We start from the raw sequence: 51,875 nt of genomic DNA on the forward strand, positions 1-51,875 counted from the left end.
ACTGGGACAATTCCCTTTAGCAATAAACAGTGAACAACAATGTAAAACATTATGGCATGACAGCCATCACCTGAATGAAGAACACACACCTGACTCATCCTTTTTGCTGTCTGTCAACAGCAATTCATTTGGATGTGGTAGTGCCTCTGTAAGCCACACAACAGGTTGCCTTCTCATCTCTTTTGGACTTTTGTACTAAAAATCTGTTTTCTCCACATTCCAGAGATTTTCATCTGTTTTCATAAAATCCCTGTTCTTCATGAAGGCCAAGAAGGATTTGTAATATCTATTAAACTGGCAATTGTTGCTGATTATTTTTATCACATTTTGTAACTTTAAAGCTCTCTCTAGTTGCTTGAATTTTGGGGTCAGTACACCATCCTCTTTCCATTCAAGACAGGAGTTCCCTATTTCAGGAGGCAAAGCCATGCACTATTTTAACAGACTCCTGAAGAGATGAAAAAGTTATCAATGGATCCTGTGGTCTAGATGAATATCTATTCTGCTGATGTGACTGTATGAAACACAAAAAGAGGATAAAAAGGAAGGTTCACTTTTGGCATTTAGATTCTCTTTCTTTGCTACACTTTCCCTGAAGCATATCCCTGCCTTTGTTTATCTCCATCTCCTGCTTTCTCTTCTCTTCTAACTCCTGCCCATTCAGAGTATTAAAATCCCCTTTGTCCTTTGGGTCACATTACTGCTCTCGTCAAATCCTTGTTGCCTGCAGCATAATTTTTAAAGGTCTTATCCTCCCATCTTCATGGGGTTACCCGTGCTTCATGCTTTTTCCAAGCATAAAATATAATCAGGGTAAGAAAGATGCCAGAGGCTTGCAGGGTTTGAAACCATTGTGTTTAAGTCTGGCAGTAGGTCAAGGCTGTGATGCAGCTGCAGAGCTGCATTTTGGTGGTTTTTTTAATGTCTCATCTGTAGTAGAGGTGAGCTGTGTAAACTACCTGTTGAAACCTTTGTGTGATGGAAAATCAGAGTGCTAGTAAATATACCATCAAAAAGAGAACAGGGAAGGAGAGGGAAAAAGATAAAAGCTGCTCAGTGAACTCATTACCTCACTATGGGATGAAAGGTGACCAGGAAAACCTAGTCATGGGTACTTGGCAGTCCTTTCCTGCCTCACCTCCTCAAGAGCAAGTAACACCCAACCACTGCAGGGACAGCAGTCACAGCCTTTCATGATGGATACAAAATGTGGTGTCAATTTATCTTTTTTTTTTTTTTCCTCCCCGAAATGACACATTTATGGTGTTTATCCCTGAGGAACTTTCAAGGATACGTACCAATTAATATGCATATTTGAAATTTTACGTTGTATGAAACGAAGAATACAGCCCAAGAAAAACTATCAAATATAAGGTTAAGAATTGAAATCTATATTGTTAACTCAAGGCTACCACACAGTGAAGAGCAAAGCCTTTTAAAGAATACCATACAATACATTACAGATCTAAGCTTTTCAAAGCAGGATATGCAGGATTAGGGCTACATTTAAATCCAAACACGATAAAAGGGAAAAACCAAATAGGCAAAACAGGACTACTTTACAGTGTTACATAAGAACTCATATAGGCAAGTAATTCAACCCCTGATTCTGTTTTGTAATGGTACCAGGAGGAAAAACAATATTTAACAGCATGTTTTTTTTTTTAATTTGTCCTTATCTGATCTGATACCATAAATATCAAAACACTTTAATCCAAACTGTATGGCTATTGCCATCACAGTGCAGAGCTCATTTTGTTTGTGAGACTCAGGCCTGTATTTTCTGTTTCAGCACATATCAGTGTCTGTTCAGCACCAGCTCAGCTCTGACATTTTGGGAGTTTGTGGCCGCTGAAATACTCAGCTTCGTGACACTTTTCAAATAACCACAGCATTATCTACACTGGGTTCTATTTTCAAGCTTGTGACAGATATTCTCAGCACTGACTCAGTCTTGAAGTCCCTCGCATTTTCAGGAAAAAATGCTAAGATTACACTATCCTTTGGGACTATGTACACTGCCTACATAATATACATCTATTTTTTAAGCAGCTTAGGATAGGAACCATGTATTATATAAAGTTGAGTGTATAGCCAATGCCCTTATTTAGTAATAACCCATGCTTCCACTCCTTCTGACTGCAGTGCCTGGTGGCAGACTGGGATTTGTTTGTGAGGAGATGAGTGGTAGCACAATAACATCTACTAAAATGCACTTGTTATTCCTGCCTTTCTCATTCAAAGATGAAGACGGCTGCGAGCAGCCAGCGGCAAAACCTCCTCAGTAATTGATATGCGTAAGAGGCTCCTAGATCCCACCCATGCCATTCCGACTTCTACCTCCCCAGGAAAAAATGCTGTGATGGAGACAGCAGCATTATCCTCAGGAGGGTACCACTGCTCCCTTGCTTCCCTGTCTCCCTCGCACTCTCCCCTGGGCTCTCAAAGAAATATCTTGCTTTTGAAACTCATGTGCCAGGATATTATTCAAAGATTTATGGTTCCTGATTCTTGCTACAGTCCGCTTTTGCGGCTTTGTTTACTTGGCAGGGTGAGGGAGGGAGGAGGGAACTGGATTAGCCTCAAAACCCCACAATAAAAGGCAGAAAAGTGCTGCTTTAGGCATTTAATAATCTGCATTTCTAGAGAATTACTGAATATGCCGGAATTATCTCTTGAAAATCTAGTGTATTTTAAAAGAGTTATTCATAGCACTTAAGAAACACTTGACATCAAAAATCAAATCAATCCTGTAGATTTGAAATCAACAGGAGTTTTGTTCTGATCTGGTAACCACTGTCACATACCATAAGAAAAGAGCAAAACAAAATGTTCTGGTTTTACCTACTTTACCTTTAGAATCATAAACATTACACTGATAATAATCAGAACCACTGGGATCCGAGCACAGGGAAAAAGAAAGGAAAACCAGTTTTAGGTCAAGTAAAAAATTTTCTTCCAATTTGTAAAGACCTTTACAGCTGAGAGGGGACTACAGTATTTCCCTGAAAATGCTGTGGGGAGAGGACTGGAGTATTGGTTTTGTTGACCTTTTTTTTTTTTTTTAGGACTGGAAAAAAGCTACCTAGCCTTTGCTCATGGTATTGGACAGATATCATGCAGTGGCTCAAAACGCTAATTTGCTTAATTGCATTAGTCCACTCCCCTCCTGTTATGGGAATTCAAGCTTCAATGGCAAATTCAACCTCCTAATGAGATTATGGCGCCATTCCCAATATGAGGCTGTGGGGTGGCAAAGGAGCCACGTGTTTCCGTGGTGACTGGCTGAGTGGTTAACCCTGGTAAGACGGGGTGGAGGGGAGAATCAGCCTGAGTGACAGTACTTCATCCTTTAAACTTCAGTTCATGGCTGAGCAAAGCAGAAATAGTGCCAAGCGATGACCATGGGGAAATTACCCTTGTTTTAGTCTTTGTCTCCTCCAGCTGATGTCAGTAGAAGGGGACAAGACAAAGGACCTCAAGCTGTGGTAAAGATCATTAAAAAGAAGACTATAAAGCCATGGACATGCCTGTGCCATCTATTAAATATTAATATCAGGTGAATGCAGATATTTTTCTTTGTTATGCTGTTTGATACTATGATTATTATTACACCTTTAATCCATTTCATGTAGTTTCACTCCTTTTTTAAGCCCCTTTGTAATGAAGGTGCCTTTTAGTCAGCTCCACCAGCTAATCAAATTGCTTTCCCTTCATTACTCACATTGAGCTTTTAAAGCCTGAAGCCTAAGCTAACTGGAATATATGGTCACGATTTAAGTAATGTGGAAGAGCTGAAGCTGTGCCAGAAACACAGCACATGGCTACATTTTTATTGCCTTCATATTAAGAGCAGGTGAGATGCTTTTGAATCAGGGACTGTTCAATCAAAAACATGCCCAATTACTGTACAGGAGTATAACAGTGTGAGAAATGGATTTGTAAAGAATTCTCATATCTGTAAAGAATTTTCACATCTGTTCACATAACAGATGTGTTTATCACTCACATATTTCAGTGGAAACAACTAATAGCCTTTTTTGCCATTTATCCAATAAATTTTGAGAAGACAAATGCAGGGCAATATTAAAGAGATCAAGTCTGTGAATGGAGAACAACAATAATTTTTTGGAAAAAAAATAATTTTTTTCCCAAGGCAAAGATATTTCTGAGTCAGAGGACAATGCTGCCCACATGCAATTAAGGAGTCTATAACCCACACACATGGTTCCCCTGAGCCCAGTTTAGTTCACAGCAGTGCAAACCTAGAGAATTTCCATAGTGGTCAGTAAAGTTAAGCTGTTGTCAAAAACACCCATAAAGGCAAAATTGTTAACTCTTTTTCCAAGCCTGCATATGTGAGAAAAGATTGGAGGAGCATGCCTGTGGGCAAGGCTGAATGAAGGGATTCAAGGGCTAGATAAATTCAAAGGTGATAAAAAACTTACACTGACCATCAAGACCACTGGCATGTGATTTGCCTCTCTGGTATGTGGCTTCTGCCCAGGAGCGTGGTGGTGGGGAACAGCAACCTGGTGCAAGGGCAAGAAGAGGAGATACCATTACTACATGACACCACCAGCAGCAACTCCTAGTTCCTCTACGCTCTAATTTAGTGCAACTGAGAGTGTCATCAATTGCTGAAATCTTTTCACTATTTTTAAACCTCAGGGACCAAATGGAAATCACATTTTAAAGATGGAAACTTAATTAGGGTTTTTGAGTAGTCATTTACCAAAGGAGAAGAGACAAGGGCAGCTCTACATTCCTTACCTCTCCTCAGGGAAAGTTTCTGATGTCTGCTGCCGATCCACGCGGTGTTTCCTTTATTGTGGATTTGTCTGTGATGGCTCCCGGCAGATCAGTTTGATGTAGCTGGTCACCAGGGTTAAAATGGAAGAATCAATAAGTTTCTCAGTTTGCATTTTTGTTTTCCTCAGCACTTTTAGGAAAGCCTCTAATTCTCATAATCACGTCCTGACCTTGATTCCCAAGATCATCTATTTTTGAAGATACCTCCACTGTAATCAAAGCCGCCATTACGGCATTGCTAGTTACACGTGTAACTGCTTTCATCTAGCTAGGCTCAGATTAAAGGTCCCTGCCACATTTAGGCTGCTGAAGCCAATGGCAGGAAGGCTGCTGCAGCAGTGGAGCCCTTACAGCCCCACAGGGGATGGTGGGCATCCACTTGTGAGGACCAAGAGCTTGGTGACCCTTCCCATGACAGCTCCTGCTTCTATGGCTCTGCTGGAGTGACACTTTTGCCTCCTGGAAAAACCTTGTTAGCCCCATCACAATCAATTGTCTGCAGTTAGGTCTAAAATATGACCTTCTTCAGCCCTTCAACCCAAGTATTTATTAAGTGTGTGGACAATTTTACTCATTAAGTTCTCACAGCCCATGTGGGGTGAGAGCAGCAGCTACTGTTGTGGTTGTGACACACATTTGCAGCTCCTCCCCTTCATCTCTGGAATTTTTTTCTGAACATTTTTTTGTCTTGGCTTTCTTCAAGTTTCTTTGTTTCCTGTTGCTCTAGAGCTCAGGAGAAGTGCTTCTGGTGTATTTCTGAAAGTTCAGCAGGATCAATAAGTTAGCAGTTTAAGAGGCTGAGAGGCTGGGAAGAAGGCAAGATAATCAGAGCACCTTTATAAGATATTTAACACATAATAAAGTACAATCAAATATTTTGATAAATAAATTAGGGGCCTAATCTCTCTTGGCTTTCCTAACAGTGACAGAGATGACTTGTTCTGATTCCACTTGGTGGAGGAGCCTAATTTAAGCATCCAGATTTAGATGAGTTAGTATAAGATGTGATGATTCCTTCCCACTCCTGTTCATTTTTCCACTGCTCACATGGGTAGGAAATTCTGATGTTACTTTTTTTTTTTTTTTTTCCAGCCATGTGATGTGACCCCTTATTGTTAATGAGAAGAGATAAACCTTTTGAAATGTGAGGATGAAATTACATTCTTTTTCAGGACTAGAGCCACAAGCTAATATAATAATGTAGAGCCTAGGAAAGAGCTACAGAGACACCCAAATCTCAGATCTGAAATTTGTTCCTATAATGAGAAAAACAGAACACTTATTAAATGGTTATTTACAGAGGCTCAGGATCACAATCCCAACCAATTCTGCTTTGGCCAGGAATAAAGAATAGTTAAGAGAGTAAGGATGCAAACCCAGACCTCCACCCACAGTTTCAGTGGGAAAAAAAATCGTCTTTCAGATGGGTTTTGCCATTGACTAATCCTGCAACAGTAAGAATTTTTATTAGCATTAAGAGGCCTTGGAACTAAAATGATCTCTTAAAATGCAGCCCCAACACTGTCTGGAACTGAATTTTGGGTGTGCAACATGCACTCAGAACAGACTTTGGCTGCACTATGTTTTGAACACAGCTGTGAGCACTCATGTAGCTATTCCCTTAGAAACATCCATCTTGGTTATGGAAATATTAGGAAATATGGTTCTGGAAATCCCTAAAAAATAACTACTAGTCCTTATGAGAGATCCTTCTCAACTGACCAGAAGAACTGTGGAATATAGGCAATTTTATGTAGAAATTAGCAAAAAAGGGGTATGGAGGCAAAGAAATACCAGTTTCTCAGTTTGCATTTTTGTTGCAACCTTTGTTAGGTTGCATTACCATAAAATATAAACAAATGGGAGAAAATGCTTTCATTATTCCAATTCAGAATTTGAGGGATTTCTAAGTTACAGCTCTGCCACAGGCAAGGGGTCAAGGACACTTGTCCCTTCTCAAAGCCAGCAACATTTCCAGACTACCTGACATAGGCTTAGGTGCTTGTGTATCCACAGGGGAGGAAGAAAAGGGTATAATGCAATGGGAATTAAATAGGTTCATCCAATTGTTGTGGTCTACCCCCAGCTGGCAACTAAGCACCACACAGCCCCTCAGCCACTGCCCCTGCTACCAGTGGCGTGGGAGAGAGTAAGAATACTCAGACTCATGGGTTGTGATAAAGACAGTTTAACGGGGCAGAAAATGAAGAAAATAATAATAACGATAAAATAATTTGAATATACAAATCAAATGTTGCACAGTGTGATAGCTCACCACCAACTGGTACCAGTCAGTTCCTGAGCAGTGGCCCCCAGCCAGCTCCCCCCCGGAGCATGATGCCATATGGTATGGGATATCCCTTGGGTCAGCTGGGGTCAGCTGTCCAAGCCTTGTCCCCTCCCAGCTTGTGCCTCTCCTGCCTTCTCACTGTCAGGGCACAAGAAGCTAAAAAGTGCTGTAAATTGCTCAGCAACAATGGGAAACAGAAGTGTGTTTTAAATGTTACTGTCACACTAAATCCAAAACAGAGCACCATACCAGTTACTAGGAAAAAAAATAACTTTGTCCCAGCTGAAACCAGGGCAGAAAATGCAGAAAATACTTACCTACTTTAATGCCTTTCCCCTTTGGTTCTACAGTCTTGCACATCACTTGGAATGTCATATTAAGTGTTGCAATGCTAGAAAAAGAGGTTTTGCTGCTGAAGTTGACATAGTTTCAACAAAAGCTGAGGGCTGAAGTTTTCTGTCTACCACAAATCTAGCCTGCCACATTGTGTATTTCAGAAACAAAGTACATACAGACCATTTCTAGTTGAAAGATGCTTCCACTAATGATTTTTTTGGCAAGATCTAGACTATGCTTTTAATATTATCAACATTTGCTTTGGTTTCTTTCTTCCATTTTAGCCTGTTTGCTTCTTTCTTCCTTCCTTCTGTCCATTCCTTCTAATTTTTCTGCTCCCCCTGCAGTAGTGCTCTTCAGGCACCTGGCAGTCCTGTCCCGTGGGTCCATGCATGCATGGGATGGGACTTTCATGTGACAGCTCCTTGGATCCTGATCCAAGGGTCTGAGCCCTGCTTGCTGGGGCTGCCAGAGGGGTGCTGGTGTGCCACTTGCACAGTGCTCAGCCAGCTCCCTTCTGAGTGGCAAGAGGCTGCTTTGGTGGCTCATCTGGGCACACCAGGAGCTCCGCTCGGCTCAGCTAGCGCTGACAAGGCAGGCACTTCCCCCACTAAATCTGACAGCCTGACAACACAGGTTTAATACTAAGGAGGACAATTTCCTTGCCAATATTTGCTTGACTAGTCTCATGTCTCCCTCCTTTTCCACTTTCACTCTCCCATGTAAATCCAATCTACTTGTGACATACTCCCATCCATTTTCCATTTTCATTTTATCCACAAACACTCCTGTAATTCTCTTCCCTAAAGAAGCAGTGGCCAGGCACACAGAGTGGTTGAAGCCCTAAGTGGTTACTGAGCTCCTGAGCCCTTACCAACACAGCTTTGTATGGAGTAAAATGACTCAGAAGGGGACAGACACAATGGATGTTCCTCTCTCACTGAGGAGAGAGATCAAGGTGCTAGCCATGGCTGAGATACTTTCTAATGAGGAGCTTTTAAGGGAGATCAAAGATGAGGCTGTCCAGATGTGCTATTGCAGTGTGCCAGAGGAGGAAGGACACTGGCCCATCCTTGCTGAAGCTCCTTACAGGAGAGTGAGGGGATTTAAGGAAAGAAGGAAAGCATAAGGCACTGAGTGGCCCAAGCAAGGCAGGACAGATCTGACTCCCACCTGAGTTACCACCTGGTGTGCAGCACTTGAGACATGAGGTCTGGCTGTCCCACAGACCTACCCACGTTTGCATTTACCTCTTATTCATCTTAATTACTCTTCTATTTTGCTACAGGAGGGAGATGTGGACCTTTAAAGGCACTATCTTTGAGATAGCCATCACTGCAGCCTAACCTCCTCCTCTTCTCATGGAAGAGATCTGACAAGTTAGACTTTTCTCTGAAACCACTGACTTGCTAAAGTTTTTAAAAAACTGAAGCATACAAAAGAGCTCCATATTAATTCAATAGGAATTCAGTTTCTAGATGGCAGCTGATTAGAACTGGATGACTGATTCAATCAAAGGACCCTGATGCCTGTTGATCAAACTGACAACTGATGTACTGTAGGGATTGCTTTTTGACTTATCCAGAGATGGGCAGGTACCTGGAAGAAAATGTCTAATTTTAATTTAGACCCCTTCATCAGACAAACCCCTCTTTTTGTTGTTTTTGTCTCTCAAACATTGATATTTACTTATGATGCCTACTTAGAGCTGTGCAGTGCATAGCAAAAGTTGGTCTTATTGCAGAAAAACTGAAGTTCACTTTTTACCACTGGCCAAATTGCATGCGGTATTCCTTAAGAGGAAAAAGAGAAGTTCAGAATAGCTCTCTTCCATCCTCCTTTGAGTTTCATTATCAATGACATTTTCTATTTCAGCAGACACCTAAACTTTCCTTATGAGCTTCCAGCACAGCCTAGCACAACCACCACTATTTAAATCTCTCCTATACAAATACATTTTATCCATAATTTTTATCTTATGACCCAGGAAGACATAAAATTCAATTTACTCATTAACCTTAGCTTTCTGAAACTGCAATTACTGCCCTGTGCACAGTCAGTAATTGAATTGAAAAAAGGTAGCATGCAAATGCCAGCCAGTGCTAGCTACTGCTAAATAGATAATCCTGCATGCTCACTAAAATTGCATGTGGCACAGGGACAGCAGGTAGAAAAGCAGAGCATTAGAAAGGAAAATGCACGAAGTTGCATATGAAGGGATTAAGAAGATGCAAAAGCCCAGACTCACAGTGAAATCACTCAGTGGGAATAAAAACAACACTATATTAGCTTAGGTTTATGATTACAGCTAATAGCACGCAGTTATTACTTTTGCATTGAAAAGCATTTTCTGAGTGGATGGTTTCACCACAGAATCAGATCTTTTTTCCCTGCCTTTTGTAATTCAAGATGCTGGCTAGCATTTTATATAGCCTAGTGTCTCCTGCCCCAGCTGTCATGAAAGAGATCAAGATATTACAAGTAAGGACTGGCCTAACAGAATGAGATTCAACTTGAAGTGTGCTTGTCTTTCAACATTGTTACTTTCCATTTTTTTCCTCCCACTGAAGCATGAGTGTATCCAGGCTTGCAGACAGTGCTTTTCCATTTTTTCAGCTTGATCTGTGTGTAGATGATCCTGGTCTCTTGCAGCTACATTTCATGTCTCATCACGGCCCTTGCAGAAGTATCTCACTGCCTGAGTGTATTTATCATGAGACCTCACATCCCTCTCACAGTCCTAATTCCTTAATTTCTTCCTTCACTGCTGGGAAATGCTCCAGTAAGTAAAAAATGCCACTTAAAAGCTTGACTCACCATGGTTCTGAACCCATACAAGGCATACCTACAGGACTATTTTCATTCAGTTCAGGACCATTCCCTCTAGCTGTACTTTGGTTCATGCCACAAAACTGTACTGGAGAACACAAGAGGATATCTACCCAAGGAGTCTAAAGCAGAAGCTGTTCTTCAGGAGCACAGGCAGCAAATTCTGACTGCTATTGGCAGCCTCTGCCCAAGGCCAGACTACAGCAAGCCCTGAGCAATCCCTTCCCTAGCAAGAACTCAGAATTTCAGCAGAACTGCTCATTTTGGATCACATCACTCATTAAGATTGACATAGAACCCATAACATAAGCATACACAACTTTCTCCTGTTTCAGTTTGGATCTACAGCTATGTATAGAAAACAGCAAGTCATTTTGCTAATCTTTTTGTTGTAAATGATGCCTCTTTAATCTGATGTTTATTAGAGTAGTTTTATGGTTCTCTTTGGCTGAACTTGTCTCAGCCTGACTGGTAACCTTGGTTTTGCTTGCTTAGCTGTAACAATATTTTTTTTTCCTAGTGATCTGACAGCTACTCCCCATTCTATGTACTTTTGCTTATTTTAATCACATGATGTAATAATCTTTGTAGAGACAACGGTGGCAGCTGGTTATTCTACACAGAAAGATGCATTTGGACTCACACATACAGCAGCCAGCGCAATTATACAGGAATAACAGTAAGGCCTTCAAAGGGGGAATACTGGATGTGGTCTAGACAAATACAGGCATGGGTTGATAAGAGGAGGCTTGGAATCACACTAAGGATGCAAATACTCATCAATGGTAAATTAAAGAAAGATATTCACTACTTGGAGCTGGGCAAAACTAGTGTTAGGGGCACAAGAGAGCAGACAGCATTATTGAACACAAATAAAATGCACTGTATATTGTAAATGCAGACGAGATGCACTTGCAGACCAGTGAAAAAAATCAAGGTCCATTGAAGTATCAGCAAACATGAAAATAGTCCCAAGTGGAACCCAGAGAGAGGAAGAAGTTGGCAACACCACATTCCTCTTGGCAAGGAAGAGGAGGAAACCCAGTCATAAACACCACACCCCACTCAGAGTGTGTGCATGTGCTTGTGTGCATCTCTGTGCAACAGTTTAAACTCATTATTTTCCATACAGTGAGAAGTATTAATTTAGTTGGATAATAGGGACTGTGAAACTTAGTAACTGGAGTAAAATCTTAGTAACCATTTATTGAATTTTATTTAAGTCTACTGAAATTTCAGTTGCGTGAACATTAAATTCTTGACTTCTCAAATAAGGCTTGTCCCCATTTTTGCTTATAACAACACTTCGAGAATAATAAACTGATTTGAATTAAGATGTGTTTTGACGCCAGTTTAATCCTTGTCTGGATGCAGAGTTCACAAAAACCTGCAAAAGGGAGTTATTTTGATACAGATTTGTATCTAGCACCAGTGGAACTGGATGTTAAACGTAACCAAGCTTAAACTTTTAATGTGTCAATGTGGAGATTTTCAAAGCTTTTGAACTGCTTTTAATCTCCACACAAGGTGACAAAAATAGTGTAACTTGCCTGTGATTTCTTTGGAGTGGTGACTATACACGTCTTGTACAAAAACCAGCCATTTTTTCTTCCCCCTCTCACACACATTCCACTGAGGAGAATTCTCTAAGGGACATTGGAGAGACATTGATTTGGGATAATTGTTAGATACTATAATCAAAGAACATAAGTCATGTAGAAAAATAATATTGGGGTTCTAAGAATATCTGTTCTATCCAGCCAACATAGACTGATTAAATCAGCTGGACTTTATTTACATGGATTTATAAAAGCCATTCTACACATCTCTTGCTGAAGGCTCCTAGAGATACTAAGATGCCATGGAACAAAAGTCCTCTTCTGGATAAATTGTTGATTAAATGATAAGAAGGTATTGTGTAAACTGATGCTGAAACCACATTTTTTAATGTGGTTCTAGCCCTCTTGAAAAGGGATGATAAAAAAAAAAAAAAAAGATGTACAAAGGAGGGCTGTAAGGATGTTTAAAGGTATGAAATGCCTTCAATAACAGGAACAACTGAAGATAATAGAACATGCCAAGACTGCAAAGGATATGACTGATGGAAACACTTGATACAAAATCTTAAAATTATGGGAAGTTATTTTACCACAGAAATGGTAGAAAGGAAACAATTGTTCAACTGTTTCTTCCTGTAAGAGAATGCTGGGGGAATGAAACAAATTAGTGGATGATAAATTCAAAATCTAAAAAAACCCACTTTTTCCCATAGTCTATTTTTATGATGTAGCACTTACCACCACAGTATATTGAAGATATCAATAATCCACATGGGTCTAAAAAAATGCAAGCAATTGGACCAATTCCTGAGAAAAAAAATTTGCTATTATGATTCATCAGCTTAGGGACAGCAGAAGTTTACCATCAAGACTTCCTGCCCAGCAGGGGAACAACTTTATTTTCTGTAAATCCTTGTCTATTTTAGGATTGCAGTGGGGAAAAAGCCTCCATTTTATGTCTGTTGATAACACAGAGGTTAGAGCAGCCCCTTCCATTTCTCTGTTCTTAAAAATCAAAACTGCACTGGAGCAAAAAAAGCAATGCCCTTATCCAGAGGTCATCTCTAGCTGCAGATGCATGTTCTGGTCTCCTCTTCCTGCCAGTGGTTGTTGGAGCTCTTTGGATGTTGTCCTTTTCCCCTGACATGCCACTAAAACCCTAACTGGGGGCAGCTGCAGTATCCTGCAAGAAGGACTACAGCCAGAAGCCTGGAGCATAAAGTAATTTTATAATTTGGCAGTTAAAACATTTTGGCTTCCTTCCCTCTACTGCCTTCCACTTCTGCCTTGCCTCTTTCCAGGCAAGCTTGGACAATTCCATAAAGCCTGTGTTTACATGGCTACTGTGAATCTGCATCACCATCCCTGAGGAAAAACCCTGACTTCTTTGTTCAGTGCTGGCCAGCTTTTAGGGACCCAAACTCTTACGCCAGCTAGGGAAGGTGTCTGTGGGATTGTGTGTATTAACATACTGAGACACACATGGTAGATTTTATAATCCTTAAACACAACATCAGGCAGCTTTAGAGAACGTGATAAGGAACTTTGGGTTAGAAGACAGCATAACAACTTTAATCTAAACAAGCAACTTAATTCCCTCATCACAACTAAAATCATAGCCAACACCAATCAGGATTCTTCTTTTCTAAGAGCCAAAATCATCTTCAGGAAAGGAAATAAAAATTAAAACTTGTAAAAAAAAAAAAAAAAACTTGTTTCCAGAACTATCTGTTAGGATCTACAGGGAGCTAGATTCTTTGGCAAGGGCTGGTAAACAGCCAGACTGACATAAAATTTTGTTTTAATAATATCAGCCCTGTAATCCTCTGTGACATAACAGTATCCTTAACTCTTTAGTACCTAGCATTGAAATAAAAAGTTTACCTCTACAATTTTAAGGAAAACACCCTTGACAAAGCACAGTTTACCTATATTTTGGCCAGAGTTGGAAGGAAAAATAGTTTCACTCCAGGCCATCTAATCAAGTACAGAAAACAGATTCCACAGGAAATTCTAAGAATAAAAAAAATGTTATGAGTCTTGAGCAAAAGCAAGGTAATAAATCAGACTGAGGGTGGGGTTTTGGCTTTTGTGGTGGTTTTTTAAAATTTTTGTTTGTTTGTTTGTTTTGGTTTTTTGTTTTGTTTTGCTTTTTGTTTGTTTGTTTGGGTGCTTGGGTTTTTTTCCCCCATTTTGATTCATTTATTAGGAAATTGAGAAGGCCCATCTGGATACTTACTGATTTTTGAATAGGTCACTAAGGGTATCATCAAGAAGTACAACTAAACAGATTGCATCTATCATGCAGTTAGGTAACTGGATGTTAGTTAAGAATAGCTTTTCTCTCAGAAAACATACTTAAGAAAACAAAATCAAGTACCTTTCTAATACTTTAGAACTTCCTTCCTTGTACCAAAACAACACACTCGTGCATTTCTTTGGCTATATTTTCAGTGCCCACAGCTAAGCACCACTTTAGTTGCTGCTTTGGAAAAAGCAGGAGCTGTGACGGAAGAGGCGTTTGCTCAGGAGGAAGCGGTGAGAAGGAATTGCTCATCCAGCAGGGCAGGGAACAGACTCCTCCAGTGGCAGAGCTCCACTGACCCCTAATGGACAATCCCCAACAGTGCCTGTCCTGGCAGGATTTTCCAGCCTTGCCAGAAAACCTCACATTGATCAGCATTGATCCTCCTTTCAGCCTAATACGAATTCTGACACCTCAACTTTTCACTATTTAGTGTCAACTTCTTTATTCCACCTTTGTATCTGACCGTCTGAAGTCTTCTAAGAAGCTAGAAGGAAGGTGAACAGTGTTTAATGCAGCCATTCTGACACCTAGCTAGGACAGAGCAAATTCAACTTCAATTCAACAGCAAATTCAATTTCAAATTGCTTTAAAAACTAAAGCAAACCGGTTTTACATCTTTCAACAATAAAAAACATTAAGGACTAACATCTCTAACTGACCCGTTTAAACTACTTTTAAAAGGAAGATGTGCAATCAGCACAATCAAGAACCTCTATAAACGATGGTAGTAATTTGAAAGGCACAGTCCAACTATTTGTGCCTTTTCTCCCCAAGGATCGACTATAGCTGCCATCAGGAGAGCAATGAGACGTTTCCATTCCAGGAAAAATCTCCCTGCTTCAGCAAAACTGCTACCATTTCCACTGAGTGAGAAACTGCCAGCACCAGAAGGGAGAATGAATCCATGCTGGCTGGTGCAGTTTCTTTTTGTCTTTCACAGACTGCAGAGATGAACTCATGGCAATGAACTCCCAATAGAGAAAAATGATCAAGCTAGAAACAGGCTGCATTTCCTATTCCCTGTCTAGAAAAGGGTTTTGTTCACGTTCTTTTTTTTACTAGTTTGGTTGCTCTGTTGCCCTTTTCCTATGCTCCTTGGTTTCCTTCCTACCCCAGAAATGTACCTGCTATAAATCTTCCAAACTAGAGAGATTTTTATGCGCAGAAGGGATGGCATGGAACAAAAAGGATCCCAGAGCCAATGCCCACACTGATAGCCAGCAGAACAGCCCTGTTTAGTCAAATAGCACTAGTTTGTAAGAAAAATGCTGGCTTCCAAGGCTAACTGGATGAACTAAAAATCCCTGCCTAAGTCAAAAAGACACACCAAATTTCAAATCCTGATTAAATCTAGCACTTGAAGTAATGATCACTTTATGGTATCACTTTCACAAACAAAAATGATAAAAGGCAAACCAATTCAGGCAAACCCTTTGCTGCCAGAAATTCCTGCCCCTTCAGTGTGGTGACATAAATAACAGATTAAATTAAATTTCATTAATCTCTGGTTAACAGAGCCTCTTGGGGGACAGTCTTAAAGGGTAAAGGAGTCCAAGAAGGCTGGACATGTTTCCAGAAGGAAATCTTGAAGCTGAAGTTGCAGGCCATCCCCATGTGCTGAAAGATGAGCTGTCAGGGAAGAAGACCCGTCTGGCTGACCAGAGCTTTGGCTGAAACTCAGGAAAAAAAAGTTTGTGACCTTTGGAAGAATGGGCAGGCAACTAAGGAGGACTACATGGACGTGTTGAGGTTATATAGAAAGAAAATTAGAAACAACAGGGCCCACCTAGAACTTAATCTGGCTATTGCCATAGAAGACAATAAAAAACATTTCCATAAATACATGAGCAACAAAAAGAGGGCTAAGGAGAATTACCACCCTTTATAAGATCCAGGGATAAACATAGTGACAAAGGATGAGGAAAAAGACTATGGTGTTTAAGACTATGGTGTTTGCCTTAGTGTTTAATAGTAAAGCCAGTTGTTCCCTGGGTACCCAGCCCCCTAAGCTGGAAGACAGGGATGGGGAACAGAATGTTCACAATTCACAATCCAAAGAGAAATAGCCAGTGACCTGCTACATCAGTTAAGACACACACAGGTCTAATGGGGCTGGATGGGATCCAAGGGTCCTAAGGCAGCTGCTGGTAGTGTTCAATGGGCCACTTTCTGTCATTTCGAATCCTGTGCTCAGCTTCACAACAAAACAGACATTGAGGCACTGGAGTGGCCCGGAAAGGGCAATGTAGCTGGGGAAGGGTCTGGAGCACAAGGCTTATGGGCTGATGGTTCTTTAGCATAAAGAAAAGGAGCCTCAGGGGGATCTTACTGTTCTCTAAAACGACCTGAAAGGAGGCTATAGCCAGGTGGGATCAGTCACTTCTCCCAAGTAACAAGTGACAGAAAAGGAGGAAATGGCCTCAAGTTGTGCTTAGGAGGTTTAATTTGGGTATTTTAACTTCCAGTCCTTTCCCCCCCACCTTCTTCTCATCCTTCTTCAAACAGAAGTACCAAATCTTGACTTTAGTTGTGTATCTCTGCTCTGAAGGAGCAGAGAAATCTAGTGAAAGGTAGATTTGACTGTCACTATTTCTCTAGCACAGATAGGACAACAGAGCATAATTCAAGACGTCCTGGTAAGACAGTGATTTCAGTTTTTTCTGTGTTGTGACTATTAGACATGAAATAAATTTCTGCTGTTCCTTTTTTCTGCTCACTTGTGAAAAAATTACCAGTTAACCCACTGGCTGAATGTCCATTACAGTCAGGTTAAAAAGTTTAGGGACACAGTCAAATATTGTTTGAGTCTCCCAACAGATACGAATTTTAGTTTTGGTAAAAGACACAGTGCTAACTGGACGTAATACAGTATCAGGAATTTACTGTATTAAATCCTTCTCAGTGGCAAGCTACCCTTCAGTGACCACAATTTATCTAATAATTTCAATATTTCATTATTTCTCTGATTCAAGAAAGTCAAGAACCCTCCACTATTTCAGAGTAGCTGACACTCCTGTGACTTATGTTTGCCACGCTCACACATTTATTTTGACCATCATGAAGAACCTGCCAGGGACTAAACGACCTCACAGCACCTCATGAGTTTAGTGTAACAAGCTTTTTGGGCTCAATGTTAGAAGGAAACTATCCCCACACACTCCCTGAAGAGTGGGAACAGCCCCCCTCTAACCAGGGCTTCTAAAGAACAGTGATGTGCAAACACGGTTGTGTCAGTGCTCATCTTCCCTTTTTTCCATCCTGTGATCCTTCATGGTTGTGGAGACCATTCAAACAGTCCATCAGATGCTAACATAGGTTGGGCTGACTGCTGAACTTCCATGAGACAAGGAAGCAGCAAGAATAACTTTTTTTCCCTCCTCCCCTCTTCCCATATCCCACCACTAATGCCTGCTGAGTGGAGCAAGTGCATAAATAAACTGGTTTTGATTAATATAAAAGCTGTAGAGATAAAATCAGGAGACAAAACCCTCTTCATAGTATTCATAGTATAATGGATGGAAAGCAAACAGGTTTCCTGAAAATGTTATGATTTCCAATGAAAAATAAAACACATTCAAGCAGTCAAATAAATATGTCCTTCTTAAATGCAATAGTTTTTAATTTTTGGTACAAGAGACTGAGATCCCAATCTGCCTATATACAAACAGCACAGAATTACAAAAAGAAAGTTTATCTAAGTCAAATTTCTTAATTTTTATTAAATTCAAAAACTGCAGGAAAAAAAATCACAAGTTTCTAAGTACAAATAAAAACAAATCAGCTAAAATAAAACTGTTGTCAAGTTAAAACCCACTTTTCATAATTATCCCTTCCTTGCTATTGCCCACAGTATCATCTGAACTCCTAGAAATGCTTTAGAAATTCATTTTATCTTACCAATAGGATAGTAAACTGTAAGTTTACTATTTAAAAAAAGCTAACTGTTTAGGCACAAGGTGGCAGAAGACATAAGCACAAATATCAACCATGCTTTCCTTAATTTTTCAGTAGAAATCCAGGTGTGCTACAGGCCTGCACGGCATTGAATTCAGAATGTCAGAGCTTATTCAGTGAAATAAGGGCTTTTTTTTGTGTGTGTGTGCGTGTGTTAACAGTTTGTTGTGTCTTTTCTTCTCCCACAAAACAGAGAGAATCTGTTTACATCAGTGGTATACTTTAGTGTTCAGTGCCAGTTCTGGCTAGAAGAGTGGCAAAGGTGACGAAATGGGTTCCAGCACCAGAGAATGCGAAGTAGAGAAGCTGTAGTGTGACAAAGACTGGTTCATACTTGTGTTGTCAGTGTAACTAATAGTCTGGCGACCACCTGCTAAGACAGCATGACAAGCAGTCACATGCTATTTGAAGATATCAGCTGGGCCAGGTCATCAGCTGCTCTCCCAACAGAGCAGCGACCAAGGTGAACAACTAATGTCTGCTGCTCTTCCCACTACACCTAAAGAACTGTCAAACAGAAAACTAAATCATAACAAAATTAACACAAGTGTTGTTCCATATTCCAGATATTACCTTTTACCCATCACTTGACACTTGCCATTCTAATAACAGGTGCAGTTCCACTGTCATTCATAAATACAAAATTTTATTTGCACTTCATTAGTTTAGAAAGACCACAACGTTTTTCAATACCACAACATTCAGGACACACCAAGTTATTCAAATATGTATCTACTGATTTACCACAGCTAAACTAAACAGTGCATTTAATAAAAGATATACCAAAGATATAATTCACAAGTTCATTTTCAGACAAAATCCTAACACAGTATTTGCTTGATGGGAATAATTTCCACCATTAGGAAAGAAAATAATTTTACCTTAGGTTCCCTTCCCCCATCCCTACAGATGTCCAGACAAAAATACACATAAATATTCCTTAACACAGGAAAATGTATCATCTAAATTTTTTTTTTTCTCAAGAATTTGTCTAGGACAGCAGCATTGCTTTTTTATACCTTCTTTTAGAGCTTGATATATCTCCATTCTTTTATTGAAACTTAATGATTCTTGTAACCAAATTTATGTTTATGCAGAAAATTATGTATGCTTTTTCAAAGTGCAATCTTAGATCTGCACCAGGTGTCATGTCTTGGTACACAAAGAAAGGGTGCAGCATTAAACAAAATAAATAAAAGACTGCCAGAAATTAAACTTAGCTTTTCAATAAATCCAGTCAGCAGAGGATGCTACAGCCAAAAATGTTGTCACTACATTAAAAGGAAACATAATGCTGATTATGGAAGCTTTGTACATAAAGTCCTCTGTTTTTAAAAAATTTGTCTTTAAAATAGTTAGCAAAGCACCATATACTTATCTTCATACCAGAAGAGCTTCTGCCTGCCTGTTTATAATAACAAAGAACTATTACAACATTTATGTCAAGAATAGGTATAGATTTAATTTCTCCTCCTCCTCAAATGGATGTGTGGCAAACCCCCACCGACTGTACAGTATTTATAACACTGGGGCAATGAATGAAACATCATTGTGAGGGAGAGGGGTAATAATTAAATGTTATAGTTGAATCCTACATAGGATTGCATATTTGCATATTTACAAGTTAGTGTGTAGCTCTGACTCGAATAACAAAGTGCAACGAGAAACTGCCAAATGATTGTAGTGCAGAGTAGTACAGATACTTTCTTTACCCTCCTGCTCATATTTTTCACTCTGGAGAAAGTAAAAAGTCAACAGCAACGGACATGTGGCCTTGGAGGAGGCAGTTCTGGTGGGATTTCTGGCTCTGGTTGCAGGGACAGGATACTGTTGGACAACTCATTTCTTATAACATCCAGTGGCATCTTAAAGAAAAGAAAAATCACCTGTAAACAGTCATCTGCATAGAAAGAACTCATTCCAAGGGTTCACTGACAGCCAAAGCCTCAATTTAAGGGTCTTTTGGGTCTTATTAGTGAAATGCAGTGGTCAGCAGTCTGTGAACTGCATCATGCCCACTATGTATTGTCCAAAATTTTCACCTGACAATTTGCACTTGCTCTCTGCATATGCAGTCATTATCTAAACATTGACCATTTGTGTGACCAGAGGAGTATCACCACCTGAGTATTTTACCTTTTTCAGAATGTCATCAACAAGTTTTAGAAATATTTCATCCACATTAAAATTATCCTTGGCACTTGCTTCACAGAACCGCATCCCAGTTATTTGCTGTGCAAACTGATGGGAGAGAAAATAAAATAACTCCATGAAGATATGTGCAAACAGCGACACATAGCAAATATATCCTCCTCATAAAACCTTTAAAAAAATCCCAAACATGCAACTTTCCCCAAATCTGAGATGGAATTCAATTAATAATCCCGAATCTGCATGGTAGAGAAAATATTGCAACATATAGTTAATTTTTGCTTAAAATAGGTTTATTGGAAAAGTACTCTGCATTTTTCTGGACTTAATTCATGTATTCAGTTGACACGTAGTGCTGCAGACTGCCAAAAAGGAAGAACTCAGAACAGCTAATCTCAACTTTATTATTCAAAATGTAGAAAAGGGAAGTACAGATGCAAGACCTGCAGAAGTTTGGAATAAGCCTTCACTTCCAAATGTTTGTGTACACCCATACTGACACAATTCTGGTCAAGACAGTGCTGAGTATATCACACTACAGCAAACATACTCTCTTGCCAGCTTCCTTAGCACTTTTGGGGTTGCCAAAGAACAAAAGTTACATGAAAACAAAGGTGAGCCAATAATCAAAGCAGGGCTGTTGCCTGCCAAAAATAGTACAGAGAAGCAAACATCTGAAAGAAGGCCCACTAAGGTTTCCTGACTAGAGGTCTCCATTTGTGCTTCAAGTCCTCACTATGTCCCCTTTCAGAGGCCAAAAAGGAGTATCCCCTACACTACTGGTCCAGTGTAAGCTGACTTGTAGCTTACACTTTCTTTAGACCTAAGACACACTACTCCAGCAGGAACACTTAAAACTGCACATTACATACAAATAAACACCACATGGATTTTGAGAGACCACCACCAGTGGTCTCAATATGCTCCCTGCATCCAACAGTCTGAACAAGAGTAGCCACAGACCATCAGCAGCAATGCCACAACAGCTTTGCCTCTAGACCTGTCCTTACCTTCTCTCCCTGCTGCCGAGAAATCTCTCGATCAACTTCACAGTCCAGTTTATTTCCAACTAGTAGAAGCTCTGCATCTTCTGAAGCATACTGCAATTAAAACATTTCTAATCAACCAAACCTAGAAACATAAGATTTTGTAATGCAAACACAATACAAAAAAAAGGGCAATTCCACTACCACACTGACATAGTTTATAGGTAAATGTTCTTCCCTAACATTATTTCTAATATTTTCATTTTTAAATTCCATTTTAAAAACATGATTTGAAGCTAGCTGCTCTATTTTATCTAAGAATGAACACAATGGCCTTATTTCACAGACAGGAAACAAACCTCCCTCCCCCCACTGCAAAGGTAAATGAGCAATGTTACAGATTTTCACTGACACTTCTAACTGGGACAATTCTAGTTCAAGAAAGCAGGAATGGACAACCATTTTGCAAGTAAAACACATCAATGTTAAATCCTGGCTAAAAGTAATCAGTGCAAAGTATCTGACAGTAGTTTATTAATCCTAAACACATGCTGTAAAGTTGAGAGGAAAAAAACCCTTGTTAAAAAAAAACATGTAAAAAGAAAATACTTAAGGCATACCTTATCAATCATTTTCATCCATTTTGGTAAATCGTCAAATGTTTCCTTCTTGGTGATATCATACACCAAAATAATTCCCTTGGCACTTCTGTAATAAGCTGAGGTAATGCTGTTGAATCTCTCCTGACCTGCTGTGTCCCTAAGAAGCAGCAGCAAACAGTGGCACAAATATTTCACCAATTTGCAAAGTACAGAATAACTTTGTTTACATTTTAATAATAACACTCCCACATTCATTAGAGACACTACATTTCCTTCCATATGTGTGAATTTCAGAAAAAAAAATGGAGCAGTACTTTCAATCGTAAAACATTTTCATATTAAAACTATTTATCCCATACTAACTTCACCAAGAAAGGCCACCAAACATTTCTACATGTGTCTGAGAGTGAAGCTATCCAATGAAAATGTACCAGGAGATAAAGCTGGTTTTGTGTTATTGGGGTTTGTTGTGTGTTTTGTGGACTTTTGGTTGGGTTTTTTTTAACAGCCCTGAAAAAAATGAAAAGATAAAGAAAAAAATGGCTACATGCTTATTAAACACATCCACACACCCAATTACAAAATGAACAATGCACTGCTCAGTATCATTTGAGTTTTCAGACTCTTTTTGGATCAACCACAGCAATTCAGCCACGGTTCTAAAACTACTGCAAAACCTACTGGCACACAAGTGAATGACAAGAGTGAGCAATCACTAAGCAGTACAACTTTTGCACTAGAGACCTGGCTTTCACACTTACATCTACTTATCTGAGGTGTGCAAGTAACATTTCCATGCTCACTGTCAGCACTGTAGGTATTTCAGACAGGGTGCATTCACACTGGAGAATATTTTCCAGCAACTACACTAAGTCACCCATACTAGCTATGGCTTCTGTTCCAAAGTAGATGAGACAGAAGAGCTGCTTTTTACTGAACCATGAAAACTTTTGAACTGCTTTTAATCACATCACCAAGCCTGCCTAGGGAGGATTTTTGGCAGTTATACTAAAAAAATAGCTGGTGCATATCCTAAGTCTTAAAATGTGACTGGCATCTCAATTGGAAAGTAGGTTATATGGTGCTCCGAAGTGATCAAGCATTTGCTGCTTGAGTGCAGCCCCCAAAGTCAATGGATAACTTTGAAATTGCACGGTTAGAACAAGTCCAAAGATGGATCAAAATTAAGAGTAGAGGGAGGAAGATTGTGTGCATGCATGTCGGGACTCAAAACTGCAAAATGAATCCTCTTTAACAGTCACATTTTAGACAAAAGGAGGAGGAGAATGAATTTGGGAATGAGATTAACAATGGAGACCTGAAACACTTGTTGCAAAAAAAAAAAAAAAAAAAAAAAAAAAGTCATGTTCACAAAATGCCACATTGATTGTCCTGAAGATTTATCCCCTTTAAGGTTCTATGCACAAGCAGTAGAATAGACTACCACAAACCTATCTTACTCTGCATAAAATCTTTAGGAATTTCAAGCAATTTTCAAAGCAAAGTATTTAACTTGCCCCTGAAATTGCCACAAGTGTACTTGATAGCAACAATACTTGCTAGTGATTTTACAAACTAAAGCAGAGTCTATAGAAAAAGATTTGCAACCTCTGCTTCATAGCCTGTGGGAAAATAATGACTTATACTTCACTGCAAGCCAATGACACTGTAACACAGGGCAGAGAAGAACAAATTCCTATTGCGTCCATTTTTGTTTTATTTTTATTCAAATCCCACTCTCAGAACTTCAGAATTATATTCATATAAACCTCTGGGACCCTACAGAAAATGAAAACAGGTAGTCTGTTTCAATAAGGTCAAGCACCAGTAGTACTGCAGACCAGTTTTAGATGGTTAATTGGTCGTTTTCTTTTCACTAATGAGGCATTTTTTTGTAAAGCAATACAAGTTCTGGCAGCTGAAATTATATATATATAATATTACTCAGAGCAAGTAACTCCACATTCTTTTCCATTACTTCTTTGTTATGGTCAGATTCATTTTTTGCAAGGTCCTTTGGATGTTCAGTCTGTTAAAAAACTAGTAATTTTAGTATGAACCGTTGATTTTCCACATATGGATAACATTGCTCTAGTGCTTAAGAACAGAACTCTCAGAATTACGACCTCACAGAGCAGCCCGTGTCTTCTGTTGCTAATCCAGCCTACTGATGAAGTGTATTAGGGGTGTGGGACCTTAAATTCCATCATTCTGAGCACAAATGGCAGGTGGAAGGGCAAATCTCATGTGGGAGAGTACATCAATTCTATCTTTGTTCAGAGTAGTGGGAAAACCTGCTTTTTGGTTTTGTTTGGCAGATTGTTTTGCTGACCAGCCTTTTCCCTTTTTTCTGTGCCCTGAGTGGAAAACAGAAACAAAGAGGGTATTTCAGAGTCACCTGTCTGTGCCTTCAGGTGAGTGCTAAGGACCTTTAGCAACTCCATCACGGGGTACCAGACCACTGAGTACATACACTATAAAAACACTCATGTTCCACTACCCTCCCTGAAGGGTAAGTAGGCCATGAAGAGAACTATGCAACATTACAAAACTCTCCCACTCCAGCTATCTCCAACCCCACATTTCCCCAGCCCTGCTGAGTGCTCTGTCTCCAAGTCCACCTGGTACTATCAGCTTCTCCTCTCTCCACAACACCCTCAGGCTCTTGAAAAGTTTACAGCATTCCTAGGCTGCTGCACCCTGTGCTCCTGGCTGTTTGGGACACACCACATGCTGTGGCCATTTCAGAACACCCACGGACAGCCTGGCTGCCCACTACCTACAATAAATGGCCAGATGACCACTGATTGTCACCCGGTCATGCCAATTCCAGTGGATTATGGCTGACTTTCTTTGCCTTGCTTGAAAGTCACAGACTCCCCCACAATTCACCTCTCCTCCCGCAGCAGGTGGAAATGAAACCAGTCAGCAGGTGTCTGATTGTGAGCATGACATTCTAACCCTTATTTCCTTTGAAAAGTGGAAGAAAATAAGCTGAATTTCCTGTCACTAACATTATCCTTGCGTTGTATTAGTCTTCAAAATATAAGGTGAAAGTTGGAAAACTATTTCTGCAGTAAGTAAGTTTAAAATGCAACCCCAGGCTACCTAAGTAAACTGCAGTTTGAGTATCACGTTGATCTTCAGCATGGAAAATCTTGTCTTCTACTAGGTGCCATCATATTTTTCATGAAAATGTGCAGCAAATTCTTCCAGTGCTGAGGAGAAAATGACCACCCCTAATGCAGAGCTAACATTAAAAGCACGTACAACTTCAAATACCTTCTTCTAATGCGCAGGGCTGGAGCATTATTCTTGCTATACTCTATTTTCACGGACAAACTGCACTCCTGCAGTTGGAGTATTTTAGTAAGGATAGCTACTGATGCACTAGTGGAAAACTGGAACAAGAGATGACCACTGTTTAACACTCATGACTTTCATGAGTGATACTAAGTGCTACTAGTTCTTTATTTGCTCTGGTCAAAATCAACACAATAGTAGAAGTTCAATTTAATTCCAACTAAATTAAACTCCAGAAGTTCAAATAAGTTATTACAATTTAAACAAGCACTTGGCATAACTGACAAAAAAAAACATCAGATAATTTTTCTTTTTAACACTAAAAGCAGTTTTCTTCTGTTGATTTTTTTCCAAGAAAGTTTTCTAAATGAAAAGCATTGGTCTTTCTAATCTGTAATCAGAAACTACAGTGTATAACTCCTCAACCAGCTATAATCTGCAACCAGAGAATCCAACGGCTTGTCTGTTTTTTGCTTCCCAAACAGAAACTAGACATCACTTCAAAAATACAAACATACAACAAACAAAAGCAAATTAAAAAATCACACAAAGCCCATTTTCAAGTGGTGACTTGTTATGTTCTATGGCAGACTGCATAAAACACAATACAAATACAGTTAATTAAAATATCTTTGGATAATTTCTCTTTTACATAAATGTTCTCTGTGTCTATCCAAACGAGTTGAAACAAACACATGGACAGACTTAAAACTCTCTTTGGCTCAATAGTTCAATTTATTTGTTATGAGTGGCGGTGTAAAGTGGCAATAGAAGTGAAAATATTTTGAAACTTACATCAAAACTTAACACTAACACTTTCACATGCTCTATGCTTCTATGGAACCTACAGGCAGTATTTTAAAAAATACTTTAAGGTAATTTTAGAGGTTAATTCTACTTGTCAAACAGATTTTTTTTTTCATCTCATAAACCATAAATATATTTAAGATCTTTTATTGTATAAATAATTTATTTCAGAGGTACTGAACCAAAGAAACAACATTCTTATATACTCTAGAACAGGTACTTCCCAAGACAACTGTCTCTTAGAAAACAGAGCAGGCAGAATGTGAATTTTTAATGAGAACGCAGCAGTTTAAAACACCTTCAGAAGCAAACGAAGCTTGTTTTGCTCCCAGGTCGCTGGCTACCTTGAGCATTAAACCTGTAGAGGTATCAGAGCGCTCTCTTGGCTATCCAGGGAGGAACTGGGTGCAGTGGCAGGGCAGCACTGCTTCCCACAGCCAGCTCCTTCCTCTCAGAGGGGAAGCTGGAAGTGGCTGTGTCAGCTGCTTGTGTCAGCGACTGCCCAGATTACTCAGCTCAGAGGGCACAGTCAGACACCTTCCTGTCCTGCTTCAAAGCATCAATGAGGGGTTCCTATTATTTGATCCAGTTTTCCAGCTTGGAAGAAGCGCTGATTCACAGATGCTTGGATTTACCTGGACACTTACACTATCCAGTAGTTCTGGTTATTCTACCTCATGACTTGAGCTGCATGCAGGTATTACTTCTCACAGGACACAGGAGCTTGTGTCAGCCTAGAACTGCAAGGCAGAAGCTGATTTACTGTATCCTAACACTTTTGGCAACCCAAGGGGCACTACTAACTGTTCCAGGTGGCACAGAAAAGGTGAATACTACTCTGTGTCCTCAGTGAAGCTCTATCCTTGCATAATCTAAGGAGTAGAAGATAGTTTCCTGACTGGAAGTTGGGGAAATAGGGGAAGCAGGAACCAGACAGGAAGCTAGAGGTGAGAGCAGACTCAGGGCACAGTTCCCCATTATGAAAGGAACACAGGAGACAAGTCCTTTTGTATTCTACTCTCCTAAAAGCAGCAGGTGTGAATGCTGCTTTCAAAAGGATGCCTTGCACACCTAATCGCTTGAAATAGTCAACATTGTTTTAATGTATCTTTTGATAATCTCAAGTAGTAGAGCTTTGTGGAAAATACTCCACTGATAGTAGTTAGAAGAGAGACAGGTCAAGTGACCATAAAAATACCAAAGTAAACTTTTTGAAAACCATTCTTGTTTGACTCCAGAAGTAGAATCATGAGATTCCTAAAAAAAATAAGCAAAATTTCATGCTTTGAAATGTAACTTTAGCCATTTTAAGAAAACAGGTAAGTGTAAACTTCAGAAATTATTTGTTCACTGAACAAAACAGGTCTTTTTGTAGTAAAGTTACTGCAATCAATGCACATAACACTACCAGGAACTATGAGGCAGCCTAAATTCTGTCACTGTGTAGGTATGAAAGGAGAGTGACTTATGATCAGCCATGCAATTGAAGTCTGCATTTCTAAACTTCCAAGTGTTTGACTGCCTTCCTCTTCAATCCAGCAACTGGAGGTGCAAGAAGGAGCTGAGGGAGCTGGGGGTGTTCAGCCTGGAGGAGGCTCAGGGGAGACCTTGTCACTCTCTACAACTCCCTGACAGTTGTCTGTAGCCAGCTGGGGGTTGGTCTCTTCTCCCAAGTAACAGGGAACAGGACAAGAGGAAACAGCCTCGAGTTCCACTAGGGGAGGTTTAGATTGGCTATTAGAAATAAAAATCTCTTCACCAAAAGTATTTTCAAGCACTGGAACAGGCTGCCCAGGGCAGTGTTTGTGTCACCTTAACAGACATGCCGACATGACCCTTGGGGACAGGGTTTAGTGGCGGACTTAGGACCACTGGGTTCATGGTTGGACTCATTGATCTTAAGGGTCTTTTTAAATCTAAATGATTCTGTGATAATAAGAGTTTATAGGTAGGCCCAACAACACACACAACAGAATTCAGAATCAATTAGCAAAAGTCATGCTTATCTAAATGCTTTTCTAAAAAACCTGGAAGCATGCCAAGGCAGTTTTAAAGTTTAAAAACAACATTTTAACAGCCACCATTGGAGAGAAAGTGACACTCAGGAGCAGGATGATAAATTTATGTTCATGAATTTTATCATATTTTAAAATATTATCTCTTTACACTGTGTTTTCCTTGCCACTTTAGTAAGGCTTCCCATAGGAGTAATTATCACATCTTAACAACCTATCAGCTTTTAAATTCAATTTTTAAAGTGCCCTATATTCTACTAGCATATTCTCAATATGTGGAAAATAATGGTTTAAACAACTCTTTTCCAAAAATTTTCACTCCTATAATATATTTATTCAACATAAGAAATTTTTTCATAAGCTTAGTACATTTCACAGTAAGAATTCATATTAGGTATACATTAGCATCTCCAGATCAGATTTTTTTGTTACCTCTGTCAGCTCCAGCAGACCCTGGCTAACAATTGCTGGCTCAACTGCCAGTCTTGTGGTCATACGTTTCCAAACAGGGACAGATGAATGAAGACATGCCACTAACATTCAAGTGTTAGGTGACGGATGAGACCAAAGATGAAGCAGCAGTTAACTCAGAGGGAAGCAAGACAGACACATGGTGTGACAGACAGAATTGATGGTGACCTGCCAAGAGGAGTTAGTAAACTGAATTCACTGCATCCATGTAGTTAAGAATGAATAACTACAGAATATCCCAAAAGTGTAATAAAAAGAGTATTTAGAGCTTTCCTCCCCCTCTATGGATTGTTAGCAGCTTAAACAGTTTAACTACAATGCTAATTATGCATCACACACTGTTAATAAACCAAAGCTAAGCTTCTACATAGTAGTATGTAAGATTAATGTATAGAACACAGCTGGTTTATTCTCTCATAATTATGTTTATGTATTGTACTACTCTGCAAAACAAAGGAGTGTTTGTTTATCTCAATAATTTCTAAACAAAAAAAGTAGCATTAATCACTACCATGGAGAACCACTACCAGAAATCATGTAGCCTACTGCAGAAAGGAAGAGTTTAGCTCAGACACTGAGCTTTCTGTAGTAGGACACCAGTACCAGTAAAGGTATAGTCTTATTTGCATGGGATTGCTTTATTTTTCCATGCTGTTTAGAGTGGATATGATTTACTTCAGTCTTGAAAGCCTTTCACTTTGAAGTTATTTAAAAACAGTGTCAAAGAAACAGCACTCCCTATACCAAGTTTCAGAAAAACAGTTTAGAAAATACTTCACAGTTGCTTTATAATTGCAGTTACAATGAAGGTCAGTTTTAATCAGTCCAGAAAAATAAAGAAAACAAAATATACTTTCTCTAGTGTCTATTTAACACAGTCAACTTTTGTTGTTTGTAGAACTCCTGTTTCTTATGTAGGTGATGTCACTCTTCCAGGAAAAGGGGCTCAAGGCCTCTGTGATGCATTAATATTTCAGTAATTACATTCATGCCCTACTTCTAACTTTATCTCTCCTTCTCCTCCTTTTACCCTCACAAAAATCTAAGAGCTATTTGCTTTGGTTTAAGTCTTGTGGGGATGGAGGAGAGAAGTAATAGGGTAAGAGCTAAACCAGCTTATAACAGTTAATAGTAGTATTAGACAAGCATATATTAATTCATGCTAGAACATAAAAATTAAAACATACTGCTGGTTGCACGTTTGTTTTACTTACCAGATTTGTAATCTAATTTTCTTTCCTCTTAGCTCTACTGTTTTGATTTTAAAATCAACACCTATAAATAAAATACAGTAAACAGAAAAGGAGGAATAAGAAGCAAAAGTAATGAGGGTGCAATTATTATTTTTTGATACTTTTTTTAGATCAACTTGTAACAGTCTGAACAAGCAGAAGGGTTTGCACCACTACAGTCAACTCAGGAACATCATGGGGATTTGACAACCACTATACAGCCTGTGAGCCATCCAATTTGGCAGCACCACAACATAAATCTTCCGCTTAGTGCAAAATTTCCAGCAGCAGGTAAACCCAACACAACAGTAAAACAACAGGCACAGTATGATTGTTTCAAGGACAAGCCTGTTCTACTTCCAGCTGGCACAGACGCCCTGGAGGCATGGAGCAGAACCAATCCCTCCACATCAGTTTTGCTGTTTGTGAAGCAGGAACAATATAGGTTTGGCTTCCAGGATGGATGCATAGTATCTGTAAAGTGCTTTAGTAAAGTGCTGGAATTGAGGTTGGCTTATGGAGAAGTTTGTCAAGACTGTAATTTTTAAGTCCTGCAAATTAGAAAACTTCTTATATTCAAAGAGGGTATTTGACTTTTAAAATTTATTTTATACCTGTATGGTACTTTTATTCATCATCTCAAAACTCCAGACACATTTTGAATGCACGCTAAATATCAAAGATAGAACCATGAAGACTCTGTTAAACAGAAAGATTTAACTTTTATAAAAAAATAATGCTGGCTAGCAACACATAAGACATACTGTGGTCAAACAATACCTAGACACAAAAGATTAACACCTTAACTACAAAAATGTATCAGGGAATAAATGTCCTAGAATATGATAGATTTGTAGATTGTGACCCTGTTCATTTTAGGATACATTTGTAAGACGATTTTTGCTTCAGTTCATCCTTCTACACATCATCCCTCCCAACAGCTAAAATCAAAAAGGGAGAAATAAAAAGACATGAGAACATGGTTCAGACCCATACACTTAAAACTCACACAGAAGTGTACAAGCATAATGTGTTGGAAACACTTTTGCCGCTTCAAATACAATTATAAACTAAGAACAGGGATGAAACTGAAGAGAGGAAAAATAGTTTTTATTTTCTCTAACAAAAACGACACATTTTCCCAAAGACTACCCTTGGTAAAAGCTGAGTGTCCCTGCTGATATTAAGAACTGAGACTGAATTTAAACTTCGACAGAAGGGACTGAACTTGGCCATTATGTCCATATTTTTAGTTTGCAGAGCAGGTGGACATTTTTCAGCCAGATTAAATAAATGGAAGGATCACTGACCTTCATTCTCCTAAACAAATATCCCCTCTAACAGCCTGCAGTTGCACATTGCATATTGATAAAAGTAATGGCCATCACACCATGACATTTGTCCTCATTCTCCATGTCCTTAATAGTTTCTAGCACACTTAATCACCAATTCTTGGAGAGATATTCAGGACATGATGCATGTATTTCAGTTACAAACACACATGTCTTTCAAACCCCAGGAGTCAATGTGTTAAAAAGTCAAAACTTGGTCAAAACCAAGTAGTCATATGAAAATTGATAAAATATTAAAATTATTAAAATTTAAAAGAATTTATTAATCCTAACTTCAAGAAATCTTTTTGTACAATTCTGAAAAGACAATTCTGTCTTAGTGCAAAAGCAGAAGAGAAATGATCCAGCTATGTTCTAGTCTCCAAAGTGTGTGAAATGAGAATTATTGTAATTCTATTCTAATAATATTTTTTTTTAAAAGAAACACATCCATTTCTACTGTTATAAGCCTTTTCTCTATATAAATGCATTTTAACTATAAAATGCAATTGTCTTAATAGTCATAGGTTTGTCTACAAGGTAGAACTTTACTTAATTAAGTGTAATTGCTTGCCTCAAACCAATCCTGTCCTCAAGGAAGTCTGAATATAACTGCCCAGACATCTCAATCCCAATTCCCAATCCTGCTATTCTGTCATACAGAACATAATACATGATTTGCCATTCATTTGATGTTGAAAAAAGTCTAAATCATCTCTGATCCCAAGGTGAGTGTTAAAACGACCACAGGGATTTCATGTAAGTTTCAATAACTACAAAATGAAAATATTTTTATAGAAGTGGTTTATACAAACCACTGCTGTCTTATACAAAAAACAACAACAAAAAAAAAAAGCAAAAAGCTTTTGCTATATTTCAAAAAATGAAAATAACTATGGAGAGAAAAATCCAACTGTTGTAATAAACCATGTTTTCAACATGGGACCTCCTGGGACTACAAGGCCCAATATATGAATAAAACGAAGTAGAAAAAAGACTACATATTAAAGAGATGGTTTCAAAATCAGCATTCTTAGTTTAAAGGCAGATCCTTTAATTAATCACCTTAAAAGTCATACCATGAAATATTTCCCTACTGGGAAATTTTGCAAGGAATAATACAAACAAGTAACAGTTTTGGAAAAGCAGACAGGATCTTCTATAGAATTGTTTGAATCATTTAACACTTAAGTCAGACAGAGTGCCAGAACTCTGCAAAGGTTGCTCAATTACTTTTTATAATTAGTTATGCTCTGCAAGCATCAACACAATACCAAAAGCTTCATGTCTGCCAATACTGAAGGAAAAAATCTGGCAGCTTTCCTTTTGCACACGAAGAAACAAATTCCTAAGCCTGTCAGGTTTCATTACCCTGTTTTGCCATAGACTGCCAACGCCAGTGCTTCAAGTTTACATACAAATTAGTAATTCAATTAAAACAACACAATAATTTGTTTTCTACTTTAATTTCAAATATTGCATTGAGTTAAGAAAAAGTTCAATGAAAGAAATTATTTAGCTCGACACATGTTAATGGAAATACCTAAATGAAAAGTTTTGCTATCCATACAATTACTCTGGCATGGTTTTATATATAGTTCAATAAAATAGAAGAATCAACAATTACTGTTGACAACTGCATTAAATCTGAATAATATATCTTATAAAAAGAAACGATTTTAAAAAGTTCTCTTTAGCTGCTACAATACCAGCAAACTATCAGTGGCTTGCATGCTACCTAGCTTGAATTTAAAGACTGCTGGGCTAATTGTCAGTGAATAAAAAATATACACATGCCAGGAAATCTGACAAGTGCATGTGCTTATGAACATACTGAAGCATGCCATTTGCCAGGTCACAGTGATGTAAGGGGAACCAAAAGGCTTATTACAATCTCCCCTCCCATTAAAAAGTCAGCCTTCTGTCTATATATCAGGCTTGCATGGACAACAGGCAATCAGTAATATTCCAAAATTATTGCTCTCAGACAACAAGTAAATCCAAATCACCATCTCTCTTTTTATGGATTTTACAGATTAAAATTGTATGTGTTTTGGATGTCACATTTTGACTCTCATTTTTTGCTGGAAAGGCTTTTTTCATGAGTCCAAACAAACATCCTACAAAAAACTGATGAAAAAGGCACAAAAATACAGATCTCAGCCTCTGGATTGGGTTTCTGATTTTGCATTTATTTAAGCGTTTGAAGGTATATTAACTGAGCTTGCCCTACAACTTAAAACTGCAAAGGAGCATTTCTGCTCTCCCCACAGGCTAGACACATGTAAAACAAGGCATTAAGGACAGCAACACTAACCTGGTATGTGTAACATAAGTTAAGGATTTTCAACATTTTATTTAATGTGCACCATCGCTGTTAGTAGCACATTCACTTTGGATGAAAAATTTTCTTTGTGCAAAGAACATCTGTAACACCATGGGCTCAGCTGAAGCTATGCTTCCTCCAGGAAAAACGAAGGGCTACCAGGACAGAAGGGTTTAAAAGTATATTAAACACACAGCCAAACAACCTGTCTGCACTCTTTTCAAAACTAAACAGCCTTAAAAGAAAGGGAAAAGAGACTCAAAATAGAAGCACACTAATGAAATTCTAGATAAGGGCAAGTCACTGAGGATGACATCTCTTGTCAATGAACCAAACTTGAGACTGTTTCAAACTTGAGACTGAAATCCTACAAAAATGAAGCCTAGCCCAGAATTGACTACATTACATTAATTTCTCACACCAAACAGAACTAGAGATTATCTGCCAAAGCACAAACTGAAATACACACAACTGGGTGCAGCCTTTCTCTTTAAAGTGAAAAGTATTTGTATAGAAATAAAATAGTAAAGAAACTTCTTACTATGCATTTTATATTTAAATTTGCAATCTTTAATTTCCCTTCATAAGAGACAGAAAAAGAAAGTGGAAACAGTTGTGCTTAATGCACACAGTGTGACCTTTCAGTGGACAAGATTTTCTGGTGACAAAGTTAATGGAAGAGCTGGGAAAACAGATGTAAATAGAGCACAAAAAAAACCCCTCTAACTAAAATCAATGCCAATGGATTCAATTTTCAGAGGCCTATTAGTGATTTGCATCAAAGTAATTCAATCAGTGAAAGATAATCAGACCATGCTTAAAGAAACACAATCAGTTTAAAAATTCAGAGGTTATATACCAATTAACCCTTAAAACAGACATATAATTTGAAGACTATGACAGATTATTGAATCTGGACATCTGACACCATTATGCAAAACAGTTTTCTTGCTTATGCTGCATTGGATAACTGAGATCCACATGAGTTTTGAGGTAAAAACCGTATGTATTACAAAACATCCTGGTTTGTAACTAAAAAAAACACTTACACCTATCCCAAAACTGTCAAAGTCAATGAAAAGATGCTCAAGAGCATGCCTTCTGATTTCTATCATCCTGCTTGAGGTGGGGGAAGCAAGCAACAACAAAAGGTACATAGGGAGGACAGGAAAAGGTTACAGAAACTGTTACCAGGAAAAAAAACCCAAAACCATTTTGTCTTATTTTAATCGAGCTCTAGGTCAAGCAGTTAGTTTTTAAACCACACCAAAGTGGAAATGCCTCTTTCAAAATTCATATTACAAATTAAAACATTTAAAAGAAGAGATTTGTAATCATTTAGTGCTAAGGCAGATACAAGTATGTTTGGGGATTATTTTAGAAGCAGGTAAAGTACGTTGTCCATAGAGCTTCAAGCACGTAATTCTAGAACGATTAACATGCAGACATTTGAGACTGCTTGCCTAAAATAAAAACGTACCCATACCTCAACTGGCAACTGGGCTACACACTAGAATGAAACAGATATCAATTTTCTTTTTTTTCTGTGTAATATACGTGGAGTGAGTAAATGCTGAAGGTGTAGTCAATTGATTTTTTTTTTCTGAATGTCAAATATACAGCTTCTATAACATTTCAGATGCATGGTACTTCCCAATTCAGTAAGAAAGGAGGAAATTATAATTTCTTTACTTTCTTGTGGACAATAAAATCATAGGGCCTTCGAGAAAACCTACGCTTTTGATATTATTTAGGATACTAAGTTCAAAGCATGTACCAAAACGCTGTCGAACAGAATGAGGTGGAAGAGGAAATTGGAAGGAGTAAGTCTCTCTGTGGCTTCATGAACAAGATTTATTTTCAAACTTCTGATTATAAAGCAGAAGAACACTGAGATACTGGTCAACGACTACCTGGCCTGAAGGGAAAACTGAATGGAAAAAGAAAGTTTATTTCATGAGCAACACTACCCAGATTTTTAGAAGGTGGAACCTATAAGCATTTTGTTTTGGGTATCAAGTTTTCCTCTCCTTGGCATATCAGCAGAAATAAGCAGTAAAAGTGTTGCTAACCAACTTCCAGAAGTCCCTTAGAATCATATGGCCTAATTTTCTTTTTTTTTCTTTGCTAATGACACGCTCAGCTGTTCACAGCAGCGACTGAGTCTGACAGCTGCATTCCAGTCTCCTTGCAAACCTAGCTCCCCATTTGACATCATTCAAGTGGCCTCTTCACTCTGCCTGTTGTTTTATTTGTGTATTCTCATATATGTCCTGGCTAGGGACTACAAGGCTATCTGACAGTCCTGTAGTGTTGATATAACCCAGTGCCTGAATATTTCTGTCAGCTGATGTTAACATCTAGTTTACAAACAAAAAAAAAAACAAAGTTCAACTTCAAATTTACTCTCTCTTGTAACCTCTTGTTAACTAAAAACTCCATACCTCCACAAAACCCTATTCCTAAACCCTAATAATTTATATTATCTACCTACCTTTTCCTGTTTTAAATTACAGTTTTGTTCACTTATGAGGATTCAAATGACTATGCATGGCAAACTATTGCTGACTATAGCAAATGCTGCAAAATACACTTAGCTGGCACATCTGGGGCACACAACGACTGGCCAGGTGTTTTCACTTGCTGGAGTCTCTATGTTGTCCATTACAAGTGACTACACTGCTCCTAAAGGTAAAAGGCAGCTTCCAGGGGACACAGGCCTCTGTCATAATTTGCACCTCCAAAGACAAACAAGGAGGTTCATATATGCTCCCTAATTATTTTAAGGTTTTCTGTGAGACAAAACTGTTTTTCTCTGCGAGTTTCCAGCCTCCTGCTCCTCTCTGTTTATAGTTTGGCAAGAAACTGCAGCACACCATTAACAAGGTATTGGTATGGTTTATTTACACTATACTGCACTAGTGAAAAAGCCAGTACATAAAACCAGATGTATTAACATACTGGATATGCAAAAGTAAGAACAGTCAATTCTCACAAAATTACTTATTCCTCATCAAAACTTCCTTCCTTATTTTATATAAATTTCTCACGTTAAGAGCTATTTCTTGATTACAGCAAGAACATCTTACTGTTACTCTGTCATGATGGGATAAACTAAGAAACATCTATTTTTCCTCTTTCTCCCCTCTCCCCACACCAAGTAAGGTTTCAGTGACATCTTACTGAAGGGGGGGAAAAATGTTTAAAGAAAAATTAAAATTAATTATACTTGTGAGAAAGCCCACAAGCACACACAAGTGTATCAAAGAAAGGAGTGTTCTTTTAGTTGACTCACAATGATTTTCTGAAAATTTTTATAGGTTGTTCTTCATCTCAGATTGCATAAAACTACTAAATTTATTTTTAAGACACATTTTTGATTTACTGAAAAAAACAATAAAATTATTAGTAAGCCACATACTATGTTTAGAGTGTCTGTGAGAATACAGATTAGATAACTAAAAAGATAGAGGAGTAACTTAGTGCACAGTTCTGAAAAATGACAGATACTTTCCAAGTGAAAAAATCATTATGTTATAAAACAAGCTTATGGGAATGAAACCGAACATTTATGTTGTTAGACCCTATTTTTAAGGATAAAGAGAGTGAAGACAGGTTTGAATTGTGACAGCAACCCCAAACATATGTATACATATACATAAAAAGGCATATACGTATATATTTGTATACCATATATAGATGTCTATATATTAAAGACAGAAGTTGCCTTACTTAAGAGCACTCTGATAGAAGACAAAGCTAAAGTTTTCACTATTGCTATTGTTTATTTGATGGACACTAGAAATTTTGCACAGACATGGGCATTTAAAAAATAAATAATAGGAAAAATACCACTTGGAAGGAAAAGCTATGGACCTCTGTAAATCTCAGGAGTTTCCAACTTCCATACCATTTCACATGAAGGTGAAACAAGGTCAAAGAGCATTTCTGTGAAGTCAAAGGAGTCTTGCATCACAATGCATTTACATGCCACTGATCTGGATCCCTCAGGCCCAGAAGGTCACTAATTTCCCATCTTGATACACAACCCTTCCCATTACGAACTCCACTATTATTCTGCTTGTAAACAAGGACAGAAGGAAGCTTTAAGTGTTTACTACATGTGATACTTTGCTTTCCTATGAACAGCTGCTAAACCAGCCAGCAATGCACAAGGCACATAAACTGCACTGGCATTATCAAGGGCAAGGCCTCTTTCCTGGGATGATTTTAGACCTGGTGGAAAAGAGCTGAAAGATAAGACGAGGTCTCAAGAGACTTCACATACTGTGCCAGCATGTAAAAGAAAAGGTGAGGAGCCCAACTTGATCTGAGGGACCAGGACAATCAGCATCCTAAGAGGTGAGTCAGTGCAGGGCCTCACCTTTGGGAGAGCAGGAACCTCAGGTTGAGAGAATAACACCAAGAGCAAAGTGTAATGTCTGCAGAAAAATTAGATTGACAGGAAATACTGCTGAGTACAGGAATTCTGTAGATCTGTCATGGAAGAAAAACAGCAGGGAGACTGGGAATGAACTAAGAATTGGTGGATTAGAACCATGAGACTGAGCAGCAGCTGGACAGATGCTGGGAAGAGAACAGAGGACATTGAATATTTAATAAAGGGACTCTGATGAAAAAGAGTCCCTTTAAAAATATTTTTATTAATATATAAATTTAACATCACAACTATGGAGATCTGAATGAAGACGTATTTCTTTTAGGATAAGAACTAGTTGAGGTGGGATAAAGGGGTGGAAGAAGCAGAGGCAAACACTGTTTCCTCTCCCCCATGCTTGAATCTTCTAACACATGTGGCAATGAGTATTTATCCACTACCCTTGGAAAGATCATTCTTCTTCACACCATATTTGGTGCTTTTTATTTTTTTTAAATTCTCAGTTCTGGAAAACCTTCAAGTAATAGCTTTGGATTCTGTTCCTGTGTGAATAATGCAGGCAACAAATACTAAATGAAGATCAAATTTTACTTAAAAAAAAAGAAGTGTAGATTTATGTTTGTTGACAAAGCCAATATTACCCCTGAACAAGTTATTATCCCATTACAGAAAAACAGTGGATTTAACACTGGCATGGAGAGAGTAATTTTACCTTTTTCAAAAATCAGTAAATATTTGAGCATATTGGGTATTCTCAGTGATATGTAAATAGCAGATTTAAGGAGACACAATATTCCATGCAACTAATATAATGCCCAAAATAAATACATCAAAAGAATTTTAGATCAACAGCACATTGTGTGCTGTTATGAATAATGTGCTGAAATCTGCCAAGCTATTTTTGAACACTTTCAAAGAAGTTCTGTATCTGAGCAGAGACTGAAGACACGTTGATGTGTTTTCATTACAGATTTTTCTTTACCAACCTGGCAACGCAGTCTTCTTAAAGCAGCATTTAAATACTGTATCTTTCTCAATTGAATCCACACCTTCTCCTTTCTGCAGAAATAATCCACTTTTCATTAACATGGCACTATTGTCAGCACTTAGGGGCAGAAGACAGAAAAGGTCTTTGGACATTTGCGGTTCTGCCACTCTCGGAGGAAGTCCTCTGAGTAGCCTCTGCTTTCATACAAAATCTTAAGGTGATAAATGTTTTTCTTTGGTCCTATACATCTACAGGTTTTAGTATAAAAGCATGAAAGTAAGGCTGAGACCATTAATACCAAGATAAGGAAGTAAATATGTATTCCAGCATTCCATTTTAAATACAGCTTTGCTAATGTAAGGTACATACTACAAAATGCAGTTTTTTGGTTGGTTACATGGCCTTTTCAAATTTAATCTCAAGGTACCTTCAGTTTATGTAACTGGATCAGTCACAGCATTTTCACTGATGTCTCAAAACACACTCTCCACTTGCAAATTCTTGAAAACCACTGCAGTTAAGTGGTGACAAAGGAAGAGCTTTATGATTTCAACTGTGTATTAGAGGCTGAACTCAGATTGTTTTGGAGTGTGGGTTATTTTTAATCTATATGAAATGTAAACAGCAGAGGTTACTTTTTCTTACTTTATAGTGCAAAAAAAATCAGAGTACATGTTGACTGTGAAAAGCTCCTTCATTTAGCAGCCAAAAGATCTGGGGGAATCTCAACAGCTCTCAAGTTTAGTCTGAGGACCTTGAAAGAATGCCATTACTATCAAGTCCTTCTACATGTATTTTGGCACAAGCTGATTTCCCTATGCTGCTTTATGTTGGCACATTTTGTACAACAAACATTACGTAACCTTCTGTCTAGCAGCATATCACTACTTATTTCCTGTTTCTTCCCTAAAATAAGGAAGCTTCTCTGCTTAAATCACTGTCTCAGTTATTTAGGAAATCAGTATTGTTGAAAAGGCACCAGCCTGGAAGTCTGGACCGGGGTCTAGACCACCTCCCCTGACTTCCCAAGATTCACAGCAGGAAACTAACCCCAGTTACAGAGAGCAGCCCAGACCTGACGGAACCCTTAACATGGGTCAACCTAAACAAACCGCAGGAGAGTTAACATCAAGGTTAACATGGAGAATTTATAAAGAATACGTTCCTCTATTAATTGTACTTTAGGTGTACCATAAACTCAATCAATCTGTTCATCCAGACAAGCCATCAACATTTCTTCATTACAACACATCTCTTGAGTACTAATGCCTCTGAAACTGTCTTTATAACTTCTACAAGGTTAAGTTGCCAACTTCAAACTAAAAAACTTATCAACATAACAGTGCTAATCTGCAGTACAAGATCTGGATTCTTAGCTTAGGAAAGAATTAAATAACTGGTAAAACATACATTAAAACAAAAGTATGAGTAACTGTGCATCATTTCATTTACAGGAAGATAATTTCGGATACTAATAACTCAGCTTCTAAAAGGCAATACAATCACTTTTCATCAGATGCCTAAATTCCCTCACATTCCAAGCTGCAATTAAGCTAAGCATACATATTTTCCAGTGACACAGACTTTAACAACCACCTTGCTGCAATACTCAAGAGTTCAACTCCAAGGACAGCACTCTAATAACAACGCAGAATAACTACCTTGTTTTCCCCCCTTTATATACCTGTGTATTAAAAACCAGCAGGTATTAAATTACCTCCGAGACGCGCAGAAATGACTAAATCATGAATAAGGCAGGACACTACAGAACTAGGAGCTTGCTCTCTAGTTAGCTGCATAAAGAGCAAAACACGCAATGCTCTCAAGAAACAAAACATTAACCTCGGATCTAACATCACTGGGGGGGTTCTTCACGAAGCCATAGCAGCCATCTGGAGTTCATCTGACTGCGGTCTGGAAGAGTACTTGAATAATACATTGGAAGAGTACACAAAATACACACTGCAACTTTTCAGCTCCTGAAATACTTCTGTCTCCTTTCACGCAACCTCTAAGACTTAAGCACAAAATCCTGCTTTGCCAACCATGCCCAATTTTTTCTTTAAACTGTCCGCCGTTAGCAAGGCTGAAACAGGAGAGCCCACCAGCTTCTCAAAACTCGCAAAGGTAACTAGGACATCCATGATCTTTCCAAGAAGAGCTGTTGAAGTCTGGCACCAACCATGCCCCTGAGCCTCCCGCGGCCGAGGAACCCATCCGGGGACCCCGAACCCGGCTGCCCCGGGCAGGAAGCGGACAGGGACCACGGCGCGCCCGGGAGCAGGGCAAGGTCTGGGAGGGAATGTCTGGCAGGCGGGGAGCGGGCCCGCACTCGGGAAAAGGCGGGACAGGGGCCGGGGAAGGGCGGCCGCCGCACCGAGCCCCGCGCTCCCACAGCCGGGCCCCGCGAACGGCGGGGGGAGGAGCGCCCCCTCCCCCGGGACGGGACGGGACGCGCTCCCTTACCCACGGTGGACTTGCAGGCCTCGCAGAAGGTGTCGTCGGTGAATCGCTCCATAAGGCTGGTCTTGCCCACCCCCCGCGACCCGATGATGATCACCTGCAGCTTGAAGTCGGCCGGGCGCGGCGGCTGCTTCCTGCGGCGGGACTGCCCACCCGAGAGCGCCGGCGACCCCGCCGCCGAGCCCGCCCCGAGGTCCAGCCCGCCGCCCCCCGCCCTGCGCTGCGGCAGCCCCGAGCCCGGCTCCATCAGCGATGCATGCGGCGGCGCCGCGCACCCTCCCCGCCCTCCCCGCCACCGGCGCCGACCACTGCGAGGCACGGGGAGGAGGGGGCAGCGAGGACGAGACGCGGCCGCCGCCCGGCCCTGCCCGAGGGGAACGGGAACAGCCACAGGAACGGGAACTGCGCCGCCGCCGGGAGCGGCGCGCCCAGGCCCGCGGGCCGGGCCGCAGTGCCGGGGGCGGGAGCGCCCGCCCGTCCTGCCCCGGCCCGCCCGTCCTGCCCCGGCCGTGGCGTGCGGAGTGTGGCTCAGGGGGTCAGCCTTGCCCCGGCCCCCTCCTGGGGTGACCCGCAGCCAGATCTTGCTTCGATCTCCCAGTGGGATCTGCCTCTGCCGGGACGGCGAGGTCTCCATCCTCGTTGGGGGATTGGAGTGTTGCTCTTACGAGGGAAGGTTGAGGGAGCTGGGCTTGTTTAGCCTCGAGAAGAGACGACTGAGAGGGTGTATATAAATATGTGGGGAGGGGTCCCAAGAAGATCAGGCTCTTCTCCGTGGTGCCGAGAAAAAGGACAAGAGGCAACGAGGGGAGCGGATGCACAGAAAGTTCCACCTGAACATGAGGGAGAACTTTTTCACTGTGCAGTGACCGTGCACTGGAACAGGTTGCCCAGAGGGATGTGGAGTCTCCCTCAACAGATATCAAGAGCCCTCCGGATACAATCCTGTGCACTGTGCTCTGGCATGACCCTGCAGATGACCCACTGTGGACCTTCCCTGCATGACCTGTTCTGTAATTCTTGATTTTGTGATTGTCTGATTTTGTCTCACTTAAAATTACCTTTAGGTAGTCAAGTAGAACTCAGCCCTGGGTGGACTCCCTGTGTGTGGTAGCACACACGGGTCTGGGGTTGTCCAGGGATGGATTTCATGGCCAGATTTTTGAACGTGGTACCCACTTGCTCCTGGGCGCTGACCTTTTCATAACAACCACCTGAGTTGTTCAAATTCCAAGCAAAGGAAATTATAGCTGTACAGGAAGTAGTGTAATAAATCATATGAGGGACAAGTGATAGGGATGAGTGTTGCTCATTGTAGTTTTTGAGGAAATTTCTATCTCTCCAAGCTCTGAGGACCGAGAGTTCAGAGAATACAGATTTTTCAGATGCAGCTGGCAGCAAAGCATCATGGAATGTCCTGGGTTGGAAGGGACCTTCAAGATCATCTAATTCCGATCACACTGCTATGGGCAGGGACACCTTTCACTAGACCAGGTTGCTCACAGCTCCATCAAGGAGGAGCAATCTCCACTTGCAGGGCTGAGGCACCCACAGCTTCTCTTCCAGACATAGGAGGGATTAATAGTCTTGAGAGAATCTGAAATCTACGTGTAGGATAAAGTATTATGAACATGAGAGACACAGTCAGTCAAAGCTGGTGGAGATGTGAGAATATTTGGTCACATTTCCTAGATTCTCACTACCATTTGTAAGCTAAGAAAATTCATCATGGGAATGTGAAATTGAGTGGTACGTTTAGGAAACCATTGCCATACAGGAATGATTTTCTCAACAGCTAATTTTCTTGGCCAAGTGAGGCTATTTGATAGTGAGGCTAAGTTTCCAAGAACAACAGAAAAACAAAAATAGAAAAAAACCCCAAACACAAACCTCCAAATAAGCAAATTAAAAAAAAACCCCACAAACAAAATGAGAACTAGAACCAATTTAACATTTTTCTTAATTGCCACTAATTTTCATTACAAGAAAAACTGGCAGTTCTTCAAACAAGTAGAATGGTCTAACCCTTAAAGCAAACAATTAAAAAACATATAAATCCCAACACTTTTGTGCATTACACTCAGCCCACCCTCTCCTTATTGATTATATGTAATACTATAATTGGGTGTTTGAAGGGACAATTTATCACTGAAGTGAGTTAATCTAGTAAGTACAGCATCATAACAAGATAACCATTTTGGTTGTTTTAGTTGGTTTTTTTTATCCCTTAGGTCCATCCTCTAGAATTTCAATGTTCTTCCAAATCTCTAACTCTGCTAGATCCTCAAGACTCCTCTGTTCCTCCTAAAGGATGCAGGCCACTAGGTATGTTATAGACTGTTCCTGCACAATCACTATTGGTCATTAGAGCAGCCTCACTTGCAGTTGTTATTTTGTGTGCTACCAATTCACTTTCAAGCAAGATAACTCAAGCAAATGTGTGCTGACCACCTCATTCCTGTGCCTGCACACAAATATTCAGCAACATTAATACTTTCAGTCCTTCATTAAATGAACTGAGCTGTGAATACCAGGCTTTAATTGCATAACCTTGAGTGGTTTGCATAGTTTGTTCAGCACAAGAGCTTTTTCCTGATGCAAAAGCAGAGAACCCACAAACATGAAGTGTATTCCTTTGTGCCTCCAGTCAGTTGCGAGCCATTGCCATTCTTGCTTTTTATCTCTTTGGGTATTTGGTGGGGTCATCTTGGTAAGCATGCATATATTTTTCATGTCAGCAAGTTCCTGGAATCCAGACCTTTCCCTCAGCATCTCTCACTATTCACTATGTAACTTCTCTTAATTTTATAAAGATATTTATATTGGTATGGTTCATACATTTTCCCCTAAATGGGAACCTGTATATATGAGGTATTAAGTGTATGTGCATCAGTAGAATCTTACCAACATATATACATAAGAATATGCCAATATTACAACATAAAAGGTTTTGTTGAATCTGTACAATTTTTATGGATATCCATATTTTTTGGGATATATGCCTGCACTTCAACTCATTTATAAACAGAAATAAAAGATTAACATAGGGGAAAAAAACCCACCAATCAAAAAATAGCTCAAAAAACAGAGATAGAGATGGGATTTTGATTTCCTTGTAATTGTTTGGTGAAAAATAATCAATGTGCTAGTAGGTAGTGTAGTCTGAATTGCAATGTTTTCATTACAAATTAAATTGATATTGGCCAGCAGAAAAAGAGTTGGAGCAGAACTCACAAGGTTGCTACAGCAGCAGGGATGAAATAGAAAAACAGCTTCTATCCTCTTGAAAAGGAAAGAAACAAAAGGAAAAAAAAGTCCCCAAACCCCCAAACCTCTCTCTTATTTGATTAATAAGCATATGTATGGAAAAAAGGGCTATTTTAATACATTATTCAGCTGTGCTCTTAGGGCAAACTGTAGCTAAAATTTCCATCACTCTTCTGCATCCTAGACACTCTTAGGGCAGCCAACACATGTGTTTATGTTTAAAAATGTGAAGGGGGCTTGGTTCAATGTGGGAAGCTGCCTGGAGATGTCACTTTGTGTCTGTACATTGAATTTCCACTGTACAGCCTTTAGTATATGTCATCTGTCATGCCCCAGGCCTAAACTCTTTCTTTTCATGCAAGTTGTTTTTGTCTTCTGCTACATCTTGTGTTCTTCTAGATTTGGTCCAGGTGGAATTTATTTCCAGAGAATTATTTAAAAGAAAATACATGAAGTATTCCTTTGGAGGGGGGGGTGGGGGCAGAACAGGGCTGGTTGGCTAGATCAGCATCCCTGGCTGTCAAACCCAGTCTCTCTAAGCTTAAAGGATATCGATGGAATATTGACTGGCTGGTCACTATTCCAGGGGAAGGAATCTTGCTACTCAACTGACTACAACAGTATAGTTAATTTGAATGTCTCTTTAATCAATCTATCTCGCAGGCTGTTCTGTGTTACTTATGCCATCACATCTGAGCTTTGTTACTGTTATAATTTATTTATCTTTTCAGTACACATCTAAAGGAATACTGTTATGTCCACATTTCAGGTGGGAAAGTGAGGCCTTGGTAATTTTGGCTGTGTACTCTTTGAGACTGAAAACATTTGGGATGGTTATCTCATGTGTTAAGTTTTGAGGATTTCCTTCAGAAACTGCTTGGAATATACTGTTTTGGAAAGAGTGGCAAGTAGATTTTTGAGACGATGGCAGTCAAAATGAACACAAGACAGGGACTGGAAACTTATGATGCCAGAGTGGTCTAAAATTGGGATTTCAAAGGCTTTTGCTATAGTACATTGGAAAATTTATAGCACTTCAGAAGAGTGATCCAAGAAATAGTAGTCCTGACCTACATTGGAAGAAATGCTAAACACAGGGGTATAGCTAACATCTTTCTTTCCCAGAGAGCTCAAAGTTTTGTAGAGCTTCTTCAAGGTGCCTAGCAGGATGCAAATTCTCCCTCCCAGATTAATATCCTAGGACAAGCTCTTATTAAATAAGTCAGTGACTTTTGTTAACTTCATTGCTCCTGTTTTTACCACATGAGCTTGTGAAAAGATATCTATCTGCAACTTCTTTATTTCCTCTTCTATATTTTTTTTCAAAAAAAAGCAATTACTTTTTCTCTCCTGTTTTCAGAAACTTCAACTCTGAATGTTTTTCCCTTGCAGTTCAGTGGTCCACTGTAATTCCCATGTGAGTACTATATGTGAGTTCCCATGTGAGTTTTATATGTACTCTCTGAACAACTTTTATTCTGAGCAAGAAACCGCCTTTTTAATGTTTGTTCCTTTCTAGTCTGGAATATTTTATTTACGGTGTGAGTGAACTGAAATAAACTTTTTTCTAGGCCAAGAACCCATTTTGAGATTTCAAAAACAGCAATTTTGAGTGATATCGCACCCTGCTTTAGTTCCTTAGTATTTTTTTCCCCTTTATAATTCAATATTAGCATTATTTCATCCTTATTGGCCTCATTTTTGAGAAATTCCTTACATGCGTGGGATATTTATCATCCAGTGTATCCAACCAGAAAGCAAATAAAAATTAGGAAAAGTCCTACTGTAAACAACGTTGAAAGTTCTTTTTTTTACTATCAGTTTTAAGCAGGTATTCTCATTTATTTCAGCGTAGAGCTTGGCTTCCTGATTGTACGCTTAAATTTGAACAAAGACAATAACAGGATTTTATGTGAGGGAGGGACTTTCTTACTAGTACCATTAGTGTGAGGGTTAATAGGCTGCATTCTGATCACTGTCACTTCTGAGTAGGTTTTCTTTTGACACATCTTGCACATAGAGAACAGCTTTACACATGCAATCCATGCCTTTCTTCAGGCAGGAGTGAAGAGCTTTCCACATCTTCTTGGAAACCAAATTAACTTCTACATATGCAGGGACTCTTGGGACAACTGGAAGGAAGTAAGCAGGAGAAGCAGGCACTCAGCCTTCATTTTCTAACAAATTTGGGGATGCAGAATACCTTTAGCTATTTAAAACACTTTTACCCTTTAGCTATTGCCATGGGTTTGTGTGGTCTGCCACAGGAACTTTGGTCTGTCCTGTGAAGGTAAGCAGCTCCCCATCCCCAGTGGAAAGCTGTCTTAGGACTGTATTTTGCTGAATTCCTTGGTTCACAAAAAATGTTCATTAGCATCTATGAAATCAAACTGGTGCCTACTTTTTTTTTTTTTCCCCTGTGGTTGAAGTTTCCAATAAAGTTCTGAAGTACACTAAAAAATTTAGAGTAGTTTTCCTGATGCAAGCGTATCTACCTCAATCCTGTTTCTAGCAATGCAAAAAGTAAAATATATTTGCTATTGAAATGAGAAACTTGGTAAAGTGAAAAAAATACATCCTGAAGATAAATGGACATGCAAACAAATTCTTAGATTCAAATGAAAACTAATGATCCAATAATCTCTGACTACTGTAATAAAATAAAATGTGAAACAAAGCTTCAAATTATGCAATCTTATGGAGCTTAGGTTGTTATTATAAGTTGACTGACCAGGTTTTCTCCTTACTTTTAATTCTGCACTTTTCTGAGTGATTTCAGAGAGCTATTGTTAGATATTTTTCAAATTTTTTGATTAATAAACAGAAATAAACTCTGAGGTTTGATAATCAATATTGCTAATTATTGTGGTTAACTTGAAGGCCTCGATTTAAATATGGAAGGATTACACTAGATGAAGATATTAAAATACTTTGCTCACTATAAGGAGTAGCAGATTTTTTTAGAAAGCATGAGGTCAGTATATGGGTTGCCTTTATTGTATGCAATGACTTTTAAAAACTCAAAATTTTTTTCTTTCTTTTATTTTTCTGTGAAATACCAAAGAATAAATTCACTCTAGATAAAGATCTAGATCCCAGAGAAAGTTGGAATTTACTGTTAAGAAAGTGATCTGTTTATGCATTTCAAGACCACTAGGTGCTGCCTATTCACTGCAGCAAATGTTACAGTCTCTTTTATAGTAAATTAGAGGAAATGTGTGAATTATTCATAGTATCAATCTGAATTTAAGGCCTTTTGCTTCCCACTGTAATCCAAATAACTGAGAATAAAGCTAAAAAATATGGTAGAGGGCTTATGTTGTCTAGTTAAGAGAAGCATTTCCTTGGCTACTTAGTTTTGAGCCCTCAATTACTGACATGGGGAATAAAAGGTATCAGGAAAATCCTGCAAAAAGCCTTTCCAGTGTTTTAAGAAAGGAGAACACCTAAAAAGACCTCGTATTCTAGTCTGACTGGTACGGGAGGGATTTGCTGTCAGGCAATTACTGAAAATTGAAAAATAGAATTAGTTCACTTAAAAGTTTATAATCTCACTTTAGCTTTGATGCTCATTATCATCTTAAATGCGACAACTATTATTTTATAAACAATGTGGGAAGAGCTGGTTTCTTACGGTTAACAGTCAATCCTTCCTAATGTATTTCATTACCTGCTAATTCTGTACATGCAACTGCAGATTAAGGACAGACAGCAGCAGAAGAATAGATTTTTCTGCTTGGTTATAATAGAAAAAAAATAATGCAGATCTCTAGCTTTAAACAAGCCTGTCCAGGATAGTTGTAAATAATGCTTAAGGATGAAATGCCAAGAGCAGTCACAGCATGTGAGTCACCTATCCCTAGACAAATGGAAGCTCATGGCTGCATCAAATTTCATGGAAACAGTTGTGGTTTCGCTGTGTTTGACAAACCTGGATTTCTGTGTTCTACAAGATGGACTGCTGTATGAAGTTCAACACCAACCGTATGAAGTTAAACAAGGACAAGTGCTGGATTCTGCAGCTGGAGCAGGGCAACGCTGGATGAATGTACAGCCTGGGGAATGAGAGCAGTGCCATGGAAAGGAACGTAGAATTCTTGGTCATTTCCAGGTTGAACATGAGTCAGCAGTGCCCTGGCAGCAAGGAGGACCAACCCTGTCCTGGGGGGCATCGCCAGCAGGGCAAGGGAGGGGATTGTCCCTCTCTGCTCTGCACTGGGGCAGCCTCACCTCCAGTCCTGTGTGCAACTTTGGGAGCTATAATGTAGGAAAGAGATTGAGCTCTTAGAGAGCGTCCAAAGGAGGGTCAAAGGGGTAGTGGAGGGCTTTGAGGGGAAGCTGTATGAGGAGTGGCTGAGGTCACTTGGTCTGTTCAGCCTGGAGAAGAGGAGGCTGAGGGGAGGCCTCATGGCAGCGTACAGCTTCCTCACGAGGGGAAGAGGAGGGGCAGGCATTGATCTCTGCTCTGTGCTGACCAGTGACAGGATCTGAGGGAATGGCTTGAAGTTGTGCCAGGGGAGGTTTAGGTTGGATATCAGGAAAAAGTTCTTCACAGAGAGGTTGGTTGGGCACTGGAACAGGCTCCCCAGGGAAGTGGTCACAGCACCAAGCCAGAGAGAGTTCGAGAAGCATTTGGACAGTGCTCTCACGCACCTGGTGTCACTCTTGGGTTGTCTTGTGCAGGGCAGGAGCTGGACTTTGATGATCCCTGTGGGCCACTTCCAACTCAGGACATTTCTGTGATTCTGTTACTAGTTCGGAAATAAATAGGGGACAAGAAATAGAATTAAAGAGCATTGATAGTTTGCCTATATTAGCATATTATGATAAATGAAACATTGAAATAAAATATGCAGTATGCAGAAAGCCGGGTTATTATTACTATGTGTGTTTGATACCACTTTCTCTTTTCTAATGAAGAAGAGATGAAATTTCGTTTTTCCTTTGACTCAAATAGACCATTTTTTCAGAAGGAAGAATAATGAAGATGTGAAACTAATGTTGAAAAGCAGAACTAAGCATTATCAAAAATTTTGGAAAGATTTAGATTAAAAGTTGCAAAAGTGCAATTGTTCTCTTCATGTCAGTGAAATGACTCTAAGAATGAAGCTGTACGTATATTATTTTCAAGGTCTGGAAAAAAAAGTAATGCTTGAATAAACAGTGAAATAAAGAAAATTAGTAGTCTAGATGAAGAGATTCATCACTTCTATAAAATATCTCCCTAGTAATACTTCATGTAAAGATTGTCATAAGAGAACATATATTTATGTGACAGAGAGCTCAAGGGACCAATGTCATAGTAAGAACATGGGTAACATTCTGAAGCAAAGTTTAGAAACCATGAACCCCCTGTATATTCAGCTTTTGCTTTCTCCTCTCTTTATTTGCAAGGTGCAGATCATATATCCCAGAACAATGTTATGATCCAGAAAATTTAACACGAATCAAAACACTCTCAGCGTTCTATTTTTCAGTGGTAAATCCCAAATCCATTTAAACTAATGGGAGGTTAGTTTTTCCCACCTGTAATTTCAGTACAGTGAAAACCCATCAGTGTATCATTTTAACCACTGGCTGGGAAGTGCAGGTTGCTACCAGCTGTGTGGAACAGGCACAGGATATTCCCATCCATGTTTCTGAAAGCTTTGTTTTTCACAGCCACTGCCAGGTTTGGGGCCATCCAGTCAGTCTTCTCTGCTGCAGATTTCCTCTCCTTTTTCAGTGCAAGAGACTTGGCATTCACTATTTATACTGCAGCACTGTGTAATCTTCATTAAATAGAGTCAAAATGAAAATGTTATGTACTGGATGTGGGAAGTGTCAAGCTCATCTGGTCCGTGTCATCACTTTGTAGCACACGTTTTGTTTCCCGGCAGTAAAAATGAGAATGATTTGGGGAACACTGTAATGGGTTGCACCATTGCCTTCTCTAAAGATCTATCAGAAAAACAGCTTTTAATTGTGTCTGGGGTATGGAAGAGACAATGTGACAGAGCCTGCCCCAGTGAACAGTGCCCAGCTGTGTGGGGTCAAAGCTTTAAATTCTAAATTCCTGAAAACCATCAGTTATTTAATGGTATTATTTTGAGCTATGCATGGCAAGCCTGACCAAAGGACCTGCTTAATGAATGCCACTGTTCAGAATTTTGTGCGCAAATAGCAGACTTGTGTCTGATCACACAGTTGCCCAAGTTACAAGGTGGAGACCTTTATTTGTAAGGAAGGTGTCTTCCTTATGGCAATGACAAGATCACCACAACAAGCATCTCATTTTTCAGGTGGAACAGAACATTTACTTTACTTGAGGAAGGTAGAGAGGAGAATATAGAGTAGCATCTTTTAAAATTAAATATATTTATATCAATAATTAATGTGCTATTGAAGTTCTTCTTGAAATAATATTAAATAACACTAATTTTCAAATTAACTTGGAAACCAGAGGACATGCCAGTGAGGATTTCCAGCATTGTTTTAGAGAAGGGGAAGGAAACTTGAGGATCTACTTGTCTCCTTAAATCCCATGCAAAGTAAAAAAAAAAAAAAAAAAAAGCCACTTGAGGATCTACTTATCTCATTAAATCCCATTCAAAGTAAAAAAAAAAAAAAAGCCATACAAAGTAAAAATGAATTTTGTTAACAATAACATCATAAACTGTCAGTAAGTGTTATTTCATGGAAAATAGAACTTTCCAAACAGTCATGTCTATTTCATAGTGAACTGTGGTTCTGATGGAACAAGACAGTTGTATTGATATAGTAGTGTTGGAATTATCCAGAGGGTTTGACATAATAAAGCACATTCTGAAAAAAAAAAAAAAAGTTCTGAGTCCCACGGGATGACCAGTGTACACACCATGTAGAATTAAAGTTGGATTGAAGAGGTCTTGAAATGCAGCTGATACCAGGCTGTCAGAGCTAGGGTGCCTTGAGCAGGTTCCAAAGGGGTCGTTAAAGTACTTCAATGCTCTTTTTAAAATCAATTGTGTAGATGATGATACAGAATCTTTGCCTGGATGGTTTAAAGATGACATAAAGATCGACCAGGGAGTATAATGAATACAAGTTGCTTTACAGAGGGGACCTCATTACCTAATTAAATGCAATTACAGAGTCCAAAGAACTGTGATTCAGAAGAGACACATCTATAACTAGGAGTCATTACCGTTCACAACAGTCTTTGCCAGCACTGAGTATTTTTCAGCAGGGCTACATGGTCTTGGCATGCGGTTTTGTCTGTGCTGTCCACTGTATTCTGATTAACTCTTTAGGGGCCATCTCAGGCATGTCTTAATTGGATTGGATGCAACTGGTTCCAATTGGATTGGATCTTGCTTACTCCCTGTCTTGGTAGATGAGTGATGCAAAGAATAGCTGAAAGTTCTGTGTAGGCAATTGTCTCAAAATCAAATATTAAGCCTATGTCTAGGAAGAAGGCGCAAAGGGAAA

At 39.3% G+C, this 51,875-nt stretch overlaps 1 protein-coding gene across 1 annotated transcript; it reads right to left on the bottom strand.

Moving 5' to 3' along the window:
• Nucleotides 1-17,827: 17,827 nt before the first annotated feature.
• On the bottom strand, nt 17,828-41,580 carry RAB12 (RAB12, member RAS oncogene family). Its single transcript, XM_041399212.1, has 6 exons — nt 41,166-41,580; nt 29,638-29,698; nt 21,846-21,984; nt 21,250-21,339; nt 20,225-20,329; nt 17,828-19,953 (listed from the first exon to the last, which is right to left on the bottom strand). The coding sequence occupies exons 1-6, from the start codon at nt 41,407-41,409 to the stop codon at nt 19,840-19,842; spliced, it is 753 nt and encodes a 250-aa protein (XP_041255146.1). The 5' UTR covers nt 41,410-41,580; the 3' UTR covers nt 17,828-19,839.
• Nucleotides 41,581-51,875: the final 10,295 nt, after the last annotated feature.

The sequence above is a fragment of the Onychostruthus taczanowskii genome, unplaced genomic scaffold, assembly GCF_017590055.1.
Source record: "Onychostruthus taczanowskii isolate IOZ18803 unplaced genomic scaffold, ASM1759005v1 scaffold16, whole genome shotgun sequence".
NCBI lineage: Eukaryota > Metazoa > Chordata > Aves > Passeriformes > Passeridae > Onychostruthus > Onychostruthus taczanowskii.

Excerpts from the sequence above, each read along its gene's own strand:
- RAB12 (XM_041399212.1), bottom strand. The coding sequence starts at position 41,409 with ATGGAGCCGGGCTCGGGGCTGCCGCAGCGCAGGGCGGGGGGCGGCGGG. Across the intron at positions 21,340-21,845 it reads GGATGAAAATGATTGATAAG|TATGCTTCAGAAGATGCAGA; the intron begins GTATGCCTTAAG and ends TTTTAATTGCAG. Across the intron at positions 19,954-20,224 it reads TTGATGACATTCTGAAAAAG|ATGCCACTGGATGTTATAAG; the intron begins GTAAAATACTCA and ends CTTTTCTTTAAG.